Genomic DNA, 72,089 nt, shown 5'->3' on the forward strand with positions numbered 1-72,089 from the left:
CACTATTATGTGTGGCTGTCTCAGGAGACCATGGCTAAAGATCAGGGCGGATCAAACCATTCAACATCGGGTTCAACTATATTGAATCTTACGAATTATAAATTAATAAATTTTTTAAAAAATATTAAATCTAAACTCATAATTTTCAAAAGCAAAATATATTCAGTTCTAAAACTCTTGAAAGTCGAAATCGTCAAATTTAAATTTTGAATTTGCTCTCCAAATTAAGGGAAACAAATTACTAAAATCTTTAAATGCGTCGGATCAGAAATACTATCAGATTAATAAGAAAATAAAGGAGATGAGAGCATTAGGTGGGATAGATAGAGTGAAGTTGCATATATTAGGGTTTAATACTAATTTCGACCAGAGAAAGTAACGTTTGACAGATTCATTGAGTGACCTAAGTCTTCTTTTTTTCTTTTCCTTGACGAGTGACAATTTTTTAAGGCTTTTATAAAATTTCTTTTTCCATTGGCCGATATCACGTGTGGTGAGATAATAATCCACGAATTTCATGATATTTTCGTTGGTTAAAAAAAGTAGTAGTACTTTTTTTCCCTAACAGCTTGTTTGGATGGTTGTTACGCATTGTTTCATAATGTATCGTATCGTATTGTATCGTTTAATAAATACAATGTTTGGATAGATTGTGTCGTTTGCCATCGTTTTATGATATCACGTACCAGTATTATGAAGAATAAACTTGCAATATTATAAAGTAAAATTATGGTGCAAAGTAAAATTACTATATAAAAAGATATGGTAAATGATAAAATAAAATAATTTAATAATAATAAAGGGTGAGATTGAGAGAAAAAGACAAGGTAACGACGCAACCATACCAAATCGGTCGTCACATAAAGTGGCACATTTCGTCGTTATGTAACGACGAATTTAACGATACGATATAATAAAATTTAAGTAACAATCAAAACAAACATTGTATTTAAAGTAACAATACGATACGATACAATGCGTAACAACCATCCAAACAAGCTGTAATGATCGGCTAACCCTATGAAAATTATTACAGTAGTATATGTTAAGACAAACATAGAACTACTTCCTATCAAATTAAATTCTAAAACTTGGGGCACGATAAGATGATGGTGGATGTCACCATCTACACAACTTTTTTCAAGAAATAAAAAAATTAAGAAATAAAAGTAGTCCCCCACAAAGAGGCTCATAATAATTTAGATCAGAGAGAGGCAACAGTTGTAGCTTCATCTGATCAGTCGGAAAGAACACCTCATGGCATTCTCCGACACCAAAAGAGTGGTCCCTTTCGTATGAAAATTACTACTACTATCACTCTTACTTTTATTTTATTTTTCACCCGATCTCTGATATCCGTATTGAACTTTGACTAAGTTTGGATTCACGTTGGGAAACACCATATTAGAGGGTAAAGCGTTACATAATAAATACGACTTCATATTTACGGCTCGAATAAGAGACTTTTGATAAAAGATGAAAGAATACCTACCGCTCTACCACGACATATCACTTGTACTACTGTTACGTGGCTGTTACTCTCTTTGACAACTAGTGTTTGTGCACACCCTTTTATGCTCACTACTGGTTTTTGAAAGTGCTTTAATTTGCCTTTTAAGAATGTAGTAAACAGGCTATGATTGACTTGTTGATGACATTAACTAGCTTGCTTACTTGGAATAATAATGTTAGGAGTTAGGATAGTGGTTTATTTTCCTTTTTCCTTTAAAAAAAAAGGAAGCCGAAATTCTTTTTCACTAAAGAGCCTACACTCTGAGTAAAGGAGAATTACACTATTGTTTGCATTTTATGCTTGCTTGCTGCCTGCTTAATTATATAGTTATATATACTTGCTTGAATTTGATTTCTGAAAATGACAGTTTTATGTAACTAAAATGAAATTTCACTTTTTCTCCTTACAAATGGGAAAGGAACAAAAACTAAAAGTGTTTTAGAATGAAATCCGCATAGGAATTTAGAGCAGGAAGATCAATTTTTATGGTCCATTACTAATGTTCCTTTAGTTATATGACCCTTTTCACATGAGATCGGTAAAGTATAACGCACAAGATCAGTGAATAAAACATACAGGCTATCTTTGTAAAGACATTTTCTTCTATATAATCAAATTGTAACTAGTCATAGAAGATCATTTCTTCACTTAACTATAGAGGGATGCAATAGTAACTCGAATTATTTATTTTTGCATATTAGAGGTGTAAAATTTGAGTCCATGAATCTTTCCCTTCTCTTCTCCCTATATTCATATCCTACCACCCTTTCCTCTGCCCTAACAATGTTTTTAAGGAAAATTAAACAAAGAACATGTTGACGCACCAGAAAAATTGAATTTCTAACGAGGAATGCATATTGCCCAATTAAGTAGTAGATATTAGTTCAATTAAACGCATAGATCATTAATTGTAATTTCATATCATTATTAAGAACCAACCTCTCAATGGTGTACGAAAGAAGGATTTAAAAAATGAAGAACCATTTAAATTTTCAGAAAGGGAAACAATAAACAAATAAAGATACGCTTAACTTGTGTCACCAAAAGTGGTGTTTATATCACTAAACCCTTTTTGTAAGGTTAAAAACCATATAAAAATAAACTAATGTATGCTTACCTTGTGTGCGTGCCTTATAAAGGAGACTTCCCATTAATTATAGAAAAAAAAAAGGAAAGATATATATATTAGTAAAAACAATTAAAAGAAGTGGTATAACAAAGCCTTGAACTATGGAAGTAGTGCTTTTCATAGGATAACAAAATTTCAACCTTTATTAGCAGTGACTTTCACTACCACTTGTTTCTTTTACATTTTTTATACTTTAAAAGCACATATACAAATGATAAGTTGGTAATTATATTATACTATATTATATATCTTAGATATAAAAAAGTTTAGGTGAAAGCGAAGGGAGGTGATAGTGAAGAGAAAGAGAGAAGGCGACCCATTCTCTTCTTCTGTCTTTGTTTCTTATTTGATTGAGAAATAATACTCAGTTTCCATTAAAGGAGTTTCCTATATCCAACAACAAAGATCAAACCCTTACAAGATTTGCACATAGAAAAAAAAATTCTTGAATTCTATTCAAGGCTGAAGTCTACTCATCCTTGTATCTTTTACTGGTATTTATTCTACTTCAATTTATCTATTATCAACCAAATCAAATGGATTTTTTTCACATACCTTCAACTCCTCATATATGTTATTTGTTGAGCGGTTTATGCTTGTTTTTTGGTTCATTTTCATTCTATTTTTTGACCTTTTTTTGTACTGATAAATCTTACAATATTCTCTCTTTTTCTTTTTCTTTTTTTAACTTGAGCAGCTTCAAGACAAGAAATGGTCTGGTCTCAACTCTCAAACAAGCTCATCTATTGATATATAGATGAGATAAAACCATATGAACGGACTCAAATAATTCTTTTAATACATAGGCAAAAGTTACAAGCTTAGTATACCTTCCTTGAGAACTTAATTCCTCAAAAGGAAAATTCGATGTCCCAAAGTTTTCAACAAGGATTTTACAATTTCTCTAGTGTATATGAGAGATCTGCGACGAAGCATGAGGACATGTTAAGAATACAAGGCTTTGAGCCACTTCCGCCACCGCCACAGCAAGTAGAAGAGCCGTCAGGTGCGGTTTATGACGGCGGAGGTATGTTGACGGAGATTATCAGTTACCCGTCTGCGTGGCGGAAAGCCGCCACGGACATTTTGGATGATCAGATCCAATCAAGTAATTATCGGCAATGGCCACAAAAGGAGCAGCAGCAGCTGCTTCCACCATCAATAAACGAAGTTGAGGTAATTAACTGGTAATCATTAATTAGATAAGACTATGTACTCATCAAATATTGGAGCAGTAATCGTCAAAAATTTGGAGACTGAAAGCGCAATTAGATCAATTATTTTTAATGGGATTCTTATCAATCAACCTTGACCTTGACTCTCACTGGATTACTTCAACTCTATTTACTACCGTAGAAGGTTTTTTTCTTCTCTTTTATGGCTAATTGAAACACCGGAAATTTTCATGCAGCTACCACTCATGAATTCTCATATTAAAGCGTCATCTCCACCTCGCTCATCGTCTTCACTTCACATGTTACTTCCCAACTCAGCAGACACTAACAGTCTTCTTCATCATCAAGGATTTCACTTGCTTAATTCCACAGCTGTGGAACCTCCATCTCAGTTCACATGGGTTCCAGGTATTCAACACGCCTCTCACATGATTCAGAATTCTTTTTAATAAAGGGTGATGGTGAAACTCTAACTCAGACTTCTGCCAGCTCTGATACCATAATTATGTTTTCGACAGGAAGTAGTAGTGGAGAAGACAATTCTACAAGAATTGGGAGGGTAGTAGATGGTCAAGGTCTATCTTTGTCACTTTCTAGGAATTTTGAAGCAGCTGCAAAACTGGAGGATTTAAGGATTGGAAATGGAGGAATTTACTTGAACAATAATCAAGGATTATTCGGAGCGATTAATAACAACAACAACCACCATCAACTGTTACATTCAGGAGTAATTATGGATCATCGTACTGCTCCACACAGTAATCATCAAGTTCATGTTGGATATGCAGCAGCATCTCCTAGAATGACAAATGTTCTCAGAAATTCCCGATATGTAAAAGCTGCTCAAGAATTACTAGAAGAATTTTGCTGTGTTGGGAGGGGAAATTTCAAGAACCAAAGGGTCAAAAAATATGAAGATGAAAACCCTAATTCCAACACAGAGAGTGAAGATCGTGGTTCCTTAAAAGATCATCCTCCATTGTCGGCTGCTGAAAGATCTGAATATCAAAGGAGAAAAATCAAGCTGTTATCTATGCTAGATGAGGCATGTAACTTCTTTATAATTTATCCCTTTCTCTTTTTCTTGTTAGTAAAACGTCAAAAACTAGCTTGTTAAAGGGTCCATTTTCAAAAATAGACAAAAGCTGATTACCTAATGACATTAGATTAATATAGGATTTGTACTACACCTTACCTCTAATTACGTTTTAATTATTATTGTTGCACTTTTTACGTGTCACTTAACACGATTTACCATAAGGGAAGGGTACATGTCGAGCAACGAACGACATGCCCCCATTATAGGTTGTAGTTTAGTATTTAGGAAGCTATTAGGAAAAATCTTTAATAAAAATTTTGTTATTAAAAGAAGCTAATGATTTATCAACTGCTACATTTGGGACCATTTCTTGATTCTTTCTTCCAGATTGAGGTCTTTTTTTATATATATAATCGTGAATTATTGAGGCCAACAGTGTTTAATTTTGTTACAATGATGGTTTCCTATTATGCTTAACCTTTGTTAAAGTGTCATTTTAGGAAATAGTACACTGCTAAAATCTTGAAAAATCTGTTTAAATAATCCACTATCCGACAACAAGCCACACAATATCAATTGCTCCCCACGTTCATTAAATTCCCTGTAGTACTAAGAAGATGTCAGTAAATTAATTTTATAACAAATGTGAAGCCGCGGCTTTGATCTTTTGCTGGAAAAGTGCAACACAACGATGCTTCGTGCTACGCATATTCCATCATTTAGGCTTTTTTCAGATCTATGCACAATTGCACACCATGTGTTTGATATAATTAAAAAACATTTTTTTGGGTGTACTAATATTATTCTTAACAGGTAGATGCAAGATACACGCGTTACTGTGAGCAAATGCAGGCGATGGTGAACTCATTTGATTCAATGATCGGATATGGGGCAGCAGCGCCGTACACGGCGTTAGCACAGAAGGCGATGTCGCGGCATTTTAGGTGTATAAAAGATGCCATTGTAGCTCAGCTGAAGCAGACATGTAAGTATCTTGGGGAGAAAGATGTGACGGGAAGTGGTGGTTTGACTAAAGGAGAGACGCCGAGGTTGAAAATGCTTGACCAAAAGTTGAGGCAGCAAAAGGCACTTCACCAAATGGGAATGTTGGATTCTGATGCTTGGAGGCCGCAAAGAGGGTTGCCTGAACGATCTGTTAATGTTTTAAGGGCATGGCTTTTTGAGCATTTTCTTCATCCGTACGTTCTCCACTCTCACTCTCTTTATCTTTCTTTCTGCTTTCTATTTGGTGCCTGCGGCGCAGACAGTATACTCTGCTACGTATCACATGCACACTGCTTAAAGGTTCACAAAAAATTTCATATTTAGTATTCTGAACCTTTAGGAAGGTAGTCTTGGAGCAATAGTCAAATTATCTCGGTCTCACCTATAGGATACCGATTCAAGCCATAAAATTAGCCACTATTCTTGTATAAGAGTAGGCTGCCTACAGGGGCGGATCCATGATTTAAACTCTATGAGTTCAACTTTTAAGTTTTTAGCATTGAACTCATTATATTTTTCTAGTTATAGATTCATATCTACTACGTATTTTTTTAATTTTAATGAATATTTATATACAAATTCTTACTGTGTCGAAAGTTATGAGATCAATCGAACTCGTCGGTAGAACACTACATCTGCTTCTGACTGCCTACCTCACACCATTTTGAGGTGCGACCCTTCCCTAAATACCGCGTGAACGCAAAATTCTTTTTGCACTGCCCTTATTATTCTGAACCTTTACATGGTCAAGTCTCTTAAAAGATAATAATAATAATAATATATACTTTCCATAGTAATTGGGATTAGTAAATCGGAAAATAAAGTAGCTAACTTCCTACAAGAAGATAAAACACTTATAATATAAACAATATTTATATTATATTGTTACCGTATATAAGTTAAATCTTTCATCACACATGACACATCTCTAGGCCTTTTATGTGCATATATATTCCCATTTCTTCCTTCATTTTGGGTTGTTGAGGAAAAATCAGATAGTCTCCGGCCCCTCAATTACCAAATGCGTATCTTTTATTTTGTCAGGAGAGAAAGGGAAGATTTCATATTTCCTTCTAAGGGGAGGACTGACTTTGCCTATGCCTCAAATTTATGCATAATCATAACACACTTTTTGTCAAGCACTTGTATAAGTAATTACTAATTTTCACAGTCCTCTATTTTAGAACTACTCCATACAATAAGAAAAGAGATCCAATTGTCCTTAATTTTCAACACTTATTCTTTTAGGTAATTTATTAAAGAGTTTTATGAGGTGGTTCCATATTTTCTTAATATAGTTTAGTCAAAATATGCTTGCTAAAAGAGTTTCTCTGTCCAACAATAAAGTTTTCTTTCTTTGATTCAATTATTATTAATCTTTGAAAAGTTTTCTTTCTTTGATTCAATTATTATTGTTCTTTATTATGCACATTATTGTAGCACAAATGACAAATCCAAAAGGAAGAATAACAAAAAACATCTCCAAAGGAAGAAAAAAAATAGCAAATGGCAAGTAGAAAATGATCAGTTACATTACTAACAGTGCTCTTTAGAGATCATTTCATGGAGAAACATGTCTTTTAGATAGTACTTCTCTAAAGTGATTTCATATCATTTAGGTATAAATGAGTTAAAAATTATTAATTTTGCCCCTATCATTTCGGTATAAAATTTCAACCATATATATATATATAAAACAATTCTTTATCACTTCTATAACTATGTGCTAATATTCATGATTAAATGAGATCACATCATCTACATATTTAAGTAGCCTGAGAGAGTACATTTTTAATAATTGAATATATTATATTTGAACACGCCTCTCAAGTATATCTAATTATTTTTCATGGATAACATGTGAAAATATTTTAAACTTCTTAGTAACGGTAATATTTGAATCTAGAACCTCTTGCCAGCTCTTATATATCTATAACAATAATCTACATCATACAATAGATAGATCATTTAATTAAGAAGAAAACGTTTGCAAATTGGATGTCATTGAGATCGATGTTGCTCGGACTCTCTAGAATATTGTCGTACTTATATTAAGTAGTGGAACCAGAATTTTCACCAAGAGGTATCAAAATATAAAAAGGTAGATATACCGAAGAGTTAAGGGAAGTGAACATATAGTAAATATTCATAAAACATAAAAATTTATTTAGCAATATAGTGTTACTTTTCGGCGAAGGGGCCCCTTGGTTGAATGTGATTCCGTCACTGCCTATATTGAATCCTTCAAAAATATTATATTTGAAGAATTCGAGAAAACATAAATTTAGACATGGTTGGTGGGTGAATCAGTGAATATGGAATTTGTAGGAAGAGATGCATTGGAATCTTATATATGGATTAGTGCAGACAGAGCAGCAGAAGATATGAACTTTTGCCATGCAAGAATTGTATTGAGGATTGTTGTCGGATTATGAAATGGGAGGAAAGTGATGTCATTATAAGCCTTTGCTTTTTACACCTTTGTGTATTCAGGTATCCAAGTGAAGCAGACAAGCATTTGTTGTCTAGGCAGACTGGTTTATCCAAAAATCAGGTACTCATTACATCTTTTTCTCTATTACTACTATATATCAGATGCTGTCATATCTCTTGAAAAGGATAACTCATCTTTGTTGTTGTAGTCATTTATCTGCGCTACCTTTTCCCTTGGCGCATGTCCTCTATCCTTTATCTTTTTTTTTTTTTTACTTATAAGGAATACTAGTATAATTTTTTCACTTAGTATGAATAGTTACTTCAAGTTGTCCTATAAAATATCTGATAGTGTAAATTGTTTTTACAATTTAAGTTAGATGCGAATGTAGTCAATTAGTTATGAGTTCATCTGATATCAAAACTTTCGATATGAAGTGTGTGTATATATACATCACGCCGTCCTCTATATATATATATATATATATATATATTAAAATTTTAACGAATATTAGATTTGAACTCATAACTCTACTATTATAAAAAAAAATTATGCAAAGTTGAACTAATTGAATTTAAATCGTGGATCCTGATCTGCTTTAAATTAAACTCTTTCTTAAACCTAGTGTTTTCTTCCTTCGTGATTTTTTATCCTTGGGGCTGGAAAAGGTAGATGATAGAAAAAAGTAAAAGAAATGAATTTGGTGAGGTTGCACCTTAAGTAGAAGATACATTTTTCTATTTTAGTACTACTACTACTACTATTTGACCTTTTCAAACCAGTTTTTCAGTGCATTCTTCCTGCTACTATTTTAAGAAGATTTTGTAGGGGAGTAGGATGACAGACCGTAGGATACCTTTGATCAGAGGTGATGCCACATAATTACGTTTTCTTTTCTTATAATTATCGTTAAAAGGGAAACCATCAAAAGCTCTTCTTTTTTGTTTTTGTTTTTTTTTAATCGAGCCTATGAATATTCATTTTGCTTTCTAATTAGTTTGATAACTACTTATTTATTTTCTTCTATAAAGAAAAACTTATTTTCGAGTGCCTTAATCCATCAAGATAGGAATGTAAATAAAATTAATGTTGGAAAACAAAAATGTAAGTATAGTGGGTAAAGTTACATATGCTACTTTAATGTCCTAAACTTTTGATAATTTACTGTTATGGTGGGTAAGTTTCAGTAGCTCTACGTGAAATTAACTTGGTATATAGGCTTTCATGTTACGTTATCTTTTACAGCAGCAGGCATTTGCAACTTTTCCACGTCTAGTTCTGACAGTAGTGACTAGTTTTAACATTTGATTGAATAATAAGATAATTCTCACGTTATATATGATGTGTATAAAACTAATCTGAAGCTGTTAATTACTGACTTCTTTACCAGCAATATAGCTATAAACAACGAATATAAATTACATAAAAAGCCTAGCCCTTATAAAACATTATTGAATAGGTAGTTAGGACGTGCATGTTTGATGTGACACTAAATATTTGTTAATGAAAAATAATTCGGGTAGGAAAAATATACTATACTTTCTAACTTAGTCCAAAACTACGGTTGAATGTGAACGCATAATATGATCATATGATAGCAGCAACCTGTGGAAAATTCAATACCACCAGGTTTAAGATTGTGTATATTATTGGTAATACTATTTACATATGTCATCATCTGGAGTAATATCTGAGATAGCTGTAAAATTATAGCAACATTAAGGCTCAGTGCTTGAGTACTTTGTGGTTTTCTAAAGGTACTTATCCAATGGCACATTCAGGACAAGAAAGGTATTTTTCATACAAATAGAGTTTCTCAAGTGTTTGGTTCAATAGTTATATAGTTAAGTTCTTGTGTTATTTAAAATTTACTTCAAATAAAACATCAAAGCTTTGAGTGTCAATCCAACATATAGATCACCTTAAGTACTTCAAAATGAATTTTACTGCCTTCCAATAATGCTCCTAATTAACACTCTTAACTCAAATGTACCTTTTTTTTTGTTTCACAAGATAATATTACTACTACTAATTATGCTTCATATTACACGATAGAATTTTCCTGGTTGATTTTTTATCCGTTTATGTCTTGACATCTTGTACATAATATTCAAAAACAAAAGAGGGAGGGAAATTTAAAACAACAAAACATCCTCCGCTGGCTCTCCATTTGAACTCAATACATTATACTATACGAAATGACATTTTCACACTCTAATTCAGCAATTTTAAGAGCTATATTCAACATTAATACTCACAATTACATTTTAATCACTATAGACATATAAAAATATCAGATTATTATTTATCAGTAACTTAGTGAGGGTCTTCTCCCCACACATATATCCTTCTTATAGTTGATCTACCACACATTAAGGCAAATTTTTTGGAGATGATCATATTAGCAGCCACACGTGGATTATTCATGAGCAAACTTAGCCGTGAAAAAAAAGAAAAGGACTCCCTTAATTTGTTAATGACACTCTTCATTGACGGGTATTCTAGGCCTTCTGATGCGAGAGGACACTTTAATCTTGTTTTAGAAGCGGAATGCTTGCCGTTCTTGTATTCTAAACTTCCTAATATAGAGGGATGAGGACAATATCCTGCATTTAAACTTATCTAGTGAGTCTTATAAGCCACGTGTTTAAATTATTAGGACAATTCTTTAAGGAAAACTTGTACTCCCTCCGTTCCGGTTTATGTGAATCTATTTCCTTTTTGGTCCGTTTCAAAAAGAATCATCCATTTTTAAATTTGAAAATAATTTAGCTTAAACTTCTAAGTCTATCATTAGTGATAAGCTTTTATAACCACACAAATACTCTGGACTCGTTTCTGACATGTTTAGGGCCACAAATTCCAAAAATCTTTATTTTTTCTTAAACTTCGTGCGCAGTCAAACATGTTCACATAAATTGGAACGGATGGAGTAGTATATAATATATTTTGTGGTAAGTTTTATAGAGTGGTAGTTAGATTGGCCATGTTGTATGGGGCAGAGTGTTGGCCGGTTAAGAACACTTATATCCAGAAGATGAAGGAAGCAGAGACGAGGATGTTGAGGTGGATGTGCGGGCACACTAGGATGGATAAGATTAGGAATGAAGATATTCGGGAGAAGGTGGGCGTGACCCATGTGGATGACAAGATGCGGGAAGCGAGGCTCAGATGGTTCGGGCACGTACAGAGGAGAAGCCCTGATGCTCCAGTGAGGAGGTGTGAGCGGTTGGCTTTGGTGGATACGAGAAGAGGTAAAGGGCGGCCTAAGAAGTATTGGGGAGAGGTGATCAGGCAGGTCATGGCATGGCTACAGATTTCTGAGGACATGACCGTTAATAGGAAGGTGTGGGGGTCGAGCATTAGGGTTGTAAGCTAGGAGGTAGTCGAGCTTTTTTCTACTTCGTACCGGGGTGCGGCTAGTTTGATAGGGATGATCTCAGAAGGACAGTGGTTAAGGTTGTGTCCATACTATCCTTCTGTTTTTCATAGCTCCGGGCTTTAATTACTGGTTATTGTTATTGCATGTCATCTATTTTATGATTTTTATGATGTTGCTACTAGATTTATAGTTTCTATTGACGATACTGATATATTGTCTCTTCTCGTTTTCTTTCTGCCTTCCTGAGCCGTGGGTCTATCAGAAATAGTCTTTCTGCTCTATCGGGGTAGGGGTAAGGTCTGCCTACTCGCTACCCACCCCAAACCCCAATTGTAGAATTTTAATGGGTCGTGTTGCCGTGGTTGCATCATACATGAATTCTTGGTGGTGCCCCTCCCTCGTTGGAGGTGGAGCTAATATTTTAATTTTATGAATTTAGGATTTTAAAACGACACGACTTTAAGTGCTAATAGCTGAATTCAAAACATAATATCTGTACATCTTTAATGAATTTGTTAATATAAATATAATGTTTAAGTAAAAATTATTGGGTTTGGTTGAACTCGTAGTCGAGCTTCAGCTCCGCCCCTGTCCCTAGTAGCTTAGTCTGTCAAAGAGCTTCTTCTAAGCACCTTCTTTTAGCTAATACACTGATCACCCCATGTTGTTCCCTATAGCTACGATAGGTGGTGCTCCTAGTAGCTGCATCAGTGACCTACTTATAGTAGATTTATAATTCTATTCACAATTAATTGTAAGATATTTGTCTATTTAAAGCAATAAAATACTACAAGCTTAATAGGTTTATAAAGAAAACATTTCAGGTCATATTAAATGCACCATTATCAAAGGACTTAACTGGTGTTAATTGAAGCTGTGTGTAATTAAGCGTAAGGATGTGATTATTAATTTCGCTGTTAACTACTGTAGCTAGTACAGTAATCCTATTTGAGAATGGAAAGGTAAAAGGCAGCTATTTGACAAATAGATGCCACATTTCCTCTGATTTACTGCAAGTATCTGGCAGAGCGATAGATCCAACACTTTTGTCTGATTTTCAGTACCCTTCATTTAGCATAGGACATTTGCACGGTTGATTTTTAAATACTGTCACTCTTGCATTAATTTGGTCTCATGTAATTAATGTGTCCTCAACAAATTAAGTGCAGTAGTTAGCATTTATGACTTCATCCACTCTATTAATTAGATCCCCTCAACTTTGTGATAAAAGTTACTCCCTCCGTTTTAATTAATTTTTTATTTTATTTATGGTTCATAATATTTGATTTTTTAGATATTAAGAATAATTTTTTTTCATAAGTTGCTTTTGGAGTAAAGAACTTGTGAGTATTTGTTATATTTTCAATTGTTAATTAATGCTAAAAGTGAATTCTTAATATGGTCACTGTCATTGTTAATATACATTCACAGGTTTTACCCTGTCAGTGTAATTAACATCTTATTATATCATCGTATCAATTATAAATTTTATGGGCTTATCATTGAATTCTTAAAAATTTATAATGTCAATGCATAGAACTTAAATTCTAATTGTTACGATTTTCAGGTATCAAATTGGTTTATAAATGCTAGGGTTCGGTTGTGGAAACCTATGGTGGAAGAGATGTACCAACAAGAAACAAAAGAAGAGGAAACGGATCAAGATCAAGAAGAGGAGGAGCAAGAAAATCAAGTGTCTGCACAAACTTTAATGCACGACAAGATTAGCAACATGGCTACATCGGCAACAACAACAACAATGCCATTATCAGTAAGATCCGAATTTAATGCTAATGAAAGAGACCTTTCAAAGAACATCATAAATTATAGGCAGTACGCCTTGGGAAACCAACTAGTAATGCTTCAAGATGATACCGCCACCGCATCCTCCGCCACACACGACGTTTCAACCACCGTCAACCGCTACTTCACGGCGGCCGACGCGGCTGATTTGGTTGCTAATTCAAATACCGCATTTGGTTCTCAGCCAGCTGGGGATGTGTCACTCACATTGGGACTACGGCACTCGGAAAATGTACCAAGGAAGACAACTCAGTTCCAATTAAGAGACTTTGGAGCATATTAATCAACAATTTTAAAGATATAGGAATAAGAAAAGTAATGTAAGCAATTACGTGTATAAGGTTGGATTACTTGGATATCAATTGTATAAATGGGGAATTGTAATCGTATAATATTTTGGTGAATTTGATACGTAGGTTATTATGTCAAAAAAGGACATGCGGATAATTTATGGAAATGTAGTGAGTTGAGTGCTATAGTTGGCTAGTTTGTTATACACAAATATATCTATGTGCTTATATATACTGTAGCTCTTCTCTTTTTTTTAGCTGTTGAAATACTTATTTATGAATCTAGGTATGAACTCTGATCAGTAATATTGTTGAGTATTGTCATTGGCCAAATTATTCAACAGAATCACAAAACAATACCGATGAAGATAGCTACGCTTTGTCCTTATTGTATTCTCTAATCATCTATATGACAATTAATATATTAAGCTAAATTATCCGCAACTCTTAGCATTTAATATTTGAGATTATCATATGCAGCCTTTTGATTTTAGTATATAACAATTTGTCGTAGTATTTTCTTTAATGTGGGTCAATAAGGAAAAATGTTGTGAGGACTGACCAATATCTTATGCCATCTCTATAAGAAAAAAAATTCTTGTTAAACTTTGAAAAAAGAAGAAGCCATATATATTTACAAAAACAGTATTTTTTTGGCAAGTAAAATATTCTTGTGTCTAGATAGCTACTTTCTCCGGTCCAAAATAAGTGATTTTTTTGGCTTTTTTCTTGTGGTCCAAAATAAGTGATTTTTTCCAGATTTCAAGAATGAATTAATTATTTTTTTTCTATATTGTCCTTGGAGTAAATAGTGTTGGAATATGTGTTAGGAGTATTTAAGTGAGACAGTAAAGGTTAATATGGTCAATTCCATTGCTAATTAATGCTAAAAGGTGGATTTCTTAATATGTGTAAAAATATCAAAAAATCACTTATTTTGGACCGGAAGAAGTAGAAGTTAAAGACTTCACAATCAGAAGGGGAATAATCCCTTCCCCCCAACTCCCAACAAAAGAATTAACCTACTTTCCCAAATTGCTTTAAAGTATTTCAATTTCTAGAAGATTAGTTATGAAACTTAGGATACTTCAATTTTTTTAAAAAGGCATGGCAATGCGTTATCATTTAATTGGTATATGCGAGTAACATGTCACTAAATCAGTACATATGTCGTTGTCGGAATTTATGAATCTTAAGTAATACTATTGGTCTTGGTTTGATTGGTTAGCATTCACACAATAATTGCGGCTTCCCTCAACTTAGCATTAAACAACTCAGTGGATGGTTGCTTTCAAACAAGCATAAAAATAATGGCTTTACACCAAAATGGCATCATCTCTTAGGGCATGTTACTGCGTTACATGACACGAGTTACACTGGTTATGGCAGATCCAACCGTGAGTTTTAAAATTAGGCAGAATCTAGTACTTGACAGTCGAACTATACACATACGCGCAATAACTATATATATATATATATATAGAATTAGATATGCCTCTTAGAAGTTACTCTCTTGACTCGAAACTCATGTCATCTAAATTCTGAATCGGCTCCTTTCCTGGTCATTGATTTTCCAGTATATGTGTTGCTCACAAATATCACAATATTTTACTAAACAAAGTTAATTATCACTTCTCATATACTATCAAGATATTAACATTGGGTTATATATACTTCCCAATATTATTGGGTACATTGCCGATAGATGCGTCCAATTAATAGTGTTGTTTTTGAGAGGACAGTCTGTCCATGGATGAAATTCAATGCAAAGAAGCAGATGAGTACAAATTTTAGTTTAGAGATACGTTTCTCTTGTTTCTGGCACTATATATCCAGAAGTATCCCCTCATGTATAACTGCGAAAATCAAATCATATCACTGAATCATTATATGGTCCCCCCCACAACAATTCTGACAAAATATGAAAGTTATATTCTACTACGATCTCATTGTAAAAATTTCAAATTAACTGTTGGTATATATAAGCCAAAGAAACTATATATAGTAGTAAAGCCTGTCCTTTAAAAGAAGAAGATGCATTATCGAAGTATATCTTAAAGGAATTAAGCCATGAAAAGAAAGACCAAATTTATTGTTACCATATATAATTTACAAAAATTCTTGGACAAAGACGGTACTAACAAAGGTTTAAAATTACAGTTGATCACGAAGACGCAGGAAAAAAGAATGCGTAACTCCGTCGTAAAACATGAATGGACAACAATAAAAGAATGTTTAAAGAATAAAGCATTAATCAGTGTGATGATTCTGCAACAAGATTTGTGAATCCGTTGTTTGAATATCTGTCAATTTTAAGCATAGATGAGCTTTCACTGGCTTATGATCAGAGCTGCGGATGCTTTCAATTGCTTCATAAGAATGTAAAGTTGCATTGATTTTGTTACTGTCTATCTTGAACAATATTCTGTCTGTCCACGATGGTACTCTAACCTGTTTAACGATAAAGATAACAAAACAATTAATGTCAAATCAAGATACCAAATCCTTAATTAAGTGTTTTGTAATTAAAAGAAAATATTTCCTATATCCTAATTTATAGGTCACAGTACTTTTCTATTATTCAATTTAGTCATATGTTAGTATATCCGGGGTAAGTGTACATATAGCCATTTTGAAGGGTGTTATTTAGGGATTATCCAATAGTTATTTTTGTCCTGAAATTTTAAACTAAAAATTTTAACTTCAGGACAACTCAGGACATTTTTATACTGAAAACTTGAACTGAAAAATTAAAATCCAGGATGCACTGGCTAATTCTTAAATAGCAGCCCTTTAGAGTGGCTACCTGAAACGAAAAAAATATTATGATTCTTAAGAACTCAACGGGCCCTTCTCCTTCGAATCAAACAAACAAAGAAGGGAATCCCGTTGAGTACTTACGCTTTCATGTTGACGACTCAATTCATTCGATTACTACAGGGATGAACCCAATCCGGAATATGAATCATAAAAGAAAATACCTATTAAACCGATTACAAGAATACCAGCTACAGTACCTATTATCCAAAGAGGAATCATTTCTACGTATATCTAAGGATGAAGTGCAGCTATAGCCACTTTTAAGCCCGCTATTTAAAATATATTCCCAATTTATAATGAGTTTAAAGATTAGTGTCCTGAATTTTTGAGCTGCTAATTTAAAATTCAGGACTAAGTGTCCTGAATTTCTGAACTACTAGGCTAAAATTTAGGACATAAGATTCAAATTTCGGGTCATAATTTTCGAACTTTAGGACACGATGTCCTGAAGTTTGGATTTTGAGGTTTAAAGTCTAGGACATCGTGTCCTGAAATTTGAGCAAAATTATCTAATATTTAAGTACATTATAAAGTGTGGATATATTTTAAATAGCATGCTTAAAAGTGGTTACTTGGTGTCATTTCCAATATATCTCGCTTAAGTAATGCTTTAAACAATTTTTGTAAGTTCAAATTCTCAAGCTTATTTGATTAACCAATGTATAGTACTTTAATTTGATTTTTCTCTATTTAATCAACTTTTCAACTAGTAGTTTAACCTTTTTTTCACAACTACGCAAGTCAAATTAACATTTTAAACTATCAAATGGTTAAATAAATTGGGAGAGAAGAAGTAATAAGATTTAGACTAATTAATTACCTTGTGACTGGTATCATAGCTGCTGCTTCCAATATCATATTTGTAAGTTGGTTTGAAAGCTAATGCACCCTCGCAATACCCATTAAATATCTCACCTCTTTCTGCTTCTTGTAAAAGCTGATCTTTGCTAGTTAGCATCTGCTTTAGTCAAACAAATATTCAAAAAATTTGGAAGGTTAGTAATTGTTTAAAATAGCCTTCTTTTTCCTTCCAAAAACCCAAGTTGATCTAAAGGAAGTTCATATGAAAAGTTAAGTTATATACATTAAGAAAATTTGCACTGTCAGCATATATAACTTAAGAAGGGGAGCCCTGGCGTAACCGGTAAATTTGTTGCCAGGAGGTCACTGGTCACGGGTTCGAGCTGTGAAAACAGCCTTTTGCAGTAATGCAGGGTATGACTGCGTACAAAGACCCTCATGGTTCGGCTCTTCCCGGAAATCCACGCATAACGGGAGCTTAGTACACCGGGCTGCCCTTTAGCGTATATAACTTAAATATATGAAATATACATACTTCGTGGAGATTTCCATGAATGAGATCTCTAGCAGGATAGGAATTGATGCCTTGTAATCTGTAGTTAAGATCTCCCAACCATACAGTAAGCTGTGCTGGTCTAGAATAAGGATTCGTATTCTTGGAAAAGAGAGAGTTTGATATATGCTTGAACTGATTGTTCCTCTCTTCCACATTACGAGCATGAGCTGCAGTTGGAGTCAAATGAAGAAAAAAATGATCATTCAGAAAAATAATGTCAACAGCTGAAAAAAAAAGGAAATAGACATCATGATGTTTTATAGCTCTGAGTAATATATTCCTTTCTAGCCAATTGTAGCAAATTTATGATTACCTTTGGCCTTTTTCCAAGAGACAGTAAAAGAGGGTATTATTTCCAAATTCCTACATGAAATTCACCAGTTTTATTTAATGATTTAATTATGACCACCTATAAGAAAAAAATATTGGAGACTCTAATGGTTGTAATTCTACTCTGCATTACTTTGATGAGACTTCAAAGGTAAAAACTCTTTTGTCCCACGGTTAAATGTTTATTATAACAAATAAAAAAGAATAGAAGCAAAGACACAAAAAGTTTGGGCCTAGATGCGTCGTGGGCAACATCTAAGTTTATTGGGAAAACTACATAGTAAATAATAGCCCGTAAAATACATATTTTTTGTTTAATTAATATATAATATACAATATATTTTATACTAGTGTATTTTTTTTATATTAACTATCGAATATAATTAATTTTGATCAACCGACCAAATATGTAACTTGCCATATAAACTTTTTGGGAGAAATTCAAAAATAGCTAGATTTACAAGTGGTCATTCAAAAATAGCCACAGTTTCAAAAGTAATCGAAATTTAGCCACTTTTCATGTAAAGATAAATCTGAACAAAAACACTGTTCAAAATCCGAAAAAATACTCCAGCGTAATGTACTGGAGTTCCAGTATAACCAGCATAATATACTGGAGTTTGGAGCATCGGTGTTTCAGTCTCCAGTATATTATACTGGTGCCTGCAAAGTATACCGGTCCAGCATAATATGCTGGAAGTTCATACACAGGCGCACCGAACTCCAGTATATTATGGTGGACCGGTATTTGTTGCAGCAAAATAGTAACTATTTTTCAATGACTTGGCAAACGCTGATTATTTTTGAATGACCAGTCCGAAAACTAACTAGACCGTACTATTTTTCAGGCCCAAACTTGATGGAAGTCAATAAACTTTGAATTTTTACGATACCAACTTTGCGTAATGAATTTCCTTTCCCAATTCCCACAAACAAAAAAGAGCTGGATTTTCCATATTCTTCTTTGGGAATGAAAATGTTTTTCTAGTAGTATATTTGTCAACCTACTCTAAGCAATTAGTCTATTGTCGGTCAATTATTCGACCTGCCTAGCTACAAACTACCTTCAAAGAATATAAGCCTATACAAGTTCTAAAGTCTAAATAAGAAGGTAGAACTAGCGGCAAAATAATTGTATGATCACATTATGTAAAAAAAATTCAATCATTAGAAAATACAATAGTATACACTTTTATTTACTTAAATATAATTTTGAACGGGTTAGTATGTTTAAAATGAGGAGGAATAGAGTAGAAGGAATTACCAGAGAGGTGACAAGAAATAAAAACCATTTGTATGCCCTTGTATCTAATTCTAACACCCACTGCTCCTTTCTTTCTCCTGATTAACCATCCTAATCCTCCAATTTCATGCTTATCCACCTTTACTTCTATATAAAGTCAACCAATCAAATATTAGTAACAACAGAATCAAGATTCAATTCAATTAGCATAAAATTTAGTATATTGAAAAAAATAAAGAAATAAAATATACCTCTAGTAAATTGCTCTGAATTCTTGGGGCCAAACACATACAGCTGTAGAGATTGCATTACAGCTTTTCCTAATAGCCTTCCTCACAAATATGAAGGAAAAAATGTCATAATACTATAATAAGGAAATTAATCTTAATTATGACAAGTACTTTTCAATAATATTAAGTTAGTGGTCTGATGCAATGCATTTCTTCTTTTTTCCCCTAAAAATTTAAAATGTGACCACGAAAATTTGAAGGTTAATTCATGAGATACGGCATGTCAGAGAATACACGACTTTTCTAGAATCAAAAATATAAATTGGAGTGAGAACACGTGAATATTAGTTGGGTCGTCATTGTCAAAGATCAATTATAAGGTGCTTCTTGTCTGGCTATTCATGTTTCAGCTTATCGTCTTTTAATTTATTTCCTTCCATTTCAAAAGCATGCAACCTACCCTATGAAAAGATGATTGGTCCCAATAATGTTTTCCATAAATATTGGAATATTTAAAATATAAAAAAGAGAAACAAGAGAGAAGAGTTTAAATTTTGTGACGGATAATGTACATTTTTTTTATCATCAAATTAAGCTGACCTACTACAACAAGTAACTCTTCCTAACATGTCTGATATATATAGTAAAATAAAAATAAAAATAATAAGAACCTATTATGACCGATTAAATTGTAGTAATAGGAGTGTAAATTTTTTTTATACATACATGTGAGTATGAGCCAAAGTATTCTTCAACAACTTGAGAATGTTGTTTCGAGGAGCCTCTTGCAAACCCATCACCAATAGATCATATTTTCGTTCTTCACCAACTATTTTTGCTATATCCTCGCATGGAACCTTCACATCATGCAAAAATTTGTGAAAAATAAAATAGGAAAATAGAAGAAGAAATTAAAAAAAGATAGTTCATTGCACTAAGCTCCTGCTATGCGCGAGGTCCGATGAAGGGTTGGACCACAAGGGTCTATTGTATACAGCCTTATCTTGCATTTCTACAAGAGGATATTTTTACGGCTTGAACTCGTAACCTCCTAGTCACATGACAGCAACTTTACCAACAAACTGTGACCGCTAATTAAGTGCTAAATTTACCTTTCCATTCATATTCCAAGTGACAAAGTAGATGCAAAGATCAGAACTTCCAGAAAACTCACAACGTTTCTGAATATCAACAGTTTTTATCCCTTCATGACTCGCCTCAAAACTGTCTACCATTCCCATTGCTGCTTTTCGTCTCTTCATTTTATACTTTTTTCTGCATCCAATTAAAAAATCAACCACAATAGTTAATTAACGTTCACTAACTTTACATCATAAACTGATGACAATATAGCAAAAAAAGGAAAGTAGATCAAACCTTGAAGCTTCAAAAAGCTTCACACAAAGCCCCTCCATTATATTGAACAAAGAAAGAAATGCAGTTCTCTGGATTATTCTAGAGTCGCTTAAGCAGGAAAACACAAAGTTCGAAGATATATCAGAATCGATTGACTTTTGAGATTCAAAATTATATATTTCTTCTCTTTCTATGCGTGTGTGTGTATATATATATATGTAAACACGTACTAGCTAGTGGGCGGCGAGAAAATATAATGCATGGAAAAAGAGAATAAGAAGAAGAAGTCAAAGGTTTGGCGATAATTAGATGTATAAAATGCTTTGTCACTTGATGATGACAGTACTTGGAATTTGATATGTCATTAAGTTAGGTAAGAATGCCATCGACATGTTTAAAGACATTGTGACAAATCCGAAAGAGACATCATGAGCTTCGGGATCAAGAAAATTCTAGTATAGCTAGCCTTAATTTGCCATGACCATGCAAATTATTGAGTTTTAAAGAAAACCAGTATAAATACTCCTCTAACTTTTTGAGTTCATCATTTCATATTACTACTATATTTTTATTGTTGGGTTATGTTGACACTTCAGGTTAAGCCTTTGGTTACGGTAAAGTTATCTTCGTGTGACCTATAAGTCACGAGATCAAGCCGTGAAAGCAGTAACTAATTGTTGCAGTAGAATAGACCGTTTACATTACAGCTCTTGAGGTGCGACTCCCCCAAACCTTGTGTAAACGCAAAATAACTTGTGCACGCTTATTTCATGTTAAGCCTTTGGATTCTCAATATTGGTGTTGCTTCGTGTCCCTCCAAAAGCTATTAATGTTGGTAGGTCATTGGGGGGACCAAAATTAAGAGGACACTTGTTGGCTTTTGATGAGTGGAGTAACGTGAGAAGGTTTCATAAGTTAATTAATCAGCCTTAGCTTATTGAATTTTGAAATATAGTCAAAGGTCAAATTGAAAGACTAGGCTGCAGTAGAGATCAAAACCGATTCCGTTAAGTAAAGGTTCATCAACTCCATGGCACGTGCGAATTGTATATACTTTGTATCGACGTTATGTTAATTTTTCGTACCGCAGCCTCCTTGATTAGTTTCAGGTTGAAGCACTAATAAGTGAAGGGGACTCCAACTTTATACTGTTTATGAAGTTTAGGTAATTATTATTATAGCTTTTTCATTGTTATTTGAGTTGCTAATCCACATAGAGTGAAGAATTATTTATAATTAACTTTAAAATCATTTCATAGTTTAAAAACTAACATTCCCGGTATATAATATATCTTCCATAAAGGTTAGGAGCCTATGACCCTAGAGACAAATTTAAACTAAAAATAGTCATTTGCACCCTAAAGGAACAACTTAACCAAGAGGTTTACAATTTACAGTGCACAGAGTTTGAATCTCATGACCTTGTAGCTACTTTGAACTTTGAAGCCAGATTTGCCGTATGGTGCTTGCTTGGCCGCAAATTCTGAAAGAAAAACTACATAGTATAGTCGTTTTAAAAAATAGGTCCGGCAAAATCAATATATATAAATACATTAAGATTGTATTTTTTAAATTATCCAAGAAGCAGAAGCAGAAAATTAATTTATTTAAGACAAATACATTAAGATTGTATTTTTTAAATTATCCTTAATCGGATTCATGTCAGGGCGGCCGACTACTGAAGTTATTCATCTTGTGAGAAGATTGATAGAACAATATAGGGAGCGGAAGAAGGGTTTACATAGGGTGGTCATTGACCTAAAAAAAACTTATGACAAAGTCCCAAGGGAGATTCTATGGAGATGTTTGGAGGCTAGCGGAGCTCCGGTAGCGTACATTATGGTGATCAAGGATATGTATAACGGGGCTAAAACTAGGGTAAGGACTGTGGGAGGAGACACGAATTATTTCTCAGTGGTGATGGGGTTGCACCAGAGATCAGCTCTTATCCCATTTCTATTCGCTCTAGCAATGGATGTGCTGAACACATCCAAAGAGAGATGACATGATGTATGTTATTTGCAGATGAAATAGTACTGATTGACAAGGCGCGTTGCGGGGTTAACGCTAGGCTAGAGGTGTGGAGACAGCTCCTAGAGTCTATAGGTTTCAAGTTGAGTAGGACGAAAATAGAATATTTGGTGTGCAAGTTCAGTATTGGGACGCATGAAGCTGAAGTGAAAGTGAAGCTTGATACACAAGCCATCCCTAAGAGAGAATTTTAAATATCTCGGGTCTGTAATACAAGGCATGGGGAGATTGAAGAGGATGTTACACATCTTAATGGAGTAGGGTGGATGAAATGGATACTCGTATCTAGTGTTTTGTGTGATAAGAATGTACCACCAAGACTTAAGGGCAAGTTCTACAGGGGGATAGTTAGATTGACTATGTTGTATGAAGCATAGTGTTGGCCAGCTAAGAAGTCTCATGTCTAGAAGATGAAAGTAGCAGAAATAAGGATGTTGGGATGGATGTATGGGTATAGCAGAAGTGATAAGATCAAAAACAAAATTATTAGAGACAATGTGGGTGTGGCTCCTGTGGAAGACATGATGAGATAAGCTAGATTGAGATAGTACGGGCATGTGAAGAGGAGGTGCATGTATGCCCTAGTGAGGAGGTGTGAGAGGTTGGCTATGCTAGGCTGAGGAGAGGTAGAGGTAGAGGTAGGCCCAAGAAGTATTGGAGAGAGATGATTAGGCATGACATGGCGCTGCTTCAGCTTATGAGCTATAATCGATAGGAAGGTGTGGAGGTCGAGTATTAGAGTTGTGGGTTGACAGGTAGTCGAGAGTTTCTCCTAGTCTCACTTGTAGTATTAGTACTAGTCTTAGCTTACTATTCCTAGGTCGTGTTGATGCACGGTGTGTCATTCTTACCGGTAGTATTGGCACTATTCTTGTATTTCCCTGTTCCTAGACCTTTGTTTTTACTTGGCTATTTGCTTTCTTTGTCCTAATACATTGTTGTTGTTATTGTTTGTTTATTGTTCCCTTTTTCTATTCCTGAGCCGAGGGTTTATCGAAAATAACCTCTCTACCCTCATACGGTAGGGGAAGTCTGCGTACACACTACCTTCTCCAAACCCCACTCGTGGGATTTCACTGGATTTTATTGTTGTTATTTCTCTCTGGAATATTCTCTCTGATATAAATAGATCTCTTCTTTTATATTGTTACAACCCATATTCACGTACGTTAGTTCACGCCGTAAGTTAGTCAACGTAAATCTCAGAAGAGATGATCTTTGAGATGATAAGAAGTTAATCATATAGGTCTTAAATGATATAAGGGTGTATAAGAGTGGTTAACAAGTATTAGAAGATAAACGAATCAAAGATGTTGTAACCCGTATTTTCGAATAAAACTAGAGGTGCTTAATATTATCAAAAGGTCGTGTTTTAAGTTATTTGAATTATATAATATCCGTACCATAAGTCTTGAAGTCAAACAAGTTATGAACAAAAGTCGACAAAAGTTGTCGCAACTTATGTTCATAATGTTACTTAAACTTTAGGTCGAATGTTACTAAGCTTTTCTCCCAATTTACTTGAAATTATGGGGTGATCTACCCACCAAATTGAAGATTTATGAGTCTAGTTTCCAATGCATTAAGCTGTTTATCTGTCACGACCCAAACTGATGGGCCGCGACAGGCACCCAGTACCTTACTCAACCGAGTACCAACATAACGTATCTTTCATGTCATACTATCATAGATAACTGAGCCGGAAGGCTACCGTGAGATAAGTAGAATATAACATGTGATACCAACTTATACATAAGACATACGGGTCTGTAAGACCAAAATAACCACTCATATACTGAACATAGGCCGACAAGGTCATACAATCGTTTACGTACATGATGTGAGCACGTGATTTTTGCCCTATATGAATTACTCCCAGAAATTCAAAACAAAATAATTTCTTTCAGTGTTTGCAATTTTGTGGATTTTTGTGGCATTTTATTTTATTTAATTAACGGAAAATACAAAAATATATTGCATTTGCATTTAGGATATAATTCTATATTTTAGGATTAATTAGCAAATTAATTATTTTATAAAAATGAAAAAATCACAAAAATAACTTATTTTTGCATTTTTAATTTTAGTCTCGAATTTTGGAGGTTTTCGTTAATTTGGTATTTAATTAGTTGTGGTAGTTATTATTTAGAGTTAGTTAATTTGATTAGGAATTAATTTAGGTTTTATGTTTAATTTTTAATCTCAATTTAAAAAGAAATTAGAAGGAAAAAAAATGAAATGAAAATGAAAAGGAAGGGGAATAAGAGCAAATTCAGTTCTGGGCCAAATTTACCCCAAGCCCAAACCCCCAGCACCAGACACCCGTCCAAAATACCCTTTACCCAGCCCAAACCCGCGTCCAACCCGGTCCGGTTCCCCCCTGTATCCAAACGGACACTGTTTCAGTCTTGTTAATCCGGACCGTTGATCTCAGTTGATCAAACGGTCCGGAACTGGTTCAACTTTAGTATTTAAGTGTCGGAAACCAGCCCCACCCCCCCTCTCATTCGTCTCCTTCACCCCTCTCCCCCCTATTCTCTCCTCAGAAACATTCCCAAACCCTAACCCGCCGCCCCCTTTTCCACCACACTCGCCGGCGGCGGCGCCTCCGTTCACTACCAAAATAGCATCCCATGACCATTAAACCCCCCCTCATTCCAAATCCCTGATTGGTTTCCCTCGAATATTGCCATAACTCCTTGAATCTTAGATCAGAAATGAACCCCAGAAATCCCAAGTCAAGTTTTGGCGAAATTTCGTGTTGAATCCGATTTTATTCGTGTGTCCTTCGTAAGAACGCACGATTAACATCAGATTTGTCCGAAAAATCCAAGGATCTGAAGACCCAGGCCTCCTCTTTCATTTTCTGAACTCTTCTTAGGTATTCTTCTTTTCTTCTCCTGGTTTAATCTGTTCTCCGTATATTTTTCGGTTTTCTGTTTCTTCTCCTCTTCTTGAATCATTCTTCATTTGTTCCGGAGTTTATTTATTCATGCATGAGTAATTGGAGTCTTGTTTTTAGTTAGTATAGTTAGGTTGTAATCAGATTAGTTTTAAAATTGTTAGTTTGGTTAAGTTTAGTTAGTAAATCATTTAGGCTAAAGCTTTAATTGTCCTGTGTTATTTGGTGTTTTCAACTTGTTAATTAGATAATTGCTAGTTGGGCCGAATAGATTTTTGATCTTGAGGGTTGGGTTTTGGGTCTATTCCGGCTCATTTGGGGCTGAACACCTAGGTCAAATTGACCCGTGGCCCATTCGGTCTGTCTAGTATATTAACAGGGGTTCAGGGGAAACTTGGGAAGTCTAGGTGGGGGTAGTCTAGGGAATTGGCATAAGGAATCTTTAGTGTAACTGATTTGGAAGTTTCTAGTGAGGGTTTCTCTGTGAATTTCAGACTTTTAACAATATAACTTGAGTAACAAGCCAATAAGTGAGGGAGTTTTAAGCTAAAAGAAGATTTAAAAAGGGACTAAAAAGGTAAAAACAAATCTGCAAGGTTGCCCTAGTAACTTGCCTATAAAGGCATCTTCTCTTGCCTTTCAAGGCAGACCCAAGAGAGTTTTTGAGAGCTGGACATCCAGAAGATATAGAAGTTGCATAATTTTACTATTTCATAGACTTCAATAGCTAAAAATTCTGAGAGGAGAGGGAAAAGGGCTGAAAATCTTAGAATAACATTGTTTCATTGATTTCTTTGGTGATTTTTGCGTTTTTCTTGGTGTTAAGTCAATTTTCTGGTCAGCTGGTTCTAATATGGGTTAAGGTCGAGTTGTCTTGAGGTCTGCTGGTCCATCGAGTGACTGAAATTAGTGTTTGGATTATTGAATCTTATTTGTTGGTTCAAACTTGGCTCAAAGCTGGTTTTCTTTGGTTATTTCTGGGCTAACGCCATTGCTGTTGTTGTTCTGCTGCTGAACCATCAATTTCTGTTTTGTTTTAAAATCCAGGTATCTCTTGGAACTATATACAATATGTGCAATGCAAACTTGTGTTTAAGTGTGGAATACCATGGATACAAGTTGTCTTTTGAGCTTACTCTTCTATTTCATTCATTTCTGTAATGTCCTGAATACAATCTTATATTCTATCTAGTTTGTCAGCCCTTCCTCCCCTCTCTTATGTTGTTAATGTCTTGCAAAAATCTGTGTATGTGCTCGTTAGTTTAATTCTGGGAATGTACAAGCATGGGGATGGTTTAAGCGGAGTTGAAGTTCAATCATATAGCTTGCAGGTTGTTGAATCTTTGTTTTGACAAGTGAGCCATGGAATTATTATAATAAAAGTTTAAGCACACGTTAAGCATGTTTGTTTCATATCTGTCAAGGGTTAATGTCATTTTGAGGCTCGCTTGACTTTATGTGATTAACATGGCTGTACAAGAAAGCAGAATTGTCTAATGATGTATAGCATGATTGCAGGATGATTACAGTTTCTGGGTTTTTTTATGTTATATGTTCTATCCTTCTGAAACGATCAAGTTCAGAAGCTAAATGGATGTCATAGCCATTTTGAGCAGATTTAGTCTATTTTATTTTGTTTGGGATCAATTTGGAACCATCTAGTTCCTTGCTTGTGCGTTGGTTATGTGGCTATAGGGACTCGATCTTGAGTCCCTGTTCGCCATTGCAAAATTGGGCCTTCTTTTGGGCTCAGCTCAAGTCCTTTAGAAATTAGGGAATTGGAGCTATTGCAGCATGGTATTGGGCTTTCTTTGAGCCCAGATTTAAGATAGGAACTAGACCCACATCAACATTGCAAATAATTCTGATGTTCTGCATGTCTAGAGGCTCGACCCTTCGCCTATTTTCTGGTGTTTGCGATCTGGGCCTCTGCTGGGCCAATTGCTCATGGAGAACCATCATAAGCGGTCTGCCATTTAATAGGGCCTGACACAGATTTAGGCCCTTTCAACGTCAATAACATTTAGTTCGAATTCATTATTAATCCGTTGGCTACTAGAACTCAGTTTGAACACTTAATTGAAAGAAGAAAATACGAATCCTCTTAGCCTTGTTAAGTAATAAACTAAGTCCATCTATTAGATTCGAGGTGCACCAAACCAAACAAATCTTAAAATATGTGGCCCTCACTTAGTTAATAGTCCTTAGAAATCGAGGCGCGCCATTTAGTAGAATTTCCATGGCCCTCGTATTTATTTAGATATAAAAATTGACAAATGAATGGAGTTTGCTTATGTACATTTAATATACTATCCTAATTATGGACACGTTCGTGTGACATGATTATGGTTTCTAAAAATCAAAAACCGGAGTATGCATTCGAGCAACTTTGGCCGAACTTTCTTAATAATAACCAAGTGTTACTAATTGTGGACACATACGCGTGACATGATTTTTGACGCACCAAACAAAATGAGTACACGTACGCGTGACTCGTTTCAAGATAATTTTCTTAATTTAAAAGCGGTAAAGGGTAAATGCACATAGGTTCTAAAATGAGTAATTAGACAATTTAATAAGCCAAGTATGATCAAAGCGACCGTGCTAGAATCACGGAACTCGGGAATGCCTAACACCTTCTCCCGGGTTAACAAAATTTCTTACTCGGATTTCTGGTTCACGGACTGTAGTACAGAGTCAATCTTTTTCTCGATTTGGGATTCGAACCGGTGACTTGGGACACCATAAATTATCCCAAGTGGCGACTCTGAATCTTAAGTAAATAATCCCGTTTCGATTGTCACTTAAATTGGAAAAACTCCCTAATACCCTTTCGGGGGTAGTAAAAAGGAGGTGTGACACATGACATCTGTCTACAAGCCTCTAAGAATACATAATTCTCATAAAGGTCGGGACAGAGTCCCGCCATACCAAACAATACACGTCTAAGTTATACTAACCAAACAAGAACCTCCGAAGCAAATGGAGCACACCAACATCTTCCATTGAGCTGATAACCTACTTGGAGAGCTCTTGACTTGTCTATCGGACCTACGAGCATGAAACACAGCGTCCCCAGGCAAAATGGACGTCAGTACGAATAATGTACCGAGTATGTAAGGCATATAAATAAGCACATAACAGACATGAAAGAAGTATAGAGTAAATGACTCAACCTGTAAGTCTGAATAACTCTGTAAATCATGAAATAATTATGATGTCATGCATATGCGTATGAATGTCATGTCGTGCATAGGTACACGTGTTCATAACATCATCAAGCCTCTGAAGGCATCTCATCATATCATCCCGGCCACTATGGGCAAAATCATCAACGTATACCAGCTGATTAGGTGGTGGTGCGTATATAACGCCATAACCTCTCCCATATCCCATATATATATATACACGCGTATATAACACCATCTGGTCATGGGTCAATGTGCATGTATAAATGCATGAAATGCATATGAAATACGTTAATGAAATCTCTTGGTACGTCATAAGATCATTATGCCTCTGATTAATATCACGAAGTAAACTTTTTCAACTTACGTATTTTTCTGAGACCCATGAACAGATGATAAAATGATATGACACAAGGGAATTCAAGAATATAAGCTCTTATAATACTTCTATGAATAGAGTCATTTATGGAAGTTGTATATTTTCTCCTTTCGTTTGTATCGTACGGATCATGCCAGAAAAGAAGGGATAGCTTTAACATACCAGAATCGATTCTCTTTTGCAGAAACACGTAACGACAGATCGAAGTAGGAAAAACCCCATATGATATTCTTGAGAAAGATTGTACCAAGCTGTTTTTTAATTAGTATAACACGTTGGATCTTGTAGCATTTCTCTCTGAAATTTCACGTTGATCTTGTAAGGTTTCAAAGAAATGTTCACGTTGGATCACTGTTATCTCTTTGTAATGGTATAGAAAATACTTTTTTGCTTAACTTTGCAAAGTCTAATACTTATCCAATAAAGATACCAAGCCATATTTACGTGTAAACAAGTTATAGCTTTACCTAGTGACTTATTTTGCATGATTTTGCCACCTTGGTTAACCTTATGCCATGTGGAAATCTCAACAAGACTCTTATACACATAATACCATAATTATCTCCACCATTAATCAATTATCCACATAATTAAGGACTATCTCAAATTATTTAAAATACTAACATACCTTATATACCTTACTATCATAGCCACATGGTACCTTGTATAGTACTAGTCCATAAATACCGGGTATTTAGCTCGGGCCATATTTTATCCCAACATGTCAAGCTTCGACCAAATTCATTTTCTTCGATTTGCCTACCCTCTCACTTTCATGAATTTACTCATTACTTGTTTGAAATAGCATAATGCTTATAATCTCATTCCAGAACTTATGTTGATTGACTTACAACGAAACTTTAACATACAAAAATGTGGGATGCAACATCTCATTTCCGAGCTTTCATTAATTTATTTATGGTGTACTTTCACGTACAAAAATATGTGGTGTAACATTATTCCCCCCTTTGGAACATTCGTCCTCGAATGTTGACTGATGTGTTTATCATTCTCAACCCAAAGCTCTTTCGAATACTGTAGTACTCCTCTTGCCATCTAGGCAACTGTTCTTTGAATGTATCCCAAAGGCCAGGGAATTCCCCCCTTTAGGTCTTTTTCTCACACCATGACTCGTGGTCGAAATCCTTCCAATCTTGTAACTGTTGCTACCTTCTATCATGCAGCCTGTACGATTCTGACCTTATAAGTACGCCTATGTGACTCTTCTGTCCTTTTTCCTCTAGCTTTTAGCCCATATCTAGGCCTCACTTTGTAAACATATGAAGAGCTTGACAAGATTTCCCTCTGGGGATCTATAGGTGATCACGACCAACTATGACTTCTAAAAGACAAAGCAGTCGTTGCAAACATAATCCGATTTTAAGTCCGAAGTCGAATCCTCAGGGAACTAACCTATCTATTACAATTCTTGGCAATGCTATTATCAACTCAAACAATTTCCAGATGCAAGATTTTTATCAATAAAGATTGGGGTTTTTTGACTACTTCAAATGATATTAAAAATAACAATAAGTTAAATCAAAGATAATTCAGTGGTAAAAAGGTCTAGGGTATTGATTTCCCCAATTGCTAGTTTAAGTCTTAACTCTTTGGCTATAATCTCGTTGTAATACTTCTATGAGGATTATGAGCTATGGGTTATCATAATTATCTCTCAATCAACTACGATAATTTACGAGAGCATTCTCTCGAACTATTCTACCTGACAATTCGTGCATCTCTGAATTATCCCACCAAAGTTTCATTATCTCTAACCCCACTTTTAAGTTCAAGTAATGAATCTCTTAAATTACCCAAAAGTGGTGTTGTTCAATAGCAATCTAACCTAGTATTCTCTCTCAAGCAACACAAGGCAATTAGACACGATTAATCAAGGGCCCATTCAATTAGTCACCATACAAAACGTAGTTGAACAATCATATAATAAATCCGGCTCGATTATAACAAAGTTGAGTCAAAACCTCATCCAACAATTGGTTCCATCAACCCTAGATTAAATGTTTAGCTACTCATAACAAAGCAAGAGAAAACTACTAAATTGTTCATAATGTGAAATTGCAATAATAAAGAGAAGATAGAAAAACTCTAATTTTGGTTGATCTTCTCACACTTGTTCTAGCCTCCAAAGTAGTCTAAAAACAAGCTTAGTGATTTCTTGGGCGAGCTTCTAGAGTTTATAAGAGTTTGGAATAAGTTTTTTCCGAGTTACACTTTGGTCCCCAAAATTTTCTAGTAACCGCACAGTTCACCACGGTCGCGGAAGACTGCGGTGAGAGTCAAACATTCTGTCTCGCGTCTGTAGCCTACCGTGGTCATGGTGGATTCAAACCCCAGTCCACTTTTTGCTTCTTTTCGCTCGGGTGCTTCTTGATTGGACGTTTTCTTCACATTATTGACTCCAAAACAATCCATAGTTCTTCCTAATTTGGATTAATCCATGTGAAGCAAAAGAACACCAATTAGAGCATTTTGTTATCATTTAGCCTATAAAACAACAATAAAGCATGGTATAATTAGGGTGCAAATATCGTCTATGTAGCCTATTATCAATAGGTATACTGAAGTCCTTCGCTTGGTACTTTGTTGAACTTACGAATATTGTTATACCTTACTTCATAGATCCATGTATCCATATGACTTTACTGCATCAAGATAGGTCATATTATACCGTAACTCTTACCTCGATTTCTCGTTACTGAGGTCTGCTGCCAAATTTCAGGTTACTTTCATTGTTTATCCAATACGTATAAATTTATGTCCTTTAATGCTCCACATTTTTTTGTTCATCTTAAGAATGACGGCCTAATCTCATCTCATACTTTATGACTTTTATCCATCCATTGTTGATTCACCTCAATATTGATCTATAATCTACCCCTGATAATATAACCTTTTTTGTAACACTGCCGCTAGGGTTCATGTTCATCGGGGAACATCTGAAATAATTAGACTGATCTACATGGGGCGATACCATGCTTTCATAATCGTCTCTCACAGTATCCCAATGTGATTCACCTTGCGTGGGTATTTTAATCTTATCCAATTCATGAGATCCCTTACTTTTCTTCATCAAATCATTACTCAATCGAAGGCCCAAACGTCATCCTTTATCTATCATAATTACACGCTCATTCTATTACCAGAGCAGCATTCCATCTCTTCTAAATGTTATTAGTCTTAGACTCCTTTGAGTTCATTCAGGCTATAGTGAGCTTTGTATAACTTAGAGAAACCATCTGCTCTTCTTGTTTTCATGGGCTTAATCCTGAGGACTTATCCATTTTTGTTACCTTCTCACTCGCCCATTCTTATCCTTACTCCTGTCTTCTAGAACCTTGTCGTTTCACCATACAATAGCTTGTGACCTACACATACCTATTTATATTACTTGCAACCTTTAAACTTGCTTGCATCATAGATTTTTTATGTCATTTTGGAACATTAAACGAGACACCACATCGTGTCTAACTCTTCTTTACTCTCTTAGTCAGGCTTTTCGATACCTAGACCATAGGCTGGAAGATATGCTACTGATGATGCCGCTATCATTCCTGGATACTGAATCCCCGCGCTTCTAGCCTTTTATCCAAAGTATGGACTATTCATGATCTTCTGCCTTTGAGTATCTCGTACGTTGTTCACCTTTACCTTACTTCCCTTAAAATCTCGCATCGTATCTTCTATCTCTTTCATGACCTCCCTTCCCCCTAGGTATAATTCACGTCCATAACTTGAAGCTCTATTATAATACTTGCACCTCTGGTGCATACACAATCTGGTGGGAGCTTCATACTAATTTCTTATGAAGCTGGTACTCTTCTCACAGGCTTTATCGTAAAGCCAATATAAAATATGGCTACTTTACTATATCTCTTGTACCTCTGATATTAAGAGTGATTCTGCAATGTTCTCGATCATGATGTCTATAAAAAAATTTTGGGTCCAATAACCAGACTCCTGACTTACTTGGTTGACGTAACTCTTTAGTTTCCTCTTCCTTCTGATCAACCATTATATAGGCTTAAGCCATCTTCTGATCTGTGGCTCATGGTATTACTTTAGCCCTTCATGGATGCTAGGAAATATTTAGGATACAATCTCCTAACAATTTAATCCTTTGTCTATGACCTAGACTAAATTTTTTCTTTTAACTTATACCAGAGTCTTCTACGACTATATGATTGTCAACATATATGTTGCATGGCGTATACTCCGAACTCTTAAGTGCGTTCATAACGTAACTACTCGGGATCATGGATCGAATAATTCCTTTTGTTCCTTCTTAGATTTCTTTAACGCAAGCTATCACTTTTCCTGGTCTTTCTGCCCCCTTGTTGCATGCATACTTAGCTTATCTTAGTTCCCATGCATGCTAGAATTTTCGTACAACTCATATGATCTCGAATACTACTTTTAATTTTACTTCCTATTCATTAGCTATGGTAGGTTTCACTTTCTTATGGGGTGCATATAATATTGTTTTGAGACTGTTGTTATAAGACTGTTTCCTCTTTCGGTCACTGAGTTTAGGTTGAAGCCTTCTTCCTTATTTTCCTTAGCTAGTCTTTCATTGTAGTACTTAGGAAAGACCCTCTAACTCTTGTAAAGCTATGAGCCTATTACATTGTATACTCGACGGACCTTCTGATGTCCTTTCTTGCCTATACTTATCCGTAGTTACTTACCTCCACACCTTTGGGCTTGTATGGTTGCTTCTGAACTGATATTTTGACTGTCTTTCCAGTGGCATTCTCTTCTATTTTCGTAACACTCATACGGTACCTTTAACTACCCTGACCCTTATTTGGATATATCTCAAGTATTATAATGACATTACTGCGAGACAGAATTCTCCATGTTGGGGTTTACTATATTTATCTTGCATGATATGCTGATTTGCCTGTAACCTCTCGTCCATTCATGACTAGGCTCTTCTTGAATTAATTGCTAACTACTTCTTGGCCCATTATCAAATCCATATTCCACATAGTCATGATTGGGTTATTTCCTTTGTCTTAACTTACCTCACGTACTGGCTCCTTATATATCAATAATATCCCAGGAAGGAACCCTTACTTCTTTTTCTTGAAGTCGTGCTTACATAATGCTCTGGAATCATAGCATTTACGTAGGAACTGAATAAGTGTAATCTCATTCCTTTTTCGTTTTACCGCATTCTTCCTTTACTATTTCATGATTACTAGAACCACCTAATTTTTACTTCATGGCAAATCACTCCATATTCCATCCTTTAGGGAAGTACTAAGAATATGGCATCTTTTCACATCATCGATGACCCTTACTCGCCTTGTGTTAATACTTATATACCAAGAATAACAAAATTTCTTACTCATGAGGGTGACACTTAGTGTAACTGGCACATACAGTCCCTTAAGTTTAACTTTGCTCACATTACTTGCTTTAGGAGAAGCGTCTTCTTGAGTGACCATTCTCTGAATTTCTTACGAATCTTCTTCTGTTGTCCATTCTATTATTGACGGAACGCAATCTAAATTTCTTATGATGCTGACCATTATCAAATCACTCAATCACTAATTCATGTTTAGTTTATCTTGATCACCAGTCCATATTGATTTCTATTACTAGGGGGTCTAAACTTTTCTTTTGGTAATCACGTTGGAGTCATGAACTTATTTCTCGAAATGAGGTTATGACTTTATTACCTATATTCTTTTATTGTCTCAAGGCCTGTAACCTCTCGCCTTTTCCTTCACTTGACTATAAACTTTGTAATACTGTCGTCTTTTTGATCTACCATTGTCATCCATATATCATATCTTACTCATAATGCTTCATTAACTTTCTTCTTATTTCCCTCTAATATTATGTCTATCACATTATTCTGAAAACTTCAATAAGACATTCTCTTGCTTTTAGCTCCCTTTTGCTTCATCTAGTGGCTTTTCGGGTTGCTTAACGTTCTCGCTGTACTAGGGACACGAACCATATCAAGGTAATATTTATTCCTTCCAGACTTTTAGTGCTTATCTTCCAATTTTTTTTTGATCATGCTAGTATTCACATCTAATTGTAATATTCTAGAGTGCACCATCTGGGTGTCTCACAAGAAGGTCTATTAGCATCTTTGTAATATCATTCGAAAATGTCAACTAACACAAATAATTCATTCCCTATTTTGGGTTACTCTAACCCCAGCCAGATCCTAATATCCCGTCCTTTTCTTAAACTACACCTGTTAGTTCCCAATGGGGCATAACTGAGATAGGTGTGGTCAATTATACATACCTCTATTACTATTGAAGGTAACTCACAATGCTTATGTTTTTTTCTGCCTAGGTTGAAAATACCGATAATCTTTATTAACTAGGTACCCCGTACCCTTCTCATCTTGCTCCTTTTACTTGTTGAAGCTTGTATCTACTTTCTGAATCCCTCAATGCCTTTCACCATAGGTGGATAGATATTCTTGCCTCAAGGCTCCTTATCGAGAGGCTTACACGTCTTAGTACACACATAATCTAGTGAAGACCTTACATGTACTCATTATATGCATCATGCAAAGTTCGAGTTCCTCTATCTAAATTCTTCCACAACTATATCTCTTACCAACCGTCTTTCTGGATGTAGGCATCATCGTATTATGAATAAGATAGAGTTTAGGAAAGTGAGTTCTTACAACTGAGCTCTACCACACGATCTAGAGTAAGAAGAAAGAATGATAGTCCTAAATTCCTTATAGCCTCCTGCTTATAAGTGTGGTGCACGACACACCCATAAACAAGACTCTACTAGACACGGCTTGTAGACTCCCTAGGACATAACTGCTCTGATACCACTTTTGTCACGACCCATACCGATGGGCTGCGACGGGCACCCAGTACCTTACCCAACTGAGTACCAACATAACGTATCTTTTCATTTTATACTATCATAGATAATTGTGCCGGAAGGCTGCCATGAAATAAGCAGAATACAACATGTGATACCAACCTATACATAAGACTTCGGCCATATAAGACCAAAATAGCCACTCGTACACTGAACAAAGGTCAACAAGGCCATACAATCTTTTACGTACATGACATCTGTCTACAAGCCTCTAAGAATACATAATTCTCATAAAGGTCGGGATAGGTCCCGCCATACCAAACAATACACGTCTAAGTCATACTAACCTAACAAGCAACTCCAAAGCAAATGGAGCGCGCCAACATCTTCCGCTAAGCTGATAACCTACTTGGAGAGCTCTCGACCTGTCTATCGGACCTGCGGGCATGAAACACAGCATCCCCAGGCAAAAGGTACGTTAGTATGAACAATGTACCGAGTATGTAAGGCACATAAATAAGTACATAACAGACATGGAAGAAGTATAGAGTAAATGACTCAACCTGTAAGTCTGAATAACTCTGTAAATTATGAAATAATTATGGTATCATGTATATGCGTATGAATGTCATGTCGTGCATAGGTACACGTGTTCATAACATCATCAAGCCTCTGAGGGTATCCCATCATATTATCTCAGCCACTGTGGGCAAAATCATCAATGTATACCAGCTGATCAGGTGGTGGTGCGTATATGTCACGACCCTGACCCCGAACCCGATCGTGATGGCGCCTCTCGTGAAGACAAGGCCAGCCAGACCGAAAGAGAACACCTCATTAAAATAATTAAATACCATAAATAGTTCTAAAACATGATATAATAGCCATAATTTGCGAAAATAACGATAACAACAGTAAAAGCCATCCCGACATAGCCCAAACCGGGGTGTCACAAGTCATGAGCAACTAATAAATCCAGATACCAGTCTACTAGATACGAAATTTGATATAGAAGTTCAAGAACATAAAAATAATAAGATAAGGGAGGCACGGGGGCTGCGGACGCCAAAAGTTACCTTGTAGTCTCCGAAAAACACTGCCTAGACTGGAAGGATCAGCACTCAAGAGTGGACTCTGCGATGCCTGAATCTATACACACGGTGTAGGGAGTAATGTGAGTACTCCGACTCAGTGAGTAATAATCATAAATAATGGCTGAAAGCAAGAAAACACGTAAAGGCACAAAGTAATTCTATATCAAGCAGTAAGATCACTTAAAGTAGTAAATCCATGAAGAAGTCAAATGAAATTCCTTTAAACCAAGTAAAACATGTAATTTAGCAGGTAAATAACAAGTAGAAATACGCCCCTCGGGCACAGTAACAATCACTCAGAACAGTATCAGCTCCTCGGGCTCACTCTCATCACTTAGTGCTCATTCTCAGCTCTCGACCCAAATATCTCTCATAATAACAGAAATCAGAATAACCGCTGCGGCGTGCAGCCCGATCCGTATATCGCTGCGGCGTGCAACCCGATCCATATAGATAGTCGATTGCGTTCACTGGAGGTGTGTAGACTCCGGGGGGGCTCCTACAGCCCAAGCGCTATATTGTTGCGGCATGCAGCCTGATCCATTTAAGTATTGTTGCGGCGTGCAGCCCGATCCATAACATATATAATATCCTCACCATTGGGTTTTCAACCCCTCTCAATCATTAACCTCACAGCCTCTCGGGCACAATAATAGAAGATAGGGATCTCGGCCTACAAATTCCTCTCATTTAGGAATAGTATGATAAAACCAGCTCGAATCGTTTAAAACAGATAGAAACATGACCGAGGATATGATTTTTAACAAGTATAGTGAGGAAAAATCAGTCAAAATCCCCGAAGGGTTCAAATAGTTGGCACGAAGCCCAAATATGGCAATTAACCCAAATCATGATGATAACAAATAAGTTTCAGTCAAATACGCGGTAAAATCATCAATCGGGACGGACCCAGTCTCAATCCCCAGTAGTAAAAGACCCCAAGCTCATCATCCAGCGCGTGTCTCACCTCAATATAGAACTACGATGTGCAATTCAGGGTTTCAAACCCTCAGGACATCATTTACAATCATTACTCACCTCGAACCGGCTACAACTCTAGCTCGCGACGCCTTTGCCCCTAGAATCGGCTTCCACGCGTGTCGAATCTATCCAAAATCAGAACGAATACGTCACAATATGCTAAGGTAACAAAGCCCAAGAAAAAACAATCGAAAAATATCAAAAATCCCGAAATTAGCAAAACCCGAGCCCTGGACTCACTTCTCGAAACTCAAAAAATTTCATATCATTAGATTCCTTATCTCCTCACGAGTTCATACATATCAAAAGTTCTCAATTCCGACCTCAAATGGTCCTTCAAATCCCAATTCAAAAGTTCAAAATCCCAAGCCCTAGTTCTTCCATTTTTAGCTTAAGTTCCAAGAATTTCTAGGTTAATTTCACAATAGATTCGAGTTTTAGGTTCGAAAATCTTACCTCCAATCAATTCTCCTTGAATCCCTCTTTAATCACCTTCAAAAAGCTCTCAAAATACTCAGCTATGGAGGAAAAAATGGCTCAAAATCGCGGATAAAATGACTTATAAACTTTCTGCCCAGGGGTTTTCGCATCTGCGATCCCTCCACCGCTCTTACGGTACCTCTTCTGCGGTAATTCCTCCGCATCTGCGGAAATCACTTAGGGGGCCAGGTTCCGCATCTGCGGTCCACGAGCCGCATCTGCGACTCCGCATGTGCAGTCCATATGATGCATCTACAGTCCTTGGATATTCTTCCCAAACCGCTTTTGCGGCTCTGATTCCGCATGTGCGGCACCGCACCTGCGGTCCCCAATCCGCAGGTGCGGAAATACCAGAAGCATCAACTTCTAAGATCTCTTAAGTCCAAAATCTTCCCGTTAACCATTCGAATTTACCCCGAGGCCCCCCGGACCTCAACCAAAAGCACCAACATGACCCAATACCTTATTCAAAATTGTTCCAATCATCAAAGCACCTCAAACGGCATCAAATTACCCGAAACGCGTCGGATTCAAGCCTAGTTTTTGAGAAATCTTCCGAAATACGTTTTCGATCAAAAACCCAACCAAACCACGTCCGAATGACCTGAAATTTTGCATACACATCCCAAATGACATAACGAAGCTACAGTAACTCTCGGATTTCCATTCCGACACTCGGATCAAAATCTCACCTACCAACCGGAAATCGCCAAAATACTAACTTCGCCAATTCAAGCCTAATTCTACACTGGACCTCCAAAACCAATTCCGATCACACTCCTAAGTTATAAATCACCTCCCGAAGCTAAACGAACCATCGGAACTCACATCCGAGCCCTCTAACTCATAAGTCAACATTCGGTTGACTTTTCCAACTTAAACCTTCTTAAAAGAGACTAAGTGTCTCATTTCTTACCAAATCCACTCCGAACGCAAACTACTCAACTCGATCACATAAAACACGGATAACGAAGCATAATGAATCAGAAATGGGGAAAACAGAGTGGTAACTCATGAGACGACTGGCCGGGTCGTCACATCCTCCCCAACTTAAACAAACGTTCGTCCTCGAATGAGTCAAGAAACATACCTGAAGCCTCAAATAGGTGAGGATATCTGGTCCGCATATCCCGCTCGGTCTCCCAGGTAGCCTCCTCCACGGGCCGACCTCTCCACTGCACTTTCACTGAAGCTATATCCTTTGACCTCAACTTCCGAACTTGATGACCCAAAATAGCTACTGGCTCCACATCATAGGTCAAATTATCATCCAACTGAACCGTGATGAAGTCTAAAACATAAGATAGATCCCCAATATACTTTCGGAGCATAGAAACTTGAAATACCGGATGCACACTCGACAAGCTGGGTGGCAAAGCAAGCTCATAAGTCACCTCCCCAGTCCTCCGAAGCACCTCAAAAGGCCCAATGAATCACGAACTCAACTTTCCCTTCTTCCCAAATCTTATAACACCCTTCATGGGCGAAACCTTCAGCAAGACCTTCTCACTAACCATGTAGGACACATCTCGAACCTTTCGGTCCGCATAACTCTTCTGACGCGACTGCGTTGTACAAAGCCTCTCCCGAATCACCTTCATCTTCTCTAAGGCATCCTGAACCAAATCTGTCCCCAATAGTCTAGCCTCGCCGGGCTCGAACCAACCAACTGGAGATCTACACCGTCTCTCATACAAAGCCTCATACGGAGCCATCTGAATACTCGACTGGTAGCTGTTGTTGTAGGCAAACTCTGCAAGTGGTAGAAACTCATCCCATGAACCTCCGAAATCAATAACACAAGCACACAACATGTCCTCCAATATCTGAATAGTACGCTCGGACTGTCCGTCCGTCTGAGGATGAAATACTGTGCTCAACTCCACCTGAGTACCCAACTTTCTCTGTACGGCTCTCCAAAACTGCAAAGTAAACTGAGTACCTCTATCTGAGATGATGGAAACCGGAACACCGTGCAACTGAACAATCTCCAGGATATAAATCCCTGCCAATCGCTCTGAAGAATAGGTAGTACACACCGGAATGAAGTGTGCGGACTTGGTTAGCCGATCCACAATCACCCAAATAGCATCAAACTTCTTCAAAATCCGTGGGAGTCCAACAACAAAGTCCATAGAAATCCTCTCCCACTTCCACTCGGGAATAACCATCTGCTGAAGCAAGCCACCCGGTCTCTAATGCTCATATTTCACCTACTGACAATTGAGACATCGAGCTACAAATCCCATAATATCTTTCTTCATTCTTCTCCACCAATAGTGCTGCCTCAAATCCTGGTACATCTTCGCGGCAACCGGATGAATGGAATACTGCGAGCTATGGGCCTCCTCCAGAATCAACTCCCGAAGCCCATCCATATTGGGCACACAAATCCGGCCATGCATCCTCAACACACCATCATTACCAATGGTCACGTCTCTAGCATCATCATGCTGCACTCTGTCCTTAAGGACAAGCAAAATGCGGATCATCATACTGGTGCTCTCTGATGCAATCATATAAGGAAGACCAAGAAACCACACAAGCCAACACCCGACTGGGCTCCGAAATATCTAATCTCACAAACTGATTGGCCAAGGCCTGAACATCAACTGCAAGGGGTCTCTCCCCAACTGGAATATATGCCAAACTCCCCATACTCACTGCCTTCTAGCTCAAAGCATCTGCCACCATATTGGCCTTTCCCGGAGGGTACAATATGGTGATATCATAATCCTTAAGCAACTCTAACCATCTTCGCTGCCTCAAATTAAGATCCTTTTGCTTGAAAAAATGTTGAAGACTGCGATGATCAGTGAATACCTCACAAGATGCGCCATACAAGCCTCCAAATCTTCAATGCATGAACTATGGCAGCCAACTCCAAATCATGAACATGGTAATTCTTCTTATTGGGCTTCAACTGACGAGAATCATAAGCAATAACTCTACCCTCCTGCATCAATACACAACCAATCCCAACTAGCGAGGCATCCCAATATACGGTATATGAACCTGAAGCTGATGGCAAAACCAATACTGGAGCTGTGGTTAAAGCTGTCTTGAGCTTCTGAAAGCTCTCCTCACACTCATCCGACCATACAAATGGAATGCCCTTCTGAGTCAACTTGGTCAAGGGCGATGCGATAGATGAGAATCCCTGAACAAACCGGCGATAATAGTCTGCCATCCCAAGAAAGCTACAAATCTCTGTGGTTGAAGACGGTCTGGGCCAACTCTGAACTGCCTCTATCTTTTTTAGCTACGAATCTCTGTGGTTGAAGACGGTCTGGGCCAACTCTGAACTGCCTCTATCTTTTTCGGATCAACCTGAATACCCTCGCTGGACACCACGTGCCCCAAGAAAGCCACTGAACTGAGCCAAAACTCACACTTGGAGAACTTTGCATAAAGTTTCTCCTCCCTCAATTTCTGCAACACAACTCTCAAATGCTCCGCGTGCTCCTCCTGACTATGCGAGTACACCAGGATATCATCAATGAATACTATAACGAACGAATAAAGATAAGGCTGGAACACGCTGTTCATCAAATGCATGAATACTGTTGGGGCATTGGTTAGCTCGAAAGATATCACAAGGAACTCATAATGACCATATCTGGTCCTGAAAGCAGTCTTAAGAATATCTGAATCCCTGATCTTCAACTAGTGATAACCCGAACGTAGATCAATCTTGGAGAACACTCTCGCTCCCTGAAGCTGGTCAAATAAATCATCAATGCGAGGCAAAGGATACTTGTTCTTAATTGTTACTTTGTTCAATTACCTATAATCAATGCACATTCTCATGGTTCCATCCTTCTTCTTCACAAACAGAATGGGCGCACCCCAAGGTGACACACTAGGCCGAATGAACCCCTTATCTAGGAGTTCCTGAAGCTGTTCTTTCAATTCCTTCAACTCCGCTGGTGCTATACGATACGGCAGAATAGAAATGGGCTGAGTGCCCGGCACCAGGTCAATACCAAAATCAATATCCCTGTCCGGTGGCATGCCTGGCAGGTCTGCAGGAAACACATCGGAAAAATCCCTCACAACTGGAACAGAATCAATACTGGGAGTCTCAGCTCCGACATCCATCACAAACGCTAGATATGAAAGATAACCCTTCCCAACCATACATTGGGCCTTCAAGAAAGATATCACTCTACTAGGAACATAATCAGTAGTACCACGCCACTCGATCCGCAATACACCCGGCATAGCCAAAGTGATTGTCTTAGCATGACAGTCTAGAATAGCACGACATGGAGATAACCAATCCATGCCCAAAATGACATCAAAATCCACCATGCTCAATAGCAATAGATCCACTCGGGTCTCCAAACCCCCAATAGTCACCACACATAACCGGTACACACGGTCTACAACAATAGTATCGCCCACCGGGGTAGATACATGAACAGGTAAAGCAAGAAACTCTCGGGACGTACCCAAATGATGAGCAAAATACGAGGACACATAAGAATAGGTGGAACCCGGATCAAATAATACAGAGGCATCTCTGTGGCAGACTGAAACAATACTTGTAATGACAACATCTGAAGCAATAGTATCTGTCCTGCCTGGAATAGCATAAAAATGAGCCTGACCACCGCCTGATTGACCTTCCCCTCTAGGACGACCCCTGGCTGCCTGACCCCCACCCCTAGCTAGCTGGGTGGTGGTGAAGTAATTGGAGCAGAAATCGAGGGCTGACCCTCTACTGAAGCTGACCATCATGAAGTCGAGGGCACTGCCTCCTTATATGTCCAAACTCTCCACACTTATAACAACTACCCGTTGCTGGAGATGGGAAATAAAGGGAACCCCTAGCACCGGAATGACCAGCTAATGCACTCAGCATAGAAGAACCCTGAGCTGATGGGGCACGAGATGAACTCTGGGCTGGAAGGGCACTGAGTGATGACTGGCCCCGCTGAGATCCATGATGACCATGACCCGAAGATGCCCCGCGATACTCTGGGCGGGCTGACTGAGCATGCCTGAAAGAACAGCCTCTACCATGCTGAAACTGGCCCCTCGAAGAAGCACCACTATAACTGCCCGATCCTCGAGGCCTCTTGGCCTCCCTCTCCTCTCGATCCTGATGGCAAACCATCTCAATCTCGCGAGCGATATCAACCACCTCCTCAAACGTAGCACCCAACACTCTCTCTCTGGTCATAAGAATACGAAGATGATAATTAAGTCCATCAACAAACTTCCTGATCCTCTCACGATCTGTCGGAACCATCCAAACGGCATGACGAGCCAACTCAGAAAACCTCAACTCATACTGTGACACAGTCATATCCCCCTGTCGCAACCACTCAAACTGTCTACGTAGCTCCTCTCTGTGGGACTGCGGTACATACTTCTCCAAGAAGAGAGTGGAGAACTCCTGCCAAGTGAGGGACGCTGCTCCCACAGGACTACGCCTGTCATACGCCTCCCACCAAGTGAAGGAAGCCCCAGAAAACTGAAAAGTAGTAAATGCCACACCACTAAACTCAAGAATCCATATTGTACAGAGCATCCGCTGACACTTATCCAAAAAACTCTGGGCATCCTCGCCCTCAGCACCACTGAATGACGAAGGCTGGAGTTTACCAAATCTCTCAAGACGACGCTGCTCATCATCCGGCATAACTGGCACAACAAACTCCTGAGCTGGTGCAACCGGCTGGGCTAGAGGTGTCCCCGGTGTTTGAAGTCCCTACACTACATGCTCAGGCGTGCGAGTAGCGGGGGTCTGATTGTCTCCCCTGGCCTGTGAAGTAGCTGCTGCTGTAGTGGCTGAAACTACCTGAGCCAGGCTAGTGCAAACTAATAAGATCTGTGTCAAGGCTTCCTGAAGACTCAGAATCACGATGGGCACAGCTGGTGCCTAATCTGGTGCTGCTGGAGCATCCATAGCTGGAGTCTGATCTAGAGCTAGGGCAGCTGGTGGATCTACATGTGCTTCCCTCGCTGCTCTGCCTCTGCCGCGACCACGACCGCGTCCACGGCCTCTGGTGGGCTCAGCTGGTGGCACTGGTGGTTTTCCACCTCATCCGGTAGCTCGCGTCCTCACCATCTGTGAGAGAATGGAATATCATAAGTTTAGTACTTGGACCAACAAGTTCACACGACAAGAATTTCAAGAATATGAAGTTTTTCCTAAGGGTTCTGCAGCCTCTCGAGGCTAAATACAGACGTCTTTATACCGATCCGCAAGACTCTACTAAACCTGCTCATGACTCGTGAGACCTAAGTATCCTAGGCTCTGATACCAACTTGTCACGACCCTAACCCCGAACCTGGTCATGATGGCGCCTCTCGTGAAGACAAGGCCAACCAGACCGAAAGAGAACATCTCATTAAAACAATTAAATACCATAAATAGTTCTAAAACATGATATAATAGCCATAATTTGTGGAAATAACGATAACAACAGTAAAAGCCATCCCGACACAGCCCAAACCGGGGTATCACAAGTCATGAGCAACTAATAAATCTGGATACCAGTCTACTAGATACGAAATCTGATACAGAAGTTCATGAACATAAAAATAATAAGATAAGGGAGGCACGGGGGCTGCGGATGCCAACAGCTACCTCGTAGTCTCCGAAAAATACTGTCTGGACTGGAAGGATCAACACTCAGGAGTGGACTCTGCGATACCTGAATCTGCACACACGGTGCAGGGAGTAATGTGAGTACTCTGACTCAGTAAGTAATAATCATAAATAATGGCTAAAAGCAAGAAAACACGTAAAGGCACAAAGCAATTCTATATCAAGTAATAAGATCACTTAAAGCAGTAAATCCATGAAGAAGTCAAATGAAATTCCTTTAAACCAAGTAAAACAAGTAATTTAACAGGTAAATAACAAGTAGAAATACGCCCCTCGGGCACAGTAACAATCACTCAGAACAGTATCAGCTCCTCGGGCTCACTCTCATCACTTAGTGCTCATTCTCAGCTCTCGACCCATATATCTCTCATAATAACAGAAATCAGAATAACCGCTGCAGCGTGTAGCTCGATCCGTACATCGTTGTGGCGTGCAGCCCGATCCATATAGATAGTCGACTGCACTCACTGGGGGTGTGCAAACTCCGGAGGGGCTCCTACAGCCCAAGCGCTATATTGTTGCGGTGTGCAGCCCGATCCATTTAAGTATTGCTACGGCGTGCAGCCCGATCCATAACATATATAATATCCTCACCACTGGGTTCTCAACCCCTCTCAGTCATTAACCTCACAGCCTCTCGGACACAATAATAGAAGATAGGGATCTCGGCCCACAAATTCCTCTCATTTAGGAATAGTATGATAAAACCGTCTCGAATCGTTTAAAACAGATAGAAACATGACCAACGATATGATTTTTAACAAGTATAGTGAGAAAAAATCAGTCAAAATACCCGAAGGGTTCAAATAGTTGGCACGAAGCCCAAATATGGCAATTAGCCCAAATCATGATGATAACAAATAAGTTTCAGTCAAATATGCGGTAAAATCATCAGTCGGGACGGACCCAGTCTCAATCCCCAGTAGTAAAACACCCCAAGCTCATCATTCAGCGCGTGTCTCACCTTAGCACTACGATGTACAATCTGGGGCTTCAAACCCTCAGGACATCATTTACAATCATTACTCACCTCGAACCGACTACAACTCTAGCTCGTGACGCCTTTGCCCCTCGAATCGGCCTCCACGCGCGTCGAATCTATCCAAAATCAGAACGAATACGTCACAATATGCTAAAGGAACAAAGCCCAAGCGAAAACAATTGAAAAATATCAAAATTCCCGAAATTTGCAAAACCCGAGCCTCGGGCCCACTTCTCGAAACTCAGAAATTTTTACATCATTAGATTCTTTATCTCCTCACGAGTTCATACATATCAAAAGTTCTCAATTCCGACCTCAAATGGTCCTTCAAATCTCAATTCAAAAGTTCAAAATCTCAAGCCCTAGTTCTTCTATTTTTATCTTAAGTTCCAAGAATTTCTAGGTTAATTTCACAATAGATTCGAGTTTTAGGTTCGAAAATCTTACCTCCAATCAATTCTCCTTGAATCCCTCTTTAATCACCTTCAAAAAGCTCTCAAAATACTCAGCTTTGGAGGAAATAATGGCTCAAAATCGCGGATAAAATGACTTATAAACTTTCTGCCCAGGGGTTTTCGCATTTGCGATCCCACCACCGCTCCTGCGGTACCGCTTCTGCGGTACCGCTTCTGTGGTAATTCCTCTGCATCTGCGAAAATCACTTAGGGGCCAGGTTCCGCATCTGCTGTCCACGAGTCGCATCTGCGACTCCGCAGGTGCAGTCCATATGCCACATCTGCGGTCCTTGGCTATTCTTCCCAAACCGCTTCTATGACTCTTCTTCCGCATGTGCGGCACCGCACCTGCGGTCCCCAATCCGCAGGTGCAAAAATACGAGAAGCATCAACTTCTGAGATCTCTTAAGTCCAAAATATTCCCGGTAACCATCCGAATTCACCCCGAGGCCCCCGGGACCTCAACTAAAAGCACCAATATGACCCAATACCTTATTCAAACTTGTTCCAATCATCAAAGCACCTCAAATAATATCAAATTACCCGAAACGCATCGGATTCAAGCCTACTTTTTGAGAAATCTTCCGAAATACGTTTTTGATCAAAAACCCAACCAAACCACGTCCGAATAATGTGAAATTTTGCACACGCATCCCAAATGACATAACGAAGCTACAGCAACTCTCGGATTTCTATTCCAACCCTCGGATCAAAATCTCACCTACCAACCGGAAATCGCCAAAATACTAACTTCGCCAATTCAAGCCTAATTCTACACCGGACCTCCAAAACCAATTCCGATCACACTCCTAAGTCATAAATCACCTTCCAAAGCTAAACGAACTATCGGAACTCACATCCGAGCCCTCTAACTCATAAGTCAACATCCGGGTGACTTTTCCAACTTAAACCTTCTTAAAAGAGACTAAGTGTCTCATTTCTTACCAAATCCACTGCGAACGCAAACTACTCAACTCGATCACATAAAACACGGATAACGAAGCATAATGAAGCAGAAATGGGGGAAACGAAGTGGTAACTCATGAGACAACTGGCCGGGTCGTCACAGTATATCAACGTATACATATATATATACATACATACATACATATATATATATATATATATATATATATATATGTGCGTATATAACCTCATTTGATCATGGGTCAATGTGCATGTATAAATGCATGAAACGTATGTGAAATACGTTAATAAAATCTCTCGATACGTCATAAGATCATTATGCCTCTGATTAATATCATGAAGTAAATTTTTTAACTTGCGTATTTTTCTAAGACCCATGAATAGATGATAAAATAATAAGACACATGGGAATTCAAAAATATAGGCACTTCTAATACTTCTATAAATAGAGTCATTTATGGAAGTTGTGCATTTTTTCGTTTCGTTTGTATCATATGAATCATGCCAAAAGGAAAGAAGGGATAGCCTTAACATACCTGAACTGATTCTCTTTTGCGGAAACACGTAACGACGGATCAAAATGGGAAAAAATTTATATGATATTCTTGAGAAATATTGTACCGGGCTTTTTTTTGAATTAGTATAACACGTTGGATCTTGTAGCATTTCTCTCTGAAATTTAACGTTGATCTTGTAAGGTTTCGGAGAAATGTTTGTGATTACGTGATTTTTGCCATATATATGAATAATTCCCAAAATCCCAAACAAAATAATTTTTCTTTATTTTTACAGTTTTTGTGCGTTTTGGTGTCATCTTCCGATAATTGTTGCATTGTTATTTTGTGCGTGTTAATTTTTACAAAATACAAAAATATGTATTTATTTTGCATTTAGGATTTAATTTTATACTTTAGTATTAATTAGGCATTAACTTATTTTAGAATAGGATGTGAAGAAAATGACAAAAATAGTTTACTTTGGCGTTTTATTATTTTAATTGAGAAACAGTCACAAATAGTTATTAAGTTAATTTTAGGCATTAATTGGTTTTAGCTTAATTGTTAGTTTAAATTCACATCTTTGAAAAAATCAGAAAATAAATACAAAAAATACAAGATTGCAAAAAGAAATGAAAATATATAATGGAAGTGAGCTTGTTTGAGATCCTGAAATTTGGGCCAAATACACAAAATACTTCCGGCTCAAACGCATTAAACTTTGGAAAGTAAGTCCAGCCCAAGCCATACCCGGTACCCCGCCCCCCTGTTAAATGAAACGGTGTCGTTTCAAGGCCTTTGGATCAGGACCGTTGGATCTCATCAATCCAACGGTCCGGAACTAACGAGGTTTCTAATATTTAAGTGTCCAAACCAGACCCCCTACCCCCATTTACATCGTCTTCCTCACCCCCAACCCTTCTCCCCAAACCCTAATCCGCGCCGCCCTAAAATTCCTTGCCGGCGGTGAACGCGAACTACGCCGTTCACCCTGAAATTAACACCATGGGCTCCCCTCACCCTCCTCTTTCTATTACACCCGTTGGTTTGCCTCGAATAGGGCCGGAACTCTTCGAATCTTGATTTGAAGTTTTCCGGCCAAGTGAAAGTTTGTCCAAATCGGCCCAAAATCACACCCTACAACCCCCAGCCTTTCCTCAACACTAATCTGTGGTTGTTTCCTTTCAAATCACCTTGAAATGACCCAAATCTTAGATCTAAGAATCGCGGCCCAAACCCTAAAATCAAATCCTTTTGATTTCGAACCGTAGCACCCTTAACCATGTGTTCTCGTGTAAGAACACATGGTTAGGGATGTTACGCATCAAAAATCTGAAAGGATTCAGATGTTCATGACTGGCCGGAACCCCTTTTGCCTTTGTGAGTTTTTCTTTTCTTTTTTCACTGCTTCTTTAGCTCGCATGATTAAAATTTTATTTGCAATCGTTGTTTCATTATTGTTCTATTAATTTTATGGTTTAATTATGATAGTTAGATTCTGTTAATTACTGTTGACTCTGAGTTTGTTAATTGGTTGAATGAGTATAAGTTTTGGTTTAAGAATTAGTTTAAGTTCTTTTAATGTTAATCGTGGTGGCTTAAGTTCAGTTTAATTTCATTTTTAGTTTGATTGAGTTGGTTAATTGAACGTAATTGGGGCAGTCAGTTTGGTTAGTTGGTTTTTGTTTGTTAGTTGATTAATTTTAGTTGGTTTCTGATTGTCATTTGATTAATCTTAGCTGGTTTCTGATTGTTAGCTAATTGATTTTAGTTATTTTCAGACTGGGTTAAGGTATTGGGTTTTGGTTATTAAGGATAAAGGTAGGGTCAGTGATTCTAAAATGCTCTCAGGGGTAATCTGGGTATGGAAAAGGGTAGTTCTGATAGGAATAGTAATATCAAGGTATAGGGAAGGGCAGTATGGGTATTGTATGGGTAGAGGAATGCTTTAGGACCTTCTAGAATGGGTTTCAAGTGTAAATCTTAATAAGTACACTGCAGTTACTTGTTTAGCAAGATAAAAATAGAGGGACCAAAGTGAAAATAGAGAGGGACTAATTAGAAAATCAGAACTTAGTTTGTTCTCTTTGGGGTTGCCTATAAAAGGGCATTAGATGCCTTGGGAAAGGGGGTCTACTCTCATTCTTCTGCCTTGAGCCTTACAGTTTTAATTTGAGCTTTCATTTTTTTAAAAAAAAAAACTGAGTTAAGACTTCAGTTCTGAGGTTATTCAAAAATAAAAACACCAAAATGTGGAGATTTGAAACATTTTCACAGCTTTATCACTAATCCTGGGTTTCAGTTGTGAGGGTCAGGGAAGTGTTAGAAGTCTGTTAAGCTGATCTGTGGGAATTTGCTTACATTTCTGATTTTCGAAGTAATCTGTCTGTGTTTCTGTGATATCACATTGTTGGGTTTGTTGTTGTTGCTGTTCAAAGTACCTGAATCCTCACCTTTTCTTTATTTCACATTCCAATTTCCAGGTACATCTCCCTGAATCTCAATGATATATGTTCATTGAAGTTGAAATGAAGTGTTCCAAGGCCTGTTATTCAACTGAAAGTAGCCTGTATCTTTAAATGATAGTAGTAGTGTAGTCTCCTGTTATATAAGTGGCAGAATATGTATAATTAAATTTGTTCAGTAAGGTAGATTACATGTTGAATGATGCATAGTTTAGAACTGTTAAACTGGACATTTGAAAAGCTTCGAGCATGGGCCTGAGCTGATCTGAAAATTCGTATGAGTTCCCTTAGTCATCAGAAGCAATTAGACCTGTGTACATGACATGAAATTCATGAGCAAGTTTGATGACATTTAGCCTAGTCATTGGTATTTTGTCATTATAAGTGTAATAGAAGGTCTGCTTTTGTTTTAAGATTCTGAAATCGTTTGGAAGATCATAATTATGGTAAGTGAATTGGTATAGAAATCAGTTGGAAATCATGAAGCAAACTCATTCATGATTGAATTAATTCATTGAAAACAGCAGGTCGTGATAGGCAATGTGTAGGATAAATCATTTAGGGATTCTGGGAATTCACATTTTTAGTATAAGGATTCATTGCTACAATAGAAATAAACTCATCCTCATTGAGTTGCTTGGATCACGCTGAGGCCACGGGCAGGCCCAGTTCTCTTTTAAATTTGGTCCTTATTTTATTTCATTGCAATCCCTTTCCAAATTAACTAGCCTTTTAGAGGCATACAAATAAGTAGAAAATCGTAGCTATTTCAGAATTGCTACTAGCCTCGCCGGAATAACTCACATGCACGGACTGTCAACAATGGGCTATTAAAATAATTAGAAATTGGGAGGGCCATTTAGCAAATTCCATGGTCCTCTTTAAAATCTTATTACATTAGAATCTTTGAGTTCGATTTAATTGAATAAACTTTCTTAAACTCGGGTGCGCATTGATGCGACCCAAATCCAAATCTCGATGAAGCCGAAATGTGTTGACAATCACGGGCGCATTGATTGCGACAGGGTTCGAAACACATTTTCGTGACATCGTAATTCTTATAAAATAATGATGATAGAAAAGAGCTTTACCGCACAAAATAAATAAATGTGGAGCCCTTAGTAAATAATTATCGAAATAATTAGAATTTGGGATGGTCGTTTAGCGAACTTCATGGCTTTTCCCCAAAGTAACACTACGTTAGTATCTTTAGGCACGATTTAATTAAATCACTTTCTTAAACTCGGGTGCGCATTGATGCGACCCAAATCCAAATCTCGATGAAGTCGAAATGTGTCGATAACCACGGGTGCATTGATTGCGACGCGGTTCGAAACGCATTTTCACGACGTCGCAATTCTTCTAAAATATAATTATAATAAAAGCGGTTCAAAATTAATAACAGGCACATAAGATAGCGTGTATCAAAATCAGATAAAATTAAATACAACAGTTAAGTGACCGTGCTAGAACCACGGAGTTCGGGAATGCCTAACACCTTCTCCCGGGTTAACAGAATTCCTTACTCGGATTTCTGGTTCGCGGACTGTTAACAGAGTCATAAATTTCCTCGGTACGGGATTCAACCGGTAACTTGGGACACCATTAATATCCCAAGTGGCGACTCTGAATAATTAATAATTAAATCCCGCTCCGATTGTCCTTTAATTGGAAAAACTCCTCTACGCCCTTTCTGGGGGTGTAAGTAGTAAAAAAAGAGGTGTGACAGCTCTGGCGACTCTGCTGGGGACCGAACCCACGACCACGTGGTTAAGGGTTCAGAATTCGAGCTTAGATAAATTGTTGTATTTGGTTGTATCTGATTTTCCTACATGTTTTGTGCTGAATGTGCTAAATGTTACCGCTTTGATATTATCTGAACTGTATATAAACTGTGCCGACACTCTTCTCTCTTCACCTCCGGGGATGTGCTTACTGGTTGAGACTCCCTATTCTGTTAGTGTCATACCCTGAAATAAGAAATAGGCCGGACAAGTTACGAAGCCGGATGGCCTTTTGGTTCCCCGTAAGTTGCCCCCTCCTCAACTCGAGTTGTCCGCTCGGGTACACAGTCTAGTACACTGACTCAGGTTTTGAATATAGAATAACGTGACTTCATGCCGGATCCCTAGTAGGAACGCTTATTTGCATCACGTTGCATTAGACTTAGGGGACTCAACACAGGGGTTGGGTCCGTCTAGGGCTAGCAACCTGAAATGAAAAGACCATTCTGATGCATGCTACTCGCTCTGTACATATATTTGCTTCGAACTTGCATGTTGACCGGTTTTTGAATCTCGGGAATGTTGGAAAATTAAAAAAAAAAGAGAAAAGAGTGAAAAATAAAATATCAGTTAGGGAGTTAATTGATTATTTTAGGAAAGTCAATGACCAATTACTGGCGAAACTCTGCCGAAATTTTGAAAAAAAATGTGTTTTATTTTGTTTTACTAAAAAAATATATAGAAAAAAAGAAGAAGTCTTTTAGTTTAATTTGGAAAAAATAGATTGTGTTATTGGTTGTTGAAAATGGAAAAATCGTCATTTTGTCTTGTTTTCAAAAAGCAGAAAAGGAAAATAGGTTGTCTTGCCAGGGAAAAATAGAAATCATGTTTTAAAATAGTTCGGTTAATTTGCCCGAACTACGCATGGTTTGATTCTCACAGGGTGTGAGATACGTAGGCAACCCTCAACGGGTCCAACCTCCCCTTTGCAAAAATAACCAAAAATATCAAAGTTTTAATTTTTGTCATAAATAAACTAGGTGATGCCGTTTTTGTCAAAAATAGCCGAATGTTCCCAAACAGAGCACCGGAGGGCTGACTTAGCATAAACAGCCACCTTTGGTCGTATTTTGATTTTTGACCCTCACAGCCTTAAAATTTTCGCCCCTGAGGCGCAGGAAGGCCGTGTCGCAATATCGGGTCTTTTATCTAAAACTTTTAGAATTGAGAATCGAGTTCTTCATTTGGAAATATGGGGGGGTAATTTTTGAGTCAATAATATAGATAGCTTTCTTCTTTTTGAGTTAAATAAAAGTTTTCTTTTGCTTAAACGCTTTAATAAATGTGCAGGATGAGCACGATGATGAATGAGCCTTTTTCGATAATGACCAAAATCCCTTTTGAGCTGCAATTGTGGTAGAATGATTTGGGTAACGAAGGGCAAGACGAAGTGAGAAAATATTTGAAAGACCTTCCGGATTTATTAAACATTCAACCTCGGGGGATATCATCAGGGCATTGGTCACCCATTGGGATGCGGCACACAATGTGTTTCATTTTTCAGACTTCGAACTCACCCCAACGTTGGAAGAAATAGCGGGGTACATTGGAAGTGACCAAGCTCCATTGAGATTCAAATACTTGATTGCTCCTAGGGCCATTACCATACACCGATTCCTGGATTCCTTGAAAATACCCCGAACAGTTCATTATCCAGATTTTGCAAAGGGTTTCTACAGTTTCCGCTTCATGTATGATAGATATGGCCATGTGGGCGGGTTCAATAATCCAGACATTAAGCTGTGCAGCAGAAATAGCCGACAAAAATGGGAGGACCACAGACGAGTGGCATTTATGATAGCTTTTTTGGGTCTCGTAATATTCCCAAGGAAAGATGGCAATATTGATTTGAAAATAGCAGGCATCGTCAGTACCTTGCAAACCATGGGGAAAAGCACTTTAGTACCTATGATTGTGGCTGATATCTTCAGAGCTCTCACTGCGTGCAAAGCTGGGGGCAAATTTTTTGAGGGATGTAACTTATTGTTACAGATGTGGATGATTGAGCATTTGTGCCCGCGCTCTCAGTTATTGAGTTATGGTTCGGCTGAGAAAACTTGTATAGGGGAATTTTGTACGAGAATCAAAGGGGCTAGTCTACCTGAAGGAGTCACGGCTTGGGCATTATTATTTCGGAACCTCAAGGCTAGCCAGATACAGTGGGTGCTTGGATGGTTGTCTGTCGAGGAAGTCATATATATGCCAGCAGCCCGACCGCATTTTTTGTTAATGAGACTCAAAAGCATACAACCTTATGCACCATATCGGGTTCTGAGGCAACTCGGTAGATATCAAGTAATACCGAGAGATGAAGATTTGAGTACCCAAGTGATCGAAATTAGTCCTGACGGTCGATTCCCCGAGGAAGAGGTTCGTCAAATTTGGAGTGAGTGTCAATATCTGATGGCAAACACTTGTGTGTCTGATAGGGTCGAAGGGGAAATTGCTCCAGGGTATCACGAATGGTTCAGAGGTGACGTGGCATATGGGATGCCAACCAAAAGACCTCATCTCGAAGATTTCACCAAGTCGTCCCAAGAGCAGTGGGATTGGTTAGCAAAGGAAGAAAGCTATCGAGTTGAGATTGGTAAATTAAAGCAACAAGTCGAGAGTCTGAAATTCGAGAACAGTGTACAGATGGCCGCGGATCAAGGTGAAAAGAATAGACTAGCCAAAGAAAATGAAGCACTTAGGGCCCAGATCCGATAGTTGAAGATAACCTTTGATAAGCAACCCCGGAGCCGGTCCGATGAACAATTGGTAAAAAGATTGGAAAGCGAAGTCAGAGAACGGCGGGATGAGTTAGGGAAATCTGAAAAGGCCATGGCAGAACTTAAGGCCCAGTGGGCGACAAGAACCGAGGAGCGTCGCCAATAATTGAATCAGTTGAAAAGGGACCATGAGAAAATTGTTGCCAATTTAAAGAGAAAAGTGGCTGCCCTTGAGGGTAAAGCGGTTAGGCAGGCTAGAGACTTCGAAACTGAAAGCGGACATTGTTACAATTTGTTGGCCCAAATGGAGGCAGAAGTGCAACAGCTGTAAGACTAGCACTTGCAAGACTCCCGAGCTTTAAAAACATGCAGCGATCAGATAAGACGCTTGCTCATAGAAAAGAAGAAAACAAAAGACAGGATTAGAGTCATTGCTCATGCTATTGTCAGGAGGTGCCGGGTTTGTGAAGACATGACCCATACTACTTTTATCTCAGTAGTGATGATCTATGTGAAGTGAACCATGAATGAGTTAGAGCAGCTTGAAAGGGATTTGGATCCTAGACCCACGGCGAGGCCGAACGACGCCCCGCGGATACCTAAGTTTGAAGCACTAGAATATGCATAGTCCGTGTCTATAAGTGTCTACCATTTCGAGTCAGTCTTTTGTACGTCTGTTACCTTTCTGAATTGAGTATGTTTGCAGGTTTAGAGTTTTTGGTTTGCTGTCAGATTGCGTCTGTTAGTTTCTTTCCAAAGATGTCAAGTTTGTAAGAGTCTGTTTATTAATGAAAGTTGAGCATTTTATTTCCACCCTTGTTTTCACATTTATCTTCACGAACTACGCTTGGTCTGATTCGTGCGGGGTCACGATACGTAGGCAATCTCCATAGGATTTGACCATAACCAAAAGGAAAACAAAAAAGAATGAAAGTGAAAATAGAAGGAAAACCGAAAACGAGAGAAAGAAAGAAAGAGTGGAAAAACAAAAAGGGGAAGAAAGAAAAGAGCGGAAAAACAAGAGAGAGAAAAGAAAAAGCACAACAGAGGGATAAGGCGAAGAGAAGAAAAACGAAACAAGAAATAAAATGACCGAGATGACGCATGCGATCAAGCAAACGCATGATAGAAAGGATTAACTGTATAAGTGCATTCATGCCAAACGTGTGGTTGTTAAATCTGTTGAGACCTAATCGCTAACAAAGTGGTTGTCTAAATGTGTGATATCAGGCAGGTGGTTAGTTGATTGGCAATTCTGGCAACTCATCCATACAACACCCGGTCGAAAGATCAAGTAAAAATGACAGGGCAAGATTCGGAAATCAGCATCGTAGACCCTTCGAATGAGGTTGAGGTAACAGATGTGGGTGCTATGAAAGAAGAGATGAGGAAATTAAAGGCACAAATGGCTGAAATGCATCGGGCATGGTCGCAGGGACACCCAGCACCACTATATCCTGCCAACCCATCTTACATCCCACCCCTGGCTCAAGCTCAGGAGCCTACCACTCCCCACGCATCTTCAGCTTTCCCTTATCAGGCCCAGGGTTATGGTACCACGTCATACGCTCCCCCAGCTCCACCCTCCAAACAAAACCCTCCACCACCCATGGTTCCCGTCTTTGTGGCACCTCCCCCAGCTCCACTACATAGATCATCCAGTGAGCCGCTATTCCAAGCTCACGACACCCAATATTACCCTCCCGAACCCACCTTCAAAGCGCCTGAGCCGTATACCTACTCTCCCCATTTTGAAATCCCGGGAGATGTTGAGAAACCAGTTAAGAATGCAGAACAAGAGAAGGTGATTCGTAAAGTCAAAAGCCTGGAGCAATCCTTTAGGAACATGCATGGTTTAGGAAACCAAGTTAGCATCGCATACAAAGATTTGTGCCCTTTTCCTGATGTACAGTTGCCTGCGGGGTTTAAAATGCCGAAGTTTGACTTGTATGAGGGGCACGGTGACCCAGTAGCCCATCTGTGTGGTTTCTGTAGTAAAATGAGAGGTGCCGGGGGAAATGATGAGTTGTTGATAGCATATTTCGGTCAAAGCCTGAGCGGGTCAGCACTAGAATGGTACACGAGACAAGACCCCGGCCGATGGTATACATGGGATAATTTGGCCCAGGCATTCATTGGCCATTTTCAATATAACCTCGAGATAGTACCCCGATCGTCTGTCATTGTTGAAACTGGAAAAGAAGCCTGGGGAGAGTTTTAGAGAGTTTGGTTTCCGCTGGAGGGAACAAGCCGCAAGGGTTGATCCTCCCATGAGGGAGAGTGAGATGGTAGACTACTTCTTGCAAACATTGGAACCTACCTATTTTTGTCATCTAGTGACATCTTTCGGAAAGTCGTTTAATGAAGTGGTAAAGATGGGAGCCATGATTGAAGAAGGATTGAAATCTAACAAGATATTGAGCTACTCGGCGTTGAAAGCAACCACCCAGGCCATCCAAAGCGGTACTAGTGGTGTGCTTGGGAAAAAGAAGAAAGAAGAAGTTGCTGCAGTTGAGGCTAGTGCTTGGTCCAGACCCAATAACCCTCCACCCTACTACAACCAACCCAGACCTCACCACCCAAATTACCAATATACCCCATATGGCCCGCCGCAACACTATTATCCACCACCAGAACCACACTTTTCTATTCACCACGCCCAGACCTACACTCAGCCCCCGGTGCACTCGCAATGGCGTACACCGAACCCCTAAAACACACATCCACTCCCACAAAACACCTATCCACCTCCCAGGGCAAACAGACCAGGAACCAGCTTCCGCTCAAACCAAGCCTTTAGAAGTGAGAAAGCCCCAAACAGAAAAACATTTACTCTACTGGGAGAATCTTACACTGCCCTCTTCCATAGACTGAAACAGTTGGGGATGTTGACCCCAATTGAATCCAAAACACCAAACCCCCTTCCCAGAAACCTGGACCATTCTGTTAGCTGCGAGTACTGCTCAGGGATGCCGGGGCACGATATTGAAAAGTGTTGGAAATTGAAAAACGCGATACAAGAGCTCATTGATAATCGCCGTATTGAGGTACAAGCTCTAGAGGCCCCGAACATCAATCAAAACCCGTTACCAGCGCATTATGAGGCCAACATGATCGAACTGATACATAAGGGGGCAGAGCCTAAGAAACCTTCGCAGGTGGTTATGGTGATTCGTTCTACGGAAGCCAAAGGAAAGACAGTGAGTGCAAGGCCAGTGGTTCAGTTAAAAGCAATAAAAGACAAGCCAGTGTTAGTAATGGGGAAGGGACCGTTTGTGGCCGAAAAAAAGCAGGAGCCAGTCAAGATAGTGGTACCAGGGTCAGTATCAGCGCCCGAGGTGGTTGTGAAGGGAGCTTATGTAGAACCGGTTGTCATAAAACCGGTAGTCCAGTTACCCATGGTGGATAGCAAAGCCGTACCGTGGAAATATGACAAGGTAGTGGTGACATACAAAGGAAAGGAAATTGAGGAAGAGAGTTGTGAAGCACAAGGACTAACCCGGTCGGGACGTTGTTTCGCTCCCGAGGAGTTGAGAAAGGCTAAGGGCACAAAAGACAATCCAGTGCCAGTTAAAAAAGCTGTAACGGAAGAAGAAGCAGAAGAGTTTCTGAAAAGGATGAAAGTACAAGATTATTCCATTGTTGAACAACTGAGAAAAACACCGGCCCAAATCTCGTTGTTGTCATTATTAATTCACTCTGAGGAGCACTGCCGAGCTTTAATGAAGATATTGAATGAGGCTCATGTGCCTGACAAAATTTCAGTGAACCATTTAGAGACAACTGCCAACAAGATCTTTGAAGTGAACAGGGTAGCATTTTCTGATGATGAATTGCCTATGGAAGGCACAGAACACAACAAGGCTCTGTATTTGACGGTCAAATGTGAAGGTTCAATGGTTACTCGGGCACTAACGATAACGGGTCGAGCGCTAATATCTGCAAGTTATCCACATTGAACAAGTTAAAGATTGATGAGGATAGAATCCGTAAAAATAGCATTTGTGTTCGAGGGTTCGACGGAGGAGGAACAAACACGGTAGGGGATATCGTACTCGAATTGACTATTGGCCCAGTCGAGTTCACAATGGAATTTCAGGTGTTGGATGTTGCAGTATCCTATAACCTTTTGTTGGGTCGACCGTGGATTCATGCGGCAAAAGCTGTTCCCTCCACACTGCACCAAATGACCAAATTCGAGTGGGACAGACAAGAAATGGTGTTACATGGGGAAGATTCCACATGCGCCATGAATGATGCCATTGTACCCTTTATAGAGACCGAAGATGATAAGGGGCCATGGGTGTATCAGATCCTCGACACGATTCCGGTGAGCAGGGTGCCTGAGGGTAAAAGCATGCTATGTCCCAGGGTGTCAGCTGCAACCGTCATGGTAGTGTCAGAAATGTTGAATAACGGGTTCGTGCCCGGAAAGGGTTTTGGGGTTCAACTGCAGGGCATTACTCAACCTGTGTCTTTGCCCAAAAATCTGGACACCTTCAGGTTAGGGTTCAAACCAACAGCGATAGATGTCAGAAAGGCCCGTAAATTGAAGAAGAAAGTTTGGGTGCTCCCTAAACCAATTCCTCGATTGTCCAGGTCCTTCGTCAGGCCGGGTATCAAGAAACAGTCATTGGCAAAGATATCAGGTTCGTTAATTGAGGCGGAGGGGAATTTGGATAAGGTGTTTGAGAAAGTATTTGCTGAAGTAAACATGGTTGAGGCCGGGGAGGGGTCAAGCAGAGAAGACATACAGTACATCGGACCACGTGCCAACATCAGCAATTGGGAAGCTACTCCTCTTCTAGTTCGGAGGGAGTCGTGGTAGTGGGTTTTGTTTTCCTTTTTGTCACCTGGATTATTCCAGGGTTTGTAATCCAGTTGCTATGTTCCGTCCGTTTGGATGAGTTAAAACCTTGTTGTCTTTACGTTTAATGAAATGTAATTTTCTTCGTTCCTAATTCTCTTTTCATTTTATTTTCTTTTCTGTTCTTTGTACAGTTCTTTTTATGCTGATATCAATGACATGACATGCATGAAAAATCTTCGGCCCAGTTTTAAAAGCCAATCTAGTTCAGAAGTGATAATACAAGAGGTCGAGTGTGATGATGGGGTGGATTGTAACAATGATGAAGCTTACGAGGAAATTAGTAAAGAATTAAGTCATTTTGAAGGAAAACCCAAACCTAACCTAAATGACACAGAAGCGGTTAATCTAGGGGACCAAGACAATGTACGGGAAACTAAAATAAGTGTTCATTTGGAGCCACAACTCAAGGAGGAGATAATTGAAGTATTGCATGAGTACAAAGATGTTTTTGCATGGTCTTATGATGATATGCCGGGTCTAAGCACTGATTTGGTGGCTCATAAATTGCCCACTGATCCAGCACTCCTCCCTGTCAAGCAGAAGTTGAGAAAGTTCAAAACAGACATAAGTGTGAAAATCAAAGAAGAGATTACCAAGTAGTTTGAGGCAAAAGTCATTCAGGTGACACGGTACCCCACTTGGTTAGCTAATGTCGTGCCTGTGCCAAAGAAAGATGGCAAGACCAGGGTGTGCGTCGATTATCGAGACCTTAACAAGGCAAGTCCAAAAGATAATTTCCCATTGCCCAACATCTATATACTGATCGACAATTGTGCCAAACATGATATTGGCTCTTTTGTGGATTGTTATGCGGGTTATCATCAGATTCTAATGGACAAGGAAGATGCAGAAAAGACGGCATTCATCATGGCGTGGGGAACATATTGTTATCGAGTCATGCCCTTTGGTTTGAAAAATGCTGGGGAAACTTATATGAGGGCCATGACAACCATCTTCCATGATATGATACATAAGGAAATCGAGGTATATGTGGATGATGTGATCGTGAAATCTAGACAACAATCCGACCATGTCAGAGATTTGAGAAAATTCTTTCAAAGGCTGCGCAGGTACAATCTTAAGCTCAATCCTGCGAAATGTGCTTTCGGGGTGCCGTCTAGGAATTTGTTGGGATTTATAGTCAGCCGGCGGGGTATTGAATTAGAACCGTCAAAGATCAAAGCTATTCAAGAGCTTCCACCTCCAAAAAACAAAACCGAGGTGATGAGTTTGTTGGGAAGATTGAACTATATCAGCAGGTTCATTGCTCAGCTCACGGCAACTTGTGAACCAATTTTCAAGTTGTTGAAGAAAGATGCTGCGGTCAAATGGACTAATGAATGTCAGGAGGCTTTTGATAAGATAAAGGGGTATTTGTCAAACCCACCTGTGTTGGTTCCGCTAGAACCAGGGAGGCCTTTGATTCTATATCTGACAGTTGTGGACAGTTCATTTGGTTGTGTACTGGGGCAGCACGATGTTACAGGCAGAAAGGAGCAGGCTATCTACTATCTCAGCAAGAAGTTCACATCTTACGAGGTTAAGTATACTCATCTGGAAAGGACATGTTGTGCCCTAACTTGGGTGGCACAGAAGTTGAAACATTACTTGTCATCCTACACTACTTACCTCATATCTCGCTTGGACCCATTGAAGTATATTTTCCAAAAACCCATGCCCACAGGAAGGCTTGCTAAGTGGCAGATCTTACTTACGGAATTCGACATTATATATGTGACACGGACTGCCATGAAAGCACAGGCATTAGCCGATCATTTGGCTGAGAACCCCGTCGATGAAGATTATGAGCCTTTGAAAACCTATTTCCCTGATGAAGAGGTGATGCACATTAATGAATTGGAACAAGCTGAGAAGTCAGGATGGAAACTTTTCTTTGATGGGGCTGCAAATATGAAGGGCGTGGGAATAGGAGCAGTACTTATTTCGGAAACAGGTCAGCATTACCCTGTTACAGCCCGGCTTCGTTTCTACTATACAAACAACATGGCAGAATATGAGGCGTGCATATTGGGATTGAGATTAGCTGTGGATATGGGTGTACGGGAAGTCTTGGTCATGGGTGACTCGGACCTACTGGTACACCAGATTCAAGGGGAATGGGAAACACGAGACTTGAAGCTTATACCGTATCGACAGTGTCTGCATGAGCTTTGCCAGTGTTTTCAGGCCATAGAATTCAGGCACATTCCAAGGATTCATAATGAGGTTGCCAACGTTTTGGCTACTTTGGCTTCAATGCTGCACCATCCAGATAAGGCTTATGTTGATCCGTTGCAGATTCAGGTCCGTGATCAGCATGCTTACTGTAATATGATAGAAGAGGAAATCGACGGGGAGCTGTGGTTCCATGATATCAAAGAGTATATCAAAGCAGGAATATATCCAACGCAGGCCACCGGTGATCAGAAAAGAACAATTCGATGGTTGGCAAGTGGGTTTTTCCTTAGTAGAGGGGTACTGTACAAAAGAACGCCAGATCTTGGTTTGTTGAGATGTATGCAGGCCACAACTATCATGACTGAGGTGCATTCCGGAGTTTGCGGACCGCATATGAGTGGGTATGTTCTAGCAAAGAAGATTCACCGAGCAGGTTATTATTGGCTCACGATGGAACGAGATTGTATCGATTTTGTGCGTAAGTGTCATCAATGCCAAGTACATGGAGATTTGATTCATTCTCCACCATCAGAATTACATACGATGTCTGTGCCATGGCCTTTTGTTGCATGGGGCATGGATGTGATTGGGCCAATTGATCCAGCAGCATCAAATGGGCACAGGTTTATCTTGGTAGCTATAGATTATTTTACCAAATAGGTGGAAGCTAAGACGTTCAAGTCTGTGACCAAGAAGGTTGTAGTTGACTTCGTGCATGCAAATATCATCTGTCGGTTTGGGATCCCAAAAGTAATCATCACAGATAATGGGGCTAATCTTAATAGTCATTTGATGAAAGAGACATGCGAGCAGTTTAAGATTACTCATAGGCATTCTACTCCATACCGTCCCAAGGCAAATGGTGCGGTTGAAGCAGCCAATAAGAATATAAAGAAAATACTCCGGAAGATGGTTGAAGGATCCAGACAATGGCACGAGAAATTGACTTTTGCATTGTTAGGATATCGCACCACCGTTCGTACCTTGGTGGGGGCGACTCCTTACTCACTGGTATATGGTACCGAGGCAGTAATACCCGCAGAAGTGGAAATCCCATCTCTGCGAATCATTGCAGAGGCTGAGATCGATGATGACGAATGGGTGAAAAGCCGTTTTGAGCAGTTGAGTTTGATCAACGAGAAGAGATTGGCATCAGTGTGTCATGGCCAACTGTACCAACGAAGAATGGCAAGAGCATACAACAAGAAAGTGCGTCCAAGGAAATTCGAAGTCGGGCAATTAGTCCTGAGACGGATCTTGCCTCATTGGGCTGAAGCGAAAGGAAAATTTGCCCCGAACTGGCAGGGACCATTTGTAGTAACCAGAGTGTTGTCTAACGGAGCATTGTATTTGACAGATGTGGAAGGAAAATGTGTAGAAATGGCCATCAATTCTGATGCGGTCAAGAGATACTATGTATGATTTCTATATTTTCTGAATGTATCTGTTTGTATTTGGCATATCTTAAAGATTGAAATGATGAAGGCATTTTGTCCTGCTATCCAAACACTCTTATCCCTTGTTATCCCCTTCGAGCCTTACTTATTTTTCATACCCCTCTTCCGGAATCAGCGGCACTATCAGAGAACACAGGTGCCGAACATAAAGAAAAGAAAAGAAAGAAAGAAAAAAAGAGAAGAAAAGGAAAGGAAAAAGAAAAAGAAAAGAAAAGAAATAAAAGAAAAAAGAAAAGAAGTAAAAGAGAAGAAAAGAAAAGAAAGGAAAGGAAAGGAAAAAGAAAGAAAGAAAGAAAATCACAACAACAGAAGTTAAATACAGTGAACTACGTTTGAATTGATCCCGAAAGGATACGTAGGCAGCCTCTCTGAGGTTCAGTCATACCAAAACAAAAATCCAAAAGTCCCCAAGCAAGAAACTGGGGCAGAAATTGTTTTTGTTGTGAGAAGTTGGATTCCGAAAGTTGTAATTTTAACCCATTTTGAAATTGTTTTGAGCCTTTTATACCCTTTCTTTCTAACCCCATCCAGAAGCCTACATTACGGTCCAAAGAAAGACCTTTTGATCAATCTCTAAGAAATGTCAGGTCGAGTAGGTGACGGTAATTCGTATCAGCGGCGACACTCTGATTCAAGCGGAAAAAAAAACGAAAGCAAAATGAGAGAGTCTTATCGGTGAAAACCCTCGCGGGCACCGTAAGGCGACGGAAGCTGAGAAAAAATAAAATGAGAGAGTCTTAGTGGTGAAACCTTCACGGGCACCTAAAGGCAAAAGTGAGTTGAAAGATGGCAAACTGAGAAAAGGTTTGTTGATGGAAACCGTTTTGCGGTACCTCAGGAAAAACAAGGTTAAGGTCTGGGCAGTTCAAACAATTGATGGAATTTATGGGCAATGAGGTATGGCAACTGAGAGTTGTTTAGTCGGATTGGTTGGGCCAATTAATCCGAAATGCATGTCATGACCATTGGTGCTAGCTGTTCCGGTCAGATAAGTTTCTTTTCTTTACTTCATTTTAGTAGTCATCCGGTTTTGGATTCTTCTTATCCTTAACCTGTAAAACCATTGCATTTCATCCTCTTTTGGAGGTTTTTGCTTGCCTAAATGTTCTAATGTTAGTTATGTTCAAAAGCAAGAGGGAAAGGATTTCAAGGCTCACTACCAGCTTCTGGAAGTGTAAAGCACAATGTGGTCAGAGCATGTCAAAACAACATGAGGTAAAATGGAATAAGGGAAGTCGCCGGAAGTTGCATTGGCAGAATATTCGGGAAATATTATGGGAAATGTGAAGTTTCAGGCAAAAGGATCGGAAAGATGAGACAACAGTATGGGTATAAAAGCATTCAGGTGGTCAGAAATTGGGGAAATTAACGAAAGTTTCATCGGGGATTGGGAAATGTCGTGGGAAAGGCAAAAGCTCAAACAAAAGGTCTCAGAAAATTGAGCGGTTCAAGAACAGTATGTGAAAATCAGTCAACACAAAGCAATGCAGGGGAAGGATCTTTCAGCATGAATGTCATCAACTAACCACCATTTTAAACTGACGAAATTTTTTTTGATTGTAACAGGGGCAGAAAGTTAGTCGTTAAAGAGGAATTCTCCAAGAAGGAAAAGCAAGCAGTAATCAGGTTTGACCACAAAGCGCGGTTTGATTAAAAATATAATCTTGAAGTACATAAGAGGAATGGAACTTGGTTGCGAAGTTTGCCTGATTAGAATAAATGCAAGTAATCAGGAGTCCGCCTGGAAAACAGAGACATACATTTTAATTTTAGCAATCAGGAGTCCGCCTGGAAAACAGAGACATACAATTTAATTTTGGTAATCAGGAGTCTGCCTGGAAAACAGAGACATACATTTTAATCAGGAGTCCGCCTGGAGAATAGAGACCTGCAGTTCAGTTTTAGCAATCAGGAGCCCGCCTGGATAATATGGGAGAAGATTCAATTTCAAATTCAGAAATCAGGAGTCCGCCTGGAGAATAGAGACATACAGTTCAAGCGTTGGGAGTCAGGAGTCCGCCTGAAGAACAGAGACATACAAGTTACAACTTTGAAGTCAAGAGTCCGCCTGGAGAACAGAGACACGTATTTTGAATTTCAAACAATCAGGAGCCCGCCTGGAAAATGGAGGTGTTAGATAGTTTAAGTTCGGCAGTCAGGAGCCCGCCTGAATAACAGAGGAATACATTCAAGTTCGAGTTTATTTAAGTTCAGCAGTGGGGAGAAAGGGAATAACATCTCAGTCAACCAGGGAATAGCAACATGGATTTTTATCGAGGAAGAACAAGACGACAAGGAAGTACAAGAGCAAGTTTGAAGAATTTAGATAGAATTTTTATAATTCATAGAGCATAGTTAGTTTAGCTTCTTTATCTTTGACACGATGTAATAAGGGAGGTCAGCAGCAGTAACGGCAACAAGCACAGTGCAGTCACAGTTCCTGGTAGTCCCAACTACCAGACACTCTTGAACTACACTGACCTGATTCCTGTTTAGCCCAGGATATGTAGGCAACCTCCGAAGCAGGATGCGGTCAAGCTTTTCAAAATGCTTCACATAGAATTTTCGAACGGGCAAAAATCGCTCGTATTTGCTCACTTGTCTTTGCCCGGAAACCTTTCGTGTTTCCGAGCAAAGAGGGGCAGCTGTGAGCACGTGATTTTTGCCTTATATATGAATAATTCCCAAAATCCCAAACAAAATAATTTTTCTTTATTTTTACTGTTTTTGTGCGTTTTGGTGTCATCTTCCGATAATTGTTGCATTGTTATTTTGTGCGTGTTAATTTTTACAAAATACAAAAATACGTATTTATTTTGCATTTAGGATTTAATTTTATACTTTAGTATTAATTAGGCATTAACTTGTTTTAGAATAGGATGTGAAGAAAATGACAAAAATAGTTTACTTTGGCGTTTTATTATTTTAATTGAGAAACAGTCACAAATAGTTATTAAGTTAATTTTAGGCATTAATTGGTTTTAGCTTAATTGTTAGTTTAAATTCACATCTTTGAAAAAATCAGAAAATAAATACAAAAAATACAAGATTGCAAAAAGAAATGAAAATATATAATGGAAGTGAGCTTGTTTGAGATCCGAAAATTTGGGCCAAATACACAAAATACTTCCAGCCCAAACGCATTAAACTTTGGAAAGTAAGTCCAGCCCAAGTCCATACCCGGTCCGCCCCCCCTGTTAAATGAAACAGTGTTGTTTCAAGTCCTTTGGATCAGGACCGTTGGATCTCATCAATCCAACGGTCCGGAACTAACGAGGTTTCTAGTATTTAAGTGTCCAAACCAGACCCCCCTACCCCCATTTACATCGTCTTCCTCACCCCACCCCTTCTCCCCAAACCCTAATCCGCGCCGCCCTAAAATTCCTTGCCGGCGGTGAACGCGAACTACGCCGTTCACCCTGAAATTAATACCATGGGCTCCCCTCACCCTCCTCTTTCTATTACACCCGTTGGTTTGCCTCGAATAGGGCCGGAACTCTTCGAATCTTGATTTGAAGTTTTCCGGCCAAGTGAAAGTTTGTCCAAATCGGCCCAAAATCACACCCTACAACCCCCAGCCTTTCCTCAACACTAATCTGTGGTTGTTTCCTTTCAAATCACCTTGAAATGACCCAAATCTTAGATCTAAGAATCGCGGCCCAAACCCTAAAATCAAATCCTTTTGATTTCGAACCGTAGCACCCTTAAACATGTGTTCTCGTGTAAGAACACATGGTTAGGGATGTTACGCGTTAAAAATCTGAAAGGATTCAGATGTTCATGACTGGCCGGAACCCCTTTTGCCTTTGTGAGTTTTTCTTTTCTTTTTTCACTGCTTCTTTAGCTCGCATGATTAAAATTTTATTTGCAATCGTTGTTTCATTATTATTCTGTTAATTTTATGGTTTAATTGTGATAGTTAGATTCTGTTAATTACTGTTGACTCTGAGTTTGTTAATTGGTTGAATGAGTATAAGTTTTGGTTTAAGAATTAGTTTAAGTTCTTTTAATGTTAATCGTGGTGGCTTAAGTTCAGTTTAATTTCATTTTTAGTTTGATTGAGTTGGTTAATTGAACGTAATTGGGGCAGTCAGTCTGGTTAGTTGGTTTCTGTTTGTTAGTTGATTAATTTTAGCTGGTTTCTGATTGTCATTTGATTAATCTTAGCTGGTTTCTGATTGTTAGCTAATTGATTTTAGTTATTTTCAGACTGGGTTAGGGTATTGGGTTTTGGTTATTAAGGATAAGGGTAGGGTCAGTGATTCTAAAAGGCTCTCAGGGGTAATCTGGGTATGGAAAAGGGTAGTTCTGATAGGAATAGTAATATCAAGGTATAGGGAAGGGCAGTATGGGTATTGTATGGGTAGAGGAATGCTTTAGGACCTTCTAGAATGGGTTTCAAGTGTAAATCTTAATAAGTACACTGCAGTTACTTGTTTAGCAAGATAAAAATAGAGGGACCAAAGTGAAAATAGAGAGGGACTAATTAGAAAATCAGAACTTAGTTTGTTCTCTTTGGGGTTGCCTATAAAAGGGCATTAGATGCCTTGGGAAAGGGGGTCTGCTCTCATTCTTCTGCCTTGAGCCTTACAGTTTTAATTTGAGCTTTCATTTTTTTTTTAAAAAAAAACTGAGTTAAGACTTCAGTTCTGAGGTTATTCAAAAATAAAAACACCAAAATATGGAGATTTGAAACAGTTTCACAGCTTTATCACTAATCCTGGGTTTCAGCTGTGAGGGTCAGGGAAGTGTTAGAAGTCTGTTAAGCTGATCTGTGGGAATTTGCTTACATTTCTGATTTTCGAAGTAATTTGTCTGTGTTTCTGTGATATCACATTGTTGGGTTTGTTGCTGTTGCTGTTCAAAGTACCTGAATCCTCACCTTTTCTTTATTTCACATTCCAATTTCCAGGTGCATCTCCCTGAATCTCAATGATGTATGTTCATTGAAGTTGAAATGAAGTGTTCCAAGGCCTGTTATTCAACTGAAAGTAGCTTGTATCTTTAAATGATAGTAGTAGTGTAGTCTCCTGTTATATAATTGGTAGAATATGTATAATTAAATTTGTTCAGTAAGGTAGATTACATGTTGAATGATGCATAGTTTAGAACTGTTAAACTGGACATTTGAAAAGCTTCGAGCATGGGCCTGAGCTGATCTGAAAATTCGTATGAGTTCCCTTAGTCATCAGAAGCAATTAGACCTGTGTACATGACATGAAATTCATGAGCAAGTTTGATGACATTTAGCCTAGTCATTGGTATTTTGTCATTATAGTGTAATAGAAGGTCTGCTTTTGTTTTAAGATTCTGAAATCGTTTGGAAGATCATAATTATGGTAAGTGAATTGGTATAGAAATCAGTTGGAAATCATGAAGCAAACTCATTCATGATTGAATTAATTCATTGAAAACAGCAGGTCGTGATAGGCAATGTGTAGGATAAATCATTTAGGGATTCTGGGAATTCACATTTTTAGTATAAGGATTCATTGCTACAATAGAAATAAACTCATCCTCATTGAGTTGCTTGGATCACGCTGAGGCCACGGGCAGGCCCAGTTCTCTTTTAAATTTGGTCCTTATTTTATTTCATTGCAATCCCTTTCCAAATTAACTAGCCTTTTAGAGGCATACAAATAAGTAGAAAATCGTAGCTATTTCAGAATTGCTACTAGCCTCGCCGGAATAACTCACATGCACGGACTGTCAACAATGGGCTATTAAAATAATTAGAAATTGGGAGGGCCATTTAGCAAATTCCATCGTCCTCTTTAAAATCTTATTACATTAGAATCTTTGAGTTCGATTTAATTGAATAAACTTTCTTAAACTCGGGTGCGCATTGATGCGACCCAAATCCAAATCTCGATGAAGCTGAAATGTGTTGACAATCACGGGCGCATTGATTGCAACGGGGTTCGAAATACGTTTTCGCGACATCGTAATTCTTATAAAATAATAATGATAGAAAAGAGCTTTACCGCACAAAATAAATAAATGTCGAGCCCTTAGTAAATAATTATCGAAATAATTAGAATTTAGGATGATCGTTTAGCAAACTTCATGGCTTTTCCCCAAAGTAACACTACGTTAGTATCTTTAGACACGATTTAATTAAATCACTTTCTTAAACTCGGGTGCGCATTGATGCGACCCAAATCCAAATCTCGATGAAGTCGAAATGTGTCGATAACCACGGGTGCATTGATTGCGACGCGGTTCGAAACGCATTTTCACGACGTCGCAATTCTTCTAAAATATAATTATAATAAAAGCGGTTCAAAATTAATAACAGGCACATAAGATAGCGTGTATCAAAATCAGATAAAATTAAATACAACAGTTAAGCGACCGTGCTAGAACCACGGAGCTCGGGAATGCCTAACACCTTCTCCCGGGTTAACATAATTCCTTACTCGGATTTCTGGTTCGCGGACTGTTAACAGAGTCATAAATTTCCTCGGTACGGGATTCAACCGGTGACTTGGGACACCATTAATCTCCCAAGTGGCGACTCTGAAATAAATAAACAAATCCCGTTTCGACTGTCCTTTAATTGAAAAAAACCCTTGTACACCCGCGAGAGCGGAAAAAGGAGGTGTGACAATTGGAGCAAACGACGCAGTGGGGCAGCAGCTCGCGAAACAAGCCGTGGTTGTTCGAGCTGTTCGCAGTCGAAGACGAAGCAGTAATGGAGGTCGTTCGGATGGGGAAGATGAAGCAGAAGCAATAAGAAGCAGAAGGGTCGCAGCTACTCGTCGAGGAAGGAGATGAAACAAGCAGCGATTGGGTTTTCCTTCCATTTTGGCCGAGGGTTTTCCGGCGACGCAACGACGAAGTAGATGGGGAGGTCGACGTGGATGGTGGTCGTTTGGAGACGAAGCAGCAACAAAAGGGTCAGCCATGGATGGGGTCTTTGAGCTTTTGGAGAAGAAAGAGCAAAATGGGTGTGGGGAGCGGATGTTTTCTTAGTTTTAGGGTTTTTGGCTTTGTTTTTTTTTTATTTTTTTTGTTTTGTTTTGTGTTTTTGACAAATGAAGAATGGGTGTTGGGCATTTGGGTTAATGGGGCGGACCGGGTCGACCCGATCTGAAGTGGACTGGGTCATGGAGAAGATTGGGCAATTTTTTGGGCCTTTGGCTTACAATTGAAGAAGTGGCCCAATCCGATTTTCTTTTGTATTTTTGTTCTTTTTTCTTCTTTTATTTTCTAAAACTAAATTATAAAAGTACTTAAATTATTATTAAGAACTAAATTAAGTTATAAAAGCGCAAATTAACTCTCAATAACAATTAACGCACAATTAAGTAATAATTAAGCATAAAATTGTTCATTTGGATATTAAATGCTAAAAATGCAAAAGATGCCTATTTTTGTAATTTTTAATTTTTGTAAAACTAATTTAATTACTAACAATTGTAGAATTAAATCCTACATGCACAATGCGACGTATTTTTGTATTTTTATTAATTTAACAAATAAACATGCACAGACAAATACAAATAATTATTCAAAATATCACAAAATTGCACACCAAGAAAAATTACTTTATTTTTGAATTTTTTGGGAGTAATTTTCATATAGGGCAAAAATCACGTGCTTACACCAATCCTAGTGATTTCAAGTCTTACAAAGTGATTCTAGTGCTGAAAACCCCGAATTGATTGCTAGTTTCGCTTCTTTGTTTTTGTGGCAGCATTGGAAGGATATTTCATGGGAAATTAAGGTCAAATTGAAGTTGTTCTATCTGTTTAAAAGTAAGTAACCTCTTAATCTACATGCATTTAAGATTATTCAAATTGCGGCTAAGTCGTTGAAACTAGAACTTGTGAGTTATACATCGAAATGCTTGTTAGTAATGTTGTTGGTTGGTGGACTATTTTGGGAGGCTCAATATGATTATTATTAATGTTGCTTGGTGATTGTTTTAACTTGTGGAAGTCAAATAAATAGAGGAGGTGTTGTCCGTTTCATCGTAAAAAGGTTGCGATCGATACATAATAGTTATGATGCTAAACGATAACGATAGTGTCATTTCTCATATTGTAGACTAGGGAGTCGTGACATTTGCATAGCTTGAGATTAGAAAGTATATACAAGGTATGTGAGGCTATCCCTTTCCTTCTTTTGCATGATTCCAATTGTA

The 72,089-nt window shown here is 38.4% G+C and overlaps 2 protein-coding genes across 3 annotated transcripts; one reads left to right on the top strand and one right to left on the bottom strand.

Moving 5' to 3' along the window:
* The first annotated feature begins 2,910 nt into the window (after positions 1 to 2,910).
* Positions 2,911 to 14,000, top strand: LOC107822529 (BEL1-like homeodomain protein 4). 2 transcript variants are annotated; one of them, XM_075232567.1, is made up of 7 exons: positions 2,911 to 3,136; positions 3,340 to 3,818; positions 4,054 to 4,225; positions 4,336 to 4,866; positions 5,674 to 6,055; positions 8,355 to 8,415; positions 13,245 to 14,000. In XM_075232567.1, exons 2-7 carry the CDS (start codon positions 3,510 to 3,512, stop codon positions 13,761 to 13,763), a joined length of 1,974 nt encoding a protein of 657 aa, XP_075088668.1. In that variant the 5' UTR covers positions 2,911 to 3,136; positions 3,340 to 3,509; the 3' UTR covers positions 13,764 to 14,000. The 2 variants fall into 2 exon arrangements, with proteins under 2 accessions (XP_075088668.1, XP_016504574.2); XM_016649088.2 differs by having other exon boundaries at positions 4,336 to 4,862; positions 5,670 to 6,055.
* A 1,841-nt stretch (positions 14,001 to 15,841) lies between these two features.
* LOC107822530 (type IV inositol polyphosphate 5-phosphatase 11) lies at positions 15,842 to 21,349 on the bottom strand. The gene is made up of 8 exons (XM_016649089.2): positions 21,128 to 21,349; positions 20,863 to 21,025; positions 20,477 to 20,607; positions 19,772 to 19,848; positions 19,542 to 19,667; positions 17,927 to 18,114; positions 17,411 to 17,548; positions 15,842 to 16,221 (listed from the first exon to the last, which is right to left on the bottom strand). Exons 1-8 carry the CDS (start codon positions 21,163 to 21,165, stop codon positions 16,021 to 16,023), a joined length of 1,062 nt encoding a protein of 353 aa, XP_016504575.1. The 5' UTR covers positions 21,166 to 21,349; the 3' UTR covers positions 15,842 to 16,020.
* Positions 21,350 to 72,089: the final 50,740 nt, after the last annotated feature.

This window comes from Nicotiana tabacum, chromosome 16 (genome assembly GCF_000715075.1).
Source record: "Nicotiana tabacum cultivar K326 chromosome 16, ASM71507v2, whole genome shotgun sequence".
Taxonomy (NCBI): domain Eukaryota; kingdom Viridiplantae; phylum Streptophyta; class Magnoliopsida; order Solanales; family Solanaceae; genus Nicotiana; species Nicotiana tabacum.

Excerpts from the sequence above, each read along its gene's own strand:
- LOC107822529 (XM_075232567.1), top strand. The coding sequence starts at position 3,510 with ATGTCCCAAAGTTTTCAACAAGGATTTTACAATTTCTCTAGTGTATAT. Across the intron at positions 3,819-4,053 it reads CATCAATAAACGAAGTTGAG|CTACCACTCATGAATTCTCA; the intron begins GTAATTAACTGG and ends ATTTTCATGCAG. Across the intron at positions 4,867-5,673 it reads ATCTATGCTAGATGAGGCAT|ATGCAAGATACACGCGTTAC; the intron begins GTAACTTCTTTA and ends CTTAACAGGTAG.
- LOC107822530 (XM_016649089.2), bottom strand. The coding sequence starts at position 21,165 with ATGGAGGGGCTTTGTGTGAAGCTTTTTGAAGCTTCAAG. Across the intron at positions 18,115-19,541 it reads TATTTCTTGTCACCTCTCTG|CTCATGCTCGTAATGTGGAA; the intron begins GTAATTCCTTCT and ends CTCCAACTGCAG. Across the intron at positions 16,222-17,410 it reads GCTATGATACCAGTCACAAG|GTTAGAGTACCATCGTGGAC; the intron begins GTAATTAATTAG and ends ATCGTTAAACAG.